The sequence below is a fragment of the Panulirus ornatus genome, chromosome 3 (genome assembly GCF_036320965.1).
Source record: "Panulirus ornatus isolate Po-2019 chromosome 3, ASM3632096v1, whole genome shotgun sequence".
Taxonomy (NCBI): domain Eukaryota; kingdom Metazoa; phylum Arthropoda; class Malacostraca; order Decapoda; family Palinuridae; genus Panulirus; species Panulirus ornatus.
In genome coordinates, this window is record NC_092226.1 from 52,402,494 (window position 1) to 52,474,582 (window position 72,089).

The following is a 72,089-nucleotide window of genomic DNA, read 5'->3' on the forward strand; positions in this document are numbered from 1 at the left end:
GTAGGTAGAGAGATGGAGTGAAAAAGATTTTGTGTGATCGGGGCCTGAACATTCGGGAGGGTGAAAGGAGGACGGACAAGGAATAGAGTGAATTGGATCGATATGGTACACCGGGGTTGACGTGCTGTCAGTGGATTGAATTAGGGCATGTGAAGCGTCTGGGGTAAACCATGGAAAGCTGTGTAGGTATGTATATTTGCGTGTGTGGACGTATGTATGTACATGTGTATTGGGGTGGGTTGGGCCATTTCTTTCGTCTGTTTCCTTGCGCTACCTCGCAAACGCGGGAGACAGCGACAAAGCAAAAAAAAAAAACAAAAAAAATCTGTATATATATATATATATATATATATATATATATATATATATATATATATATATATATATATATATATATATATATATGTATATATACATATATATATATATATATATATATATATATATATATATATATATATATATATATATATATATATACATTTATATTTATATTTATCATACTTTGTCGCTGTCTCCCGCGTTTGCGAGGTAGCGCAAGGAAACAGACGAAAGAAATGGCCCAACCCCCCCCCATACACATGTATATATATACGTCCACACACGCAAATATACATACCTACACACCTTTCCATGCCTTGATTCAATCCACTGACAGCACGTCAACCCCGGTATACCACATCGCTCCAATTCACTCTATTCCTTGCCCTCCTCTCACCCTCCTGCATGTTCAGGCCCCGATCACACAAAATCTTTTTCACTCCATCTTTCCACCTCCAATTTGGTCTCCCTCTTCTCCTTGTTCCCTCCACCTCCGACACATATATCCTCTTGGTCAATCTTTCCTCACTCATCCTCTCCATGTGCCCAAACCACTTCAAAACACCCTCTTCTGCTCTCTCAACCACGCTCTTTTTATTTCCACACATCTCTCTTACCCTTACGTTACTCATTCGATCAAACCACCTCACACCACACATTGTCCTCAAACATCTCATTTCCAGCACATCCATCCTCCTGCGCACAACTCTATCCATAGCCCACGCCTCGCAACCATACAACATTGTTGGAACCACTATTCCTTCAAACATACCCATTTTTGCTTTCCGAGATAATGTTCTCGACTTCCACACATTCTTCAAGGCCCCCAGAATTTTCGCCCCCTCCCCCACCTTATGATCCACTTCCGCTTCCATGGTTCCATCCGCTGCCAGATCCACTCCCAGATATCTAAAACACTTCACTTCCTCCAGTTATATATATATATATATATATATATATATATATATATATATATATATATATATATATATATATATATATATATATATATATAATATTTATTTATCTATTTTACTTTATCGCTGCCTCCCGCGTTAGCGATGTAGCGCAAGGAAACAGACGAAAGAATGGGCCCAACGCACCCACATACAAGTGTATATACATCCACGTCCATACACGCAAGTATACATACCTATACATCTCAATGTACACATATATATACACACACAGACATATACATATATACACATGTACACATTCTTCAAGGCCCCCAGAATTTTCGCCCCCTCCCCCACCCTATGATCCACTTCCGCTTCCATGGTTCCATCCGCTGCCAGATCCACTCCCAGATATCTAAAACACTTCACTTCCTCCAGTTATATATATGTATATATATATATATATATATATATATATATATATATATATATATATATATATATATATATAATATTTATCTATCTATTTTACTTTATCGCTGCCTCCCGCGTTAGCGATGTAGCGCAAGGAAACAGACGAAAGAATGGGCCCAACGCACCCAAATACAAGTGTATATACATCCACGTCCACACACGCAAGTATACATACCTATACATCTCAATGTACACATATATATACACACACAGACATATACATATATACACATGTACATAATTCATACAGTCTGCCTTTATTTATTCCCATCGCCACCTCGCCACACATGGAATAACAACCCCCTCCCCCCTCATGTGTGCGAGGTAGCGCTAGGGAAAGACAACAAAGGCCACATTCGTTCACACTCAGTCTCTAGCAGTCGTGTAATAATGCACCGAAACCACAGCTCCCTTTCCACATCCAGGACCCACAGAACTTTCCATGGTTTACCCCAGACGCTTCACATGCCCTGGCTCAATCCATTGACAGCACGTCGACCCCGGTATACCACATCGTTCCAATTCACTCTTTTCCTTGCACACCTTTCACCCTCCTGCATGTTCAGGCCCCGATCACTCAAAATCTTTTTTACTCCATCTTTCCACCTCCAATTTGGTCTCCCACTTCTCGTTCCCTCCACCTCTGACATATATCCTCTTGGTCAATCTTTCATCACTCATTCTCTCCATATGACCAAGCCATTTCAAAACACCCTTTTCTGCTCTCTCAGCCACACTCATTCTATTTCCAAACATCTCTCTTACCCTTACATTACTTACTCGGACAAACCACCTCACACCACATATTGTCCTCAAGCATCTCATTTCCAACACATCCACCCTCCTGCACACAACTCTATCCATAGCCCACGCCTCGCAACCATACAACATTGTTGGAACCACAATTCCTTCAAATATACCCATTTTTGCTTTCCGAGATAAAGTTCTCGACTTCCAAACATTCTTCAAGGCTCCCAGAATTTTCGCCCCCTCCCCACCCTATGATTCACTTCCGCTTCCATAGTTCCATACGCTGCCAGATCCACTTACAGATATTTAAAACACTTTACTTTCTCCAGTTTTTCTCCATTCAAACTTATATATATATATATATATATATATATATATATATATATATATATATATATATATATATATATATATATATATATATATATATATATATATATATATATATATATATATATATATATATATATATATATATATATATATATATATATATATATATCTTTCTTTCATACTATTCGCCATTTCCCGCATTAGCGAGGTAGCGTTAAGAACAGAAGACTGGGCCTTTGAGGGAATATCCTCACCTGGCCCCCTTCTCTGTTCCTTCTTTTGGAAAAAAAAAAGATGAGAGGGGAGGATATCCAGCCCCCCGCTCCCTTCCCTTTTAGTCGCCTTCTACGACACGCAGGGAAGACGTGGGAAGTATTCTTTCTCCCCTATCCGTAGGGATAAAATATATATATATATACACACTAAGTATACGTATGTAAGTAGGAGAGATGGCCAGAGAGCGTTATTGGATTACAAGTTAATTGATAGACGCACGAAAAAGAGAATTTTGGATGTTAATGTGCTGAGAGGTGCAACTGGAGGGATGTCTGATCATTATCTAGGGGAGGCGAAGGTGAAGATTTGTGGGGGTTTTCAGAAAATAAGAGAGAATGTTGGGGTGAAAAAAGTGGTGAGAGTAAGTGAGCTTGGGAAGGAGACCTGTGTGAGGAAGTACCAGGAGAGACTGAGTACAGAATGGAAAAAGGTGAGAGCAAAGGAGGTAAGGGGAGTGGGGGAGGAATGGGATGTATTTAGGGAAGCAGTGAAGGCTTGCGCAAAAGATGCTTGTGGCATGAGAAGCGTGGGATGTGGGTTGATTAGAAAAGGTAGTGAGTGGTGGGATGAAGAAGTAAGATTATTAGTGAAAGAGGAGAGAGAGGCATTTGGACGATTTTTGCAGGGAAAAAATGCAAATGAGTGGGAGAGGTATATAAGAAAGAGGCAGGAGGTTCAGAGAAAGGTGCAAGAGGTGAAAAAGAGGGCAAATGAAAGTTGGGGTGAGAGAGTATCATTAAATTTCAAGGAGAATAAAAAGATGTTTTGGAAGGAGGTAAATAAAGTGCGTAAGACAAGGGAGCAAATGGGAACTTCAGTAAAGGGCGCAAATAGGGACGTTATAACAAGTAGTGGTGATGTGAGAAGGAGATGGAGTGAGTATTTTGAAGGTTTGTTGAATGTGTTTGATGATAGAGTGGCAGATATAGGGTGTTTTGGTCGAGGTGGTGTGCAAAGTGAGAGGGTTAGGGAAAATGATTTGGTAAATAAAGAAGAGATAGTAAAAGCTTTACGGAAGATGAAAGCCGGCAAGGCAGCAGGTTTGGATGGTATTGCAGTGGAATTTATTAAAAAAAGGGGGTGACTGTATTGTTAACTGGTTGGTAAGGTTATTTAATGTATGTATGATTCATGGTGAGGTGCCTGACGATTGGCGGAATGCTTGCATAGTGCCATTGTACAAAGGCAAAGGTGATAAGAGTGAATGCTCAAATTACAGAGGTATAAGTTTGTAGAGTATTCCTGGTAAATTATATGGGAGGGAATTGATTGAGAGGGTGAACGCATGTACAGAGCATCAGATTGGGGAAGAGCAGTGTGGTTTCAGAAGTGGTAGAGGATGTGTGGATCAGGTGTTTGCTTTGAAGAATGTATGTGAGAAATACTTGGAAAAGCAAATGGATTTGTATGTAGCATTTATGGATCTGGAGAAGGCATATGATAGAGTTGATAGAGATGCTCTGTGGAAGGTATTAAGAATATATGGTGTGGGAGGTAAGTTCTTAGAAACAGTGAAAAGTTTTTATCGAGGATGTAAGGCATGTGTACGTGTAGGAAGAGAGGAATGTGATTGGTTCTCAGTGAATGTAGGTTTGCGGCAGGGGTGTGTGATGTCTCCATGGTCTTCCTACACATACACATGGTTGTTTAATTTGTTTATGGATAGGGTTATTAGAGAGGTGTATGCAAGAGTTTTGGAAAGAGGGGCAAGTGTGCAGTCTGTTGTGGATGAGAGAGCTTGGGAAGTGAGTCAGTTGTTGTCCGCTGGTGATACAGCGTTGGTGGCTGATTCATGTGAGAAACTGCATAAGCTGGTGACTGAGTTTGGTAAAGTGTGTGAAAGAAGAAAGTTAAGAGTAAATATGAATAAGAGCAACGTTATTAGGTACTGTAGGGTTGAGGGTCAAGTCAATAGGGAGGTGAGTTTGAATGGAGAAAAACTGGAGGAATTAAAGTGTTTTAGATATCTGGGAGTGGATCTGGCAGCTGATGGAACCATCTAAGCGGAAGTGAATCATAGGGTTGCGGGAGGGGGCGAAAATTCTGGGAGCCTTGAAGAATGTTTGGAAGTCGAGAACATTATCTCGGAAAGCAAAAATGGCTATGTTTGAAGGAATAGTGGTTCCAACAATATTGTATTGTTTCGAGGCGTGGGCTATGGATAGAGTTGTGCGCAGGAGGGTGGATGTGCTGGAAATGAGATGTTTGAGGACAATATGTGGTGTGAGGTGGTTTGATCGAGTAAGTAATGTAAGGGTAAGAGAGATATGTGGAAATAAAAAGAGTGTGGTTGAGAGAGCAGAAAGGGGTGTTTTGAAATTGTTTGGTCGCATGGAGAGAATGAGTGAGGAAAGGTTGAACAGGAGGATATATGTGTCAGTGGTGGAGGGAATGAGGAAAAGTGGGAGATCAAATTGGAGGTGGAAAGGCGGAGTGAAAAAGATTTTGAGTGATCGGGGCCTGAACATGCAGGAGGGTGAAAGGAGGGCAAGGAATAGAGTGAATTGGATCGATGTGGTATACCGGGGTCGACGCGCTGTCAATGGATTGAACCAGGGTATGTGAAGCGTCTGGGGTAAATCATGGAAAGTTCTGTGGGTCCTGGATGTGGAAAGGGAGCTGTGGTTTCGTTGCATTATTACATGACAGCTAGAGACTGAGTGTGAATGAATGGGGCCTTTGTTGTCTTTTCCTAGCGCTACCTCGCACACATGAGGGGGGAGGGAGTTGTTATTCCATGTGTGGCGAGGTGGCGATGGGAATAAATATAGGCAGAAAGTATGAATTTCACTCCATCTTTCCACATCCAATATAGTCTCTCACTTCTCCTCGTTCCCTCCACCTCTGACACATATATCCTCTTGGTCAACTTTCCTCACTCATTCTCTCCATGTGACCAAACCATTTCAAGACACCCATTTCTGCTCTCTCAACCACAATCTTTTTATTAACACACATCTCTCTTACCCTATTATCACTTACTTGATCAAACCACATCATACCACATATTGTCCTTAAACATCACATTTCCAGGACATCCACCCTCCTGCGCACAACTCTATCCATAGCCCACACCTCGGAACCATATATCATTGTTGGAACCACTATTCCTTCAAACATACCCATTTTTGCTTTCCGAGATAATGTTCTCGACTTCCTCCCATTCTTCAAAGCTCCCAGAACTTTCACCGCCTCCCCCACCCAATGATTCACTTCCGCTTCCATGCTTCGATCAGCTGCCGAATCCACTCCCAGATTGCTAAAAACACTACACTTCCTGCAGTTTTTCTCCATTCAAACTTACCACCCAATTGACTTGTCCTCAACCCTACTGAACCTAATAACCTTGCCCTTATTCACATTTACTCCCAGCTTTCCTCTTTCACACACTTTACCAAACTCAGTCACCAGCTTCTGCAGTTTCTCACATGAATCAGCCACCAGCGCAGTATCATCAGCGAACATCAACTGACTCACTTCCCAAGCTCTAACATCCACAACAGACTGCATACTTGCCCCGTGTTTCCAAAACTCTTGCATTCACCTCCCTAAAAACCACATCCATAAACAAATTAAACAACCAGAGAGACATCACACACCCCTGCCGCAAACCAACATTCACTGAGAACCAACCACTTTCTTCTCTTCCTACGCGTACACATGCCTTACATCCTCGATAAAAACTTTTCACTGCTTCTAACAACTTGCCTCCCACACCATATATCCATATATTCTTAATACCTTCCAAAGAGCATCTCTATCAACTCTATTGTATGCCTTATCAAGATCCATAAATGCTACATACAAATCCACTTTCTTTTCTAAGTATTTCTTACAAAAAATTCTTCAAAGCAAACACCTGATCCACACATCCTCTACCACTTCTGAAACCACACTGCTCTTCCTAAATCTGATGCTCTGTACATCCCTTCACCCTCTAATTCAATACCCTCCCATATAATTTCCCAGGAATGCTCAACAATCTTATACCTCTGTAATTTGAGCACTCACTTTTATCTCCCTTGCCTTTGTACAATGGCCCTGTTCAAGCATTCCGCCAATCCTCAGGCACCTCACCCAGAGTCATACATACATTAAATAACCTTACCAACCACTCACTAATACAGTCACCTCCTTTTTTAATAAATTCCACTGCAATATCATCCAAACCCACTGCCTTGCCGGCTTTCGTCTTTCGCAAAGCTTTTACTACCTCTTCTCTGTTTACCAAATCATTTTCCCAAACCCTCTCACTTTGCACACCACCTCGACCAAAGCACCCTATATCTGCCACTCTGGCATCAAACACGTTCATCAAACCTTCAAAATACTCACTCCATCTCCTTCTCACATTACCAGTACTTATTATCACCTCCCCAGTAGTCCCCTTCACTGAAGTTCCCATTTGTTACCTTGTCTTACGAACATTATTTACCTCCTTCCAAAACATCTTTTTCTTCTCCCTAAAGTTTAATGATCCTCACCCCAACTCTCAATTGCCCTCTTTTTCACCTCTTGCACCTTTCTCTTGACCTCCTGCCTCTTTCTTTTATACATCTCCCACTCATTTGCATTATTTAACTTGAAAAATCGTCCAAATGCCTGTCTCTTCTCTTTCACTAATAATCTTACTTCTTCATGCCACCACTCACAACCCTTTCTAATCTTCCCACCTCCCACGCTTCTCATGCCACATGCATCTTTTGCGCAAGCCATCACTACTTCTCTAAATACATCCCATTCTTCCCCCACTCCCCTTACGTTCTTTCTCCTCACCTTTTTCCATTCTGTACTCAGTCTCTCCTGGTACTTCCTCACACAAGTCTCCTTCCCAAGCTCACCCACTCTCACCACTCTCTTCACCCCAACATTCTCTCTTCTTTCCTGAAAACCTCTACAAATCTTCACCTTCGCCTCCAAAAGATAATAATCAGACATCCCTCCAGTTACATCTCTCAGCACATTAACATCCAAAAGTCTCTCTTCAGCGCTCCTATCAATGAACACGTAATCCAATAGCATTCTCTGGCCATCTCTCCTACATACATACGTATACTTATGTATATCTCTCTTTTTATACCAGGTATTCCCAATCACCAGTCCTTTTTCAGCACATAAATCTACAAGCTCTTCACCATTTCCATTTACAACAATGAACACCCGATGTACACCAATTATTCCCTCAACTGCCATATTACTCACCTTTGCATTCAAATCACCCATCACTATAACCCGGTCTCGTGCATCAAAACTACTAACACACTCACTCAGCTGCTCCCAAAACACTTGCCTCTCATGATCTTTCTTCTCAGGCCCAGGTGCATAGGCACCAATAATTACTCATCTCTCTCCATCAACTTTCAGTTTTACCCATGTCAATCTAGAGTTCACTTTCTTACACTCTATCACTTACTCCCACTTACTCCTTCCCTTGCTCTTTCCTATCACCAACCCAAGACTTCACTCCCAAACATTCCCAAACCACTCTTCCCCTTTATCATTGCGCTTTGTTTCACTCAGGGCTAAAGCATCCAAGTTCCTTTCCTCAAATCTACTACCTATATCTCCTTTTTTCTCATCTTGGTTACATCCACACAAATTTAGACACCCCAATCTGAGCCTTTGAGGAGGATGAGCACTCCCCATGTGACTTCTGTTTCCCCTTCTAGATGGTTTACATACAAGGAGGGGAGGGTTTCTAACCCCCCGTTCCCGTCCCCTTTAGTCACCTTCTGTGACACATGAGGAATGCGTGGGAAGTATTCTTTGGACGATTTTTGCAGGGAAATAATGCAAATGAATGGGAGTTGTATAAAAGAAAGAGGCAGGAGGTCAAGAGAAACGTGCAAGAGGTGAAAAAGAGGGCAAATGAGAGTTGGGGTGAGAGAGTATTTATAAATTTTGGGGAGAATAAAAAGATGTTTTGGGAAGAGGTAGATAAAGTGTGTAAGACAAGGGAACAAATGGGAACTTTAGTAAAGGGGGCTAATGGACATGTGATAACAAGTAGTGATGATGTGAGAAGGAGATGGAGTGAGTATTTTGAAGGTTTGTTGAATGTGTTTGATGATAGAGTGGCATATATAGGGTGTTTTGGTCTAGGTGGTGTGCAAAGTGAGATGGTTAGGGAAAATGATTTGGTAATCAGAGAAGAGGTAGTAAAAGCTTTGCGGAAGATGAAAGCCGGCAAGGCAGCGGGTTTGGATGGTATTGCAGTGGAATTTATTAAAAAAAAGGGGGTGGCTGTATTGTTGATTGATTGGTAAGGTTATTCAAGGTATGTATGACTAATGGTGACGTGCCTGAGGATTGGCGGAATGCTTGCATAGTGCCATTGTACAAAGGCAAAGGGGATAAAAGTGAGTGCTCAAATTACAGAGGTATAAGTTTGTTGAGTATTCCTGGAAAATTATATGGGAAGGTAGTATTTGAGAGGGTGAGGGCATGTACAAAGCATCAGATTGGGGAAGAGCAGTGTGGTTTCAGAAGTGGTAGAAGAAGTGTGTTTGCTTTGAAGAATGTATGTTAGAAATACTTAGAAAAGCATATGGATTTGTATGTAGCATTTATGGATCTGGAGACGGCATATGATAGAGTTGATAGAGATGCTCTGTGGAAGGTTTTAAGAATATATGATGTAAGGGGCAAGTTGTTAGAAGCAGTGAAAAGTTTTTATCGAGGATGTATGGCATGTGTACATGTAGGAAAAGAGAAAAGTGATTGGTTCTCAGTGAATGTAGGTTTGCGGCAGGGGTGTGTGTTGTCTCCATGGTTGTTTAATTTGTCTATGGATTGGGTTGTTAGGGAGGTGAATGCAAGAGTTTTGGAAAGAGGGGCAAGTATGCAGTCTGCTGTGGATGAGAGAGCTTGGGAAGTGAATTAGTTGTTGTTCGCTGATGATACAGCGCTGGTGGCTGATTCGTGTGAGAAACTGCAGAATCTAGAAAGAAGAAAGCTCAGAGTAAATGAGAATAAGAGCAAGGTTGCTAGGTATGGTAGGGTTGGGGGGCAAGTCAAATTGGAGGTAAGTTTGAATGGAAAAAAACTGGAAGAAGTGAAGTGTTTTAGATATCTGGGAGTGGATTTGGCAGCGGATGGAACCATGGAAGTGGAAGAGCAGTGTGGTTTCAGAAGTGGTAGAAGATGTGTGTTTGCTTTGAAGAGTGTATGTTTGAAATACTTAGAAAAGCAAATGGATTTGTATGTAGCATTTATGGATCTAGAGAAATCATATGACAGAGTTGATAGAGATGCTCTGTGGAAGGTTTTAAGAATATATGATGTAGGGGGCAAGTTGTTAGAAGCAGTGAAAAGTTTTTTGTCGAGGATGTATGACATGTGTACGTGTAGGAAAAGAGGAAAGTTATTGGTTCTCAGTGAATGTAGGTTTGCGGCAGGGGTGTGTGATGTCTCCATGGTTGTTTAATTTGTCTATGGATAGGGTTGTTAGGGAGGTGAATGCAAGAGTTTTGGAAAGAGGGGCAAGTATGCAGTCTGTTGTGGATGATAGAGTTTGGGAAGTGAATCAGTTGTTGTTCGCCGATGATACAGCGCTGGTGGCTGATTCATGTGAGAAACTGCAGAATCTAGTGAGTGAGTTTGGTAAAGTGCGTGAAAGAAGAGAGCTGAGAGTAAATGTGAATAAGAGCAAGGTTATTAGGTATAGTAGGGTTGAGGGGTAAGTCAAGTGGGAGGTAAGTTTGAATGGAGAAAAACTGGAGGAAGTGAAGTGTTTTAGATATCTGGGAGTCGATTTGGCAGCGAATGGAACCATGGAAATGGAAGTGAATCATAGGGTGGGGGAGGGGGCGAAAGTTCTGGGTGCGTTGAAGAATGTGAAGTTGAGAACATTATCTCGGATAGGGTAATAGGGTAAGGATAGGGTGATAGGGTAAGAGAGATGTGTGGTAATAAAAAGATTGTGGTTGAGAGAGCAGAAGAGGGTGTTTTGAAATGGCTTGGTCACATAGGGAGAATAAGTGAGGAAAGATTGACCAAGAGGATATATGTGTCAGAGGTGGAAGGAACGAGGAGAAGTGATAGACCAAATTGAAGGTGGAAAGATGGAGTGAAAAAGATTTTGAGTGATCGGGGCCTGAACATGCAGAAGGGTGAAAGGCGTGCAAGGATTAGAGTGCATTGGAACGATTTGGCATACCGGGGTCGACGTGTTGTCAGTGGATTGAACCAGGGCATTTGAAGCGTCTGGGGTAAACCATGGAAAGTTCTGTGTTGCCTGGATGTGGAAAGGGAGCTGTGGCTTCTGTGCATTATTACATGACAGCTAGAGACTGAGTGTGAACGAATGTGGCCTTTGTTGTCTTTTCCTAGCGCTACCTCGCGCACATGCAATGGGAGGGGGTTTTCATTTCTTGTGTGGCGGGATGGCGACGGGAATGAGTAAGGGCAGACAGCATGAATTATGTACATGTCTATACATGTATATGTCTGTGTGTATATATATGTATACGTTGTGATGTATAGGTATATATTTGTGCGTGTGTGGACGTGTATGTATATACATGTGTATGTGGGTGGGTTGGGCCATTCTTTCGTCTGTTTCCTTGCGCTACATCTCTAACGCGGGAGACAAAGTATAATAAATCTTGGAAATCTTGTATGCAGCAAAACCTATAGAGCTTATAATTTGCCTCAGGGTATTGTTTGATTTGTGGGTCTTGATTAAGCCTTACATGTATTGTGTTGATGGCTTCTGTGTTGAAAATTGTTTGATCAAATCTTCCTTGCCCTTCAATAAATTCTTTATCTCGTTATGGAATTTTCTAATTTGTTATTTCGTTGGATCCCTGTTTGGTTCACAGTATGTATTAGTATCACGTAGGAGATTGCACACTTTATCTTAATAATCACATTAGTTGATAATCACTACGGCATTACGATTGTCGGCTCTTACATGCAAAGTATCATCATCATTCAATTTTCCAGAGGCTTAACAAACCTAAGTGGGATAGAGTTCTTATTTTCTTTGGAAAGTACGGATGCATGAAATGAAGGTACTCTCCTTATAATTTCCTTTTACAGTGATGATTGTTGTATATATCTCTTCACGGTGAAGTGTATATATATATATATATATATATATATATATATATATATATATATATATATATATATATATATATATATATTTATCCGTGGGGATATAGGAGAAAGAATACTTCCCACGTATTCCCTGCGTGTCGTAGAAGGTGACTAAAAGGGGAGGGAGCTGTGGGCTGGAAATTCTCCCCTCTCGTTTTTTTTTTCTAAATTTCCAAAAGAAGAAACGGAGAAGGGGGCCAGGTGAGGATATTCCCTCAAAGGCCCAGTCCTTTATTCTTAACGCTACCTCGCTAACACGGAAAATGGAGAATAGTTTGAAAGAAAGAAAGAAATATATATATATATATATATATATATATATATATATATATATATATATATATATATATATATATATATATATATATATATATATATATATATATATATATATTATATATATATATATACATATATACATTTGTATATGTATATATATATTCCTATGAGTCCACGGGGAAAATGAAACACGATAACTTCCCAAGAGCACTTTCGTGTAATAATCACCTCATCAGGGGACACACAAGAGAGAAATATAAGTCAGTTGATATATTGCGAGGTAGCACAAGGAAACAGATGAAAGAAAGGCCCAACCCACCCACATACATATGTATATACATAAACGCCCACACTCGCTCATATACATACCTATATATTTCAACCTATACATACACATACATGCACAGACATATACATATATACACGTGTACATATTCATACTTGCTGCCTTCATCAATTTCCGTCGCCACCCCGCCACACATGAAGTGGCACCCCCCTCTCCCCGCGCGCGCGTGAGGCAGCGCTAGGAAAAGACAACAAAGGCCACATTAGTTCACACTCAGCGTCTAGCTGCCATGTGTAATGCACCGAAACCACAGCTCCCTCTCCACATCCAGGCCCCATAGAACTTCGTAGATGTGTGTACATGGACACGGGTTTGTGGATGATGTTTTTATGTGTATATATTTACCTGTTTGCGTATGTGTGTGATTACCTACTCATACAGACGCATTCGACCCCTTTTTTTCCTCCCTTTTCTAAGATAACATAAGGTATTTCACGGATTTCTAGGATGTTTGTTATCTCTTAACTAATACAGCATTTATGAGCCAAGACCGCCTTTACCTGCTTCCTGGTCATCTTCGATGGTATTTTGCTGCTCAAGCTTTGTGTAACTCTACTATCGCCTTCCTTAAAAAAAACAAGTACTTCGTGTACTCTTGTTTCACTAGTATAATCTTGGAACCCTCGCCAGATATAATCTTGATTCTTTAGTGCTTTGTCTCGGATGTCCTAAGATTTCCCTTCACATAGTTCATATATCGAGATATCAACTGACGGATATTCTCTCTGGGGAGTCTGGGATTTTCAGGATAGCTGCTTTCTATCCTGTCTTTTGATGTCGGTGCTTTTCAGGGTTTCCCATTCCGGTAATGTCAGCGGGTGCTTGTGAATTCTCTAAGGTAAATCCGCTTTGAAACTCAGCAGTTCCCTCTTCAGACATATCTTCATCTGTGTCTGCAGCTTCGCCTTTAGGTACATTATTCAGGCCACTCTGTCTTTTTCAATAAGTTGTGCACAATCCTGCCACCCGATATCGCTTGTTAGTTTTCTCCGATCTCTGTAACCTTCAGCCTGTTCAGAAACTCTCTTTCGCTTTTATCCACTCGTCACAAATGCTGTGCTTCTTTCCTGTGTCGAGACCACTCCACCTCTAAATTTCTTAATATGACCGTTTCTGGCCACAGACAATCATCAGAATCACTGAATCATTTACACTTGATAGTAAAGAGTGTACTGGTAGTATGTGAGGGCAACCCATCATGTCTTTCACTATATCCTTATTACGACTTGCCGGTCTAGCCGCCCTAACCACACCCACCCACCCACTCACACACACACACACACACACACACACACACACACACACACACGTCATATCACTTGATCAACACTCTCAGCCAGCCATGCTTTTCCGGCCACCTCTACACATCCTTCACACAACGTTCAGGCTACATACCACCTCCCTCCCACACTCCACACTCGATCTACTAGTTCTTTCAGCCACACAAGAAAAAAACACTTCCACACCCTACACAATGGTAACACCTAAACCAGGTCTTTCATCACACTCGCTGCACCACACACTCACCATATCCCTCTCACTAAATCTTCCGCCACACTCTTTACTCTCAGCCAGCTTGGTCTTTCTCCTCCCAAAGCCATCAGCTGTCAATTGCCTGATACTTGTCAACTATAACCAAGTACCCGTAATCTTTTCCTGCGCCCTAATCTCTTATCATTCTGACAAAAAAGCCTTGGAGGTGACCAGCCCCCGAGATGACCTGCTCTCCTCTATCCAGTCGACACGAGGACGACTGCAACTTTCTTTCCTGTATGTAATATACCTTTGTGTATAATATGAAGGATAAGCACCGGCTAAACACACGAAAAATTCATTGTTTTTCATTTCCAGTGGAACTACCACCTCTGATGTTGGTAAGTTGATACGGTTAATATAGATGTTACTTTTGTAGTGTGTCTCTCCTACTGTCCTTATGTAACTGTTTTCCAGCAGTCGACGCCAGTTATTGTGCTCAGCATTTTCCCCGGGGTTGAATTTTGTGGCCCAGAAATGCACCGTAGAGAAGATCATATATCACGAGGTGTAACACAGTGATGTATTATTCTGTGTCTTGTCTTGCTTAGAACACATGAGGAAGATAGATATGCGTGTGTTCTGACTTTCTCCTAAACTTTTTCAGATACTTTTACTTATCAGTAATATCAATATCATTATTAAATTATCATTATCATTATCATCATAATTATTATCATTATTGTTATTGTTATTATTATCATTATTACTATTATTATTATCATTATTATTATTACTATTATTATTATTATTATTATTATTATTATTATTATCATTATTATTATTATTATTATCATTATTATTATTATTATTATTATTATTATTATTATTATTATTATTATTATTATTATTATTATTTTTATCATTATCATTATTATTATTATTATTATTATTATTATTATTATTATTATTATTATTATTATTATTATTATTATTATTATTATTGTTATTATTATTATTATTATCATTATTATTATTATTATTATTATTATTGTTATTATTTTTTTTTTTTTTTTTTGCTTTGTCGCTGTCTCCCGCGTTTGCGAGGTAGCGCAAGGAAACAGACGAAAGAAATGGCCCAACCCACCCCCATACACATGTATATACATACGTCCACACACGCAAATATACATACCTACACAGCTTTCCATGGTTTACCCCAGACGCTTCACATGCCTTGATTCAATCCACTGACAACACGTCAACCCCGGTATACCACATCGCTCCAATTCACTCTATTCCTTGCCCTCCTTTCACCCTCCTGCATGTTCAGGCCCCGATCACACAAAATCTTTTTCACTCCATCTTTCCACCTCCAATTTGGTCTCCCTCTTCTCCTCGTTCCCTCCACCTCCGACACATATATCCTCTTGGTCAATCTTTCCTCACTCATTCTCTCCATGTGACCAAACCATTTCAAAACACCCTCTTCTGCTCTCTCAACCACGCTCTTTTTATTTCCACACATCTCTCTTACCCTTACGTTACTTACTCGATCAAACCACCTCACACCACATATTGTCCTCAAACATCTCATTTCCAGCACATCCATCCTCCTGCACACAACTCTATCCATAGCCCACGCCTCGCAACCATACAACATTGTTGGAACCACTATTCCTTCAAACATACCCATTTTTGCTTTCCGAGATAATGTTCTCGACTTCCACACATTCTTCAAGGCTCCCAGAATTTTCGCCCCCTCCCCCACCCTATGATCCACTTCCGCTTCCATGGTTCCATCCGCTGCCAGATCCACTCCCAGATATCTAAAACACTTCACTTCCTCCAGTTTTTCTCACTTCAAACTCACCCCCCAATTGACTTGACCGTCAACCCTACTGTACTAATAACCTTGCTCTTATTCACATTTACTCTTAACTTTCTTCTTTCACACACTTTACCAAACTCAGTCACCACCTTCTGCAGTTTCTCACATGAATCAGCCACCAGCGCTGTATCATCAGCGAACAACAACTGACTCACTTCCCAAGCTCTCTCATCCCCAACAGACTTCATATTTGCCCCTCTTTCCAAAACTCTTGCATTTACCTCCCTAACAACCCCATCCATAAACAAATTAAACAACCATGGAGACATCACACACCCCTGCCGCAAACCTACATTCACTGAGAACCAATCACTTTCCTCTCTTCCTACACGTACACATGCCTTACATCCTCGATAAAAACTTTTCACTGCTTCTAACAAGTTGCCTCCCACACCATATATTCTTAATACCTTCCACAGAGCATCTCTATCAACTCTATCATATGCCTTCTCCAGATCCATAAATGCTACATAAAAATCTATTTGCTTTTCTAAGTATTTCTCACATACATTCTTCAAAGCAAACACCTGACCCACACATCCTCTACCACTTCTGAAACCACACTGCTCTTCCCCAATCTGATGCTCTGTACATGCCCTCACCCTCTCAATCAATACCCTCCCATATAATTTACCAGGAATACTCAACAAACTTATACCTCTGTAATTTGAGCACTCACTCTTATCCCCTTTGCCTTTGTACAATGGCACTTTGCACGCATTCCGCCAATCCTCAGGCACTTCACCATGAGTCATACATACATTAAATAACCTTACCAACCAGTCAACAATACAGTCACCCCCTTTTTTAATAAATTCCACTGCAATACCATCCAAACCTGCTGCCTTACCGGCTTTCATCTTCCGCAAAGCTTTTACTACCTCTTCTCTGTTTACCAAATCATTTTCCCTAACCCTCTCACTTTGCACACCACCTCGACCAAAACACCCTATATCTGCCACTCTATCATCAAACACATTCAACAAACCTTCAAAATACTCACTCCATCTCCTTCTCACATCACCACTACTTGTTATCACCTCCCCATTTGCACCCTTCACTGAAGTTCCCATTTCCCCCCTTGTCTTACGCACTTTATTTACCTCCTTCCAGAACATCTTTTTATTCTCCCTAAAATTTAATGATACTCTCTCACCCAACTCTCATTTGCCCTTTTTTTCACCTCTTGCACCTTTCTCTTGACCTCCTGTCTCTTTCTTTTATACATCTCCCACTCAATTGCATTTTTTCCCTGCAAAAATCGTCCAAATGCCTCTCTCTTCTCTTTCACTAATACTCTTACTTCTTCATCCCACCACTCACTACCCTTTCTAATCAACCCACCTCCCACTCTTCTCATGCCACAAGCATCTTTTGCGCAATCCATCACTGATTCCCTAAATACATCCCATTCCTCCCCCACTCCCCTTACTTCCATTGTTCTCACCTTTTTCCATTCTGTACTCAGTCTCTCCTGATACTTCCTCACACAAGTCTCCTTCCAAAGCTCACTTACTCTCACCACCCTCTTCACCCCAACATTATTATTATTATCATTATTATTATTATTATTATTATTATTATTATTATTATCATTATTATCATTATTATTATTACTATTATTAATATTATCATTATTATGATTATTATTATTTTTAGTATCATTATCATCATTAATATTATTATTATTGTTGTTATTATTTGCATAACACTTATCAATATTACAATTACTGTCATAATCATTATCATTACTGTCATTATCATTACCATTACTGTCATTATCATTATCATTACTGTCATTATCATTACTATCATTATCAATATCATTACTGCCATCATCATTATTATTACTGTCATTATCGTTATCATTGCTGCCATTATCTTTATAATTAGTGCCATTATCATTATCATTACTGTCATTATCATTACTGTCATTATCATTACCATTACTGTCATTATCATTGTCATAACTGTCATTATCATTACCATTACTGTCATTATCATTATCATTACTGTCATTATTATTATCATTACTGTCATTATCATTACCATTACTGTCATTATCATTGTCATAACTGTCATTATCATTACCATTACTGTCATTATCATTATCATTACTGTCATTATCATTGCTGTCATTATCATTATCATATTGCCATTATCATTATCATTACTGTCATTATCATCATCATTACTGTCATTATCATTATCATTACTGCCATTATCATTATCATTACTGTCATTATTATTATCATTACTGTCATTATCATTATCATTACTGTCATTATTATTATCATTACTGTCATTATCATTACTGTCATTATCATTATCATAACTGTCATTATCATTACTGTCATTATCATTATCATAACTGTCATTATCATTATCATTACTGTCATTATCATTATCATTACTGTCATTATCATTACTGTCATTATCATTATCATAACTGTCATTATCATTACTGTCATTATCATTATCATAACTGCCATTATCATTATCATTACTGTCATTATCATTATCATTACTGTCATTATCATTACTGTCATTATCATTATCATAACTGTCATTATCATTACTGTCATTATCATTATCATAACTGTCATTATCATTACTGTCATTATCATTATCATAACTGTCATTATCATTACTGTCATTATCATTATCATAACTGTCATTATCATTACTGTCATTATCATTATCATAACTGTCATTATCATTACTGTCATTATCATTATCATAACAGTCATTATCATTATCATTACTGTCATTATCATTATCATTACTGTCATTATTATTATCATTACTGTCATTATCATTATCATAACTGTCATTATCATTATCATTACTGTCATTATCATTGCTGTCATTATCATTATCATAACTGTCATTATCATTACTGTCATTATCATTATCATAACTGTCATTATCATTACTGTCATTATCATTATCATTACTGTCATTATCATTATCATTACTGTCATTATCATTATCATTACTGTCATTATCATTATCATATTGCCATTATCATTATCATTACTGTCATTATCATTATCATAACTGTCATTATCATTATCATAACTGTCATTATCATTGCTGTCATTATCATTATCATAACTGTCATTATCATTATCATATTGCCATTATCATTATCATTACTGTCATTATCATTATCATAACTGTCATTATCATTACTGTCATTATCATTATCATTATGTCATTTCTTACATATTGCATTATCATTATCATTACTGTCATTATCATTATCATAACTGTCATTATCATTACTGTCATTATCATTATCATTACTGTCATTATCATTATCATTACTGTCATTATTATTATCATTACTGTCATTATCATTATCATTACTGTCATTATCATTACTGTCATTATCATTATCATAACTGTCATTATCATTACTGTCATTATCATTATCATAACTGTCATTATCATTATCATTACTGTCATTATCATTAGTCATTACATATCAAACTGTCATTATCATTACTTCATTATCATTATCATTACATTCATTATCATTACTGTCATTATCATTACTTCATTATCATTATCATATGCCATATCATTATCATTACTGTCATTATCATTATCACTGTCATTATCATTACTGTCATTATCATTATCATTACTGTCATTATCATTATCATAACTGTCATTATCATTACTGTCATTATCATTATCATAACTGTCATTATCATTACTGTCATTATCATTATCATTACTGTCATTATCATTTTCATTATTCATAACTGCCATTATCATTATCATTACTGTCATTATCATTATCATTACTGCCATTATCATTATCATTACTGTCATTATCATTATCATTACTGTCATTATCATTATCATTACTGCCATTATCATTATCATTACTGTCATTATCATTATCATTACTGTCATTATCATTATCATATTGCCATTATCATTATCATTACTGCCATTATCATTATCATTACTGACATTATCATTACTGTCATTATCATTATCATTACTGCCATTATCATTATCATTACTGTCATTATCATTATCATATTGCCATTATCATTATCATTACTGTCATCATCATTATCATTACTGACATTATCATTGCTGTCATTATCATTATCATATTGCCATTATCATTATCATTACTGTCATTATCATTATCATTACTGTCATTATCATTATCATTACTGCCATTATCATTATCATTACTGCCATTATCATTATCATTACTGTCATTATCATTATCATTACTGCCATTATCATTATCATTACTGTCATTATCATTATCATTACTGTCATTATCATTATCATTACTGCCATTATCATTATCATTACTGTCATTATCATTATCATATTGCCATTATCATTATCATTACTGCCATTATCATTATCATTACTGTCATTATCATTATCATATTGCCATTATCATTATCATTACTGTCATTATCATTATTATTACTGTCATTATCATTACTGTCATTATCATTATCATATTGCCATTATCATTATCATTACTGTCATTATCATTATCATTACTGTCATTATCATTACTGTCATTATCATTATCATAACTGTCATTATCATTATCATTACTGTCATTATCATTGTTGTCATAATCATTATCATAACTGTCATTATCATTATCATATTGCCATTATCATTATCATTACTGTCATTATCATTATTACTGTCATTATCATTATCATTACTGCCATTATCATTATCATTACTGTCATTATCATTATCATTACTGTCATTATCATTACTGTCATTATCATTATCATAACTGTCATTATCATTACTGTCATTATCATTATCATTACTGCCATTATCATTATCATTACTGTCATTATCATTACTGTCATTATCATTATCATATTGCCATTATCATTATCATTACTATCATTATCATTATCATTACTGCCATTATCATTATCGTTACTGCCATTATCATTATCATTACTGTCATTATCATTACTGTCATTATCATTATCATATTGCCATTATCATTATCATTACTATCATTATCATTATCATTACTATCATTATCATTATCATTACTGTCATTATCATTATCGTTACTGCCATTATCATTATCATTAGTCATTATCATTATCATTACTGTCATTATCATTATCATTACTGTCATTATCATTACTGTCATTATCATTATCATAACTGTCATTATCATTACTGTCATTATCATTATCATAACTGTCATTATCATTACTGTCATTATCATTATCATTACTGACATTATCATTATCATTACTGTCATTATCATTACTGTCATTATTATTATCATTACTGTCATTGTCTTTCCTATCATCATTGCAAATATCATCATCATAGCTTTCGTTTAGACAAGTTCCTCTATTATAGATGTATTGACAGGGAGTCAACATCCACGGTTCACTGGACCCAAAGTACGTATATCATTACGTGTTTTTAAAACGGTGAGCAAAGCCAACACAGACTGGGAAATTTGAAGACTACGTTAGTGAACAGATTCTGTGATGCAGAACACTTTGCATATGAGATTTTCCGTCTAGTTGTGAAGGCTGAAGAACATATATTTACAAGAACCCTTAAAACTGCTTACGTAATAGATTCAGGCATAACAACATCCTTGTGGTTTACCACAAAACTTTGAAATTATGCAAAGTTGCATTGCGAACCATCTGTATGAAAATTGGCCTCATCCTGGTCAGCTTATGTGAGGGATTTATTCTCATCATCATAATGACGGCATCGATAGGAGCTGTATGTACATAAGATGGACAGACCCTCTTGTTACGTAATATTCTTAGAAGCGTCACTTGACTACCTGTTATTATGAACTGTTGCCAGGTGACGTAGACTTGTGTAGTGTGTTGATGACTAAAGACTTTAGATGACCATCTTTCATTTCCGTTACATATTCCTGATCTAATTATTCATAAATTTGTGTTTTTAAGCATTTCTTCAGCCGTGACTGATGAGCGCCTTTCACCAGCAACATACAACTGTGTCATTGGTGGTTGCTTAATGACTTGAAACAGTTGAGGTGACTTGAGTCACTTGAGGTGACTTGAATTAGCTGGGGTTACTTAAGTCAGTTGAGGTAAAACTCTTGAATGTTAAAGACAATATCCCGTCATGTTGCTACTGTCCTAAGTTCGCAGGGCTTTCAGTGTCTGTCTGTCTGTTTGTTTGTTCCCATTTGCATGGCTCCCAGTGGAAGTGTCTGTCTGTCTATCTGTCCGCCTATCTGTCTGTCTATCCGTCTGTCTATCTGTCGGTCCGTCTGTCTCCAGTTTAGAGGGCCCCCAGTGTGTGTGTGTGTGTGTGTGTGTGTGTGTGTGTGTGTGTGTGTGTGTGTGTACTTGTCTGTCTGTTAGTCCACAGTTCGCAGAGCCCCCACTGTGCGTGTGTGTGTCTATCTATCTATCTGTATGCCTTCAGTTCTCAGGTCCCCTGGTGCGTGTTACTCCTTGTCAAGCAGGAATTCCTCACCGTCCAGCAGCAGCGTCCTCGCCTGTCTCACATTTCTTGTATTCTGTGCCGTTATCTGTAACTTTCGCCAGAGCCCATCTCACACTCTCATACTCTCACACTCTCACACTCTCACTCTTGCACTCTCACGCTCTCTCATCTCGTTTATTCTTATTCGAAGTGCTTGAATCGTCAGCTATACTGCCCACATGGACTCTCTCTCTCTCTCTCTCTCTCTCTCTCTCTCTCTCTCTCTCTCTCTCTCTCTCTCTCTCTCTCTCTCTCTCTCTCTCTCTCTCTCTCTCTCTCTCTCTCTCTCTCTCTCTCTCTCTCTCTCCACTGCATCATTATACCATTATTACATTCGCTCTACACTTCCCCAGTTGCAAAATGTATACCGGTACATGTATATATATATATATATATATATATATATATATATATATATATATATATATATATATATATATATATATATATATATATATATAAGTGAGTCAGTTGTTGTTCGCTGATGATACAGCGCTGGTGGCTGATTCATGTGAGAAACTGCAGAAGCTGGTGACTGAGTTTGGTAAAGTGTGTGGAAGAAGAAAGTTAAGAGTAAATGTGAAGAAGAGCAAGGTTATTTAGGTACAGTAGGGTTGAGGGTCAAGTCAATTGGGAGGTGAGTTTGAAAGGAGAAAAACTGGAGGAAGTGAAGTGTTTTAGATATCTGGGAGTGGATCTGGCAGCGGATGGAACCATGGAAGCGGAAGTGGATCATAGGGTGGGGGAGGGGGCGAAAATTCTGGGAGCCTTGAAGAATGTGTGGAAGTCGAGAACATTATCTCGGAAAGCAAAAATGGGTATGTTTGAAGGAATAGTGGTTCCAACAATGTTGTATGGTTGCGAGGCGTTGGCTATGGATAGAGTTGTGTGCAGGAGGATGGATGTGCTGGAAATGAGATGTTTGAGGACAATGTGTGGTGTGAGGTGGTTTGATCGAGTAAGTAACGTAAGGGTAAGAGAGATGTGTGGAAATAAAAAGAGCGTGGTTGAGAGAGCAGAAGAGGGTGTTTTGAAATGGTTTGGGCACATGGAGAGAATGAGTGAGAAAAGATTGACCAAGAGGATATATGTGTCGGAGGTGGAGGGAACGAGGAGAAGAGGGAGACCAAATTGGAGGTAGAAAGATGGAGTGAAAAAGATTTTGTGTGATCGGGGCCTGAACATGCAGGAGGGTGAAAAGAGGGCAAGGAATAGAGTGAATTGGAGCGATGTGGTATACCGGGGTTGACGTGCTGTCAGTGGATTGAATCAAGGCATGTAAAGCGTCTGGGGTAAACCATGGAAAGCTGTGTAGGTATGTATATTTGCGTGTGTGGACGTATGTATATACATGTGTATGGGGGTGAGTTGGGCCATTTCTTTCGTCTGTTTCCTTGCGCTACCTCGCAAACGCGGGAGACAGCGACAAAGCAAAAAAGGAAAAAAAAAAAAGAAAAAATATATATATATATATATATATATATATATATATATATATATATATATATATATATATATATATATATATCTTGTGGAAGCTAAGGTGAAGAGTTATATGGGTTTTCAGAAAAGAAAAGTGAATGTTGGGGTGAAGAGGGTGGTGAGAGTAAGTGAGCTTGGGAAGGAGACTTGTGTGAGGAAGTACCAGGAGAGACTGAGTACAGAATGGAAAAAGGTGAGAACAATGGAAGTAAGGGGAATGGGGGAGGAATGGGATGTATTTAGGGAATCAGTGAGGGATTGCGCAAAAGATGCTTGTGGCATGAGAAGAGTGGGAAGTGGGTTGATTAGAAAGCGTAGTGAGTGGTGGGATGAAGAAGTAACATTAGTAGTGAAAGAGAAAACAGAGGCATTTGGACGATTTTTGCAGGGAAAAAATGCAATTCAGTGGGAGATGTATAAAAGAAAGAGACAGGAGGTCAAGAGAAAGGTGCAAGAGGTGAAAAAGAGGGCAAATGAGAGTTGGGGTGAGAGAGTATCATCAAATTTTAGGGAGAATAAAAAGATGTTCTGGAAGGAGGTAAATAAAGTGCATAAGACAAGGGAGCAAATGGGAACTTCAGTGAAGGGCGCAAATGGGGAGGTGATGTGAGAAAGAGATGGAGTGAGTATTTTGAAGGTTTGTTGAATGTGTTTGATGATAGAGTGGCATATATAGGGTGTTTTGGTCGAGGTGGTGTGCAAAGTGAGAGGGTTAGGGAAAATGATTTGGTAAACAGAGAAGAGGTAGTAAAAGCTTTGCGGAAGATGAAAGCCGGCAAGGCAGCAGGTTTGGATGGTATTGCAGTGGAATTTGTTAAAAAAGGGGGTGACTGTATTATTGACTGGTTGGTAAGGTTATTTAATGTATGTATGACTCATGGTGAGGTGCCTGAGGATTGGCGGAATGCGTGCATAGTGCCATTGTACAAAGGCAAATGGGATAAGAGTGAGTGCGATGTGGTATACCGGGGTTGACGTGAAGCGTCTGGGGTAAACCATGGAAAGCTGTGTAGGTATGTATATTTGCGTGTGTGGACGTATGTATATACATGTGTATGTGGGGGGGCCATTTCTTTCGTCTGTTTCCTTGCGCTACCTCGCAAACGCGGGAGACAGCGACAAAGTATAATGAAATAAAATAATATACATATATATATATATATATATATATATATATATATATATAGGGATAGGGGAGAAAGAATACTTCCCACGTATTCCCTGCGTGTCGTAGAAGGCGACTAAAAGGGAAGGGAGCGGGGGGCTGGAAATCCTCCCCTCTCGTTTTTTTTTTTTTTTTAATTTTCCAAAAGAAGGAACAGAGAAGAGGGCCAGGTGAGGATATTCCCTCAAAGGCCCAGTCCTCTGTTCTTAACGCTACCTCGCTATCGCGGGAAATAGCGAATAGTATGAAAAAAGAAAAAAAAAAATATATATATACATATATATATATATATATATATATATATATATATATATATATATATATATATATATATATATATATATATATATATATATATATAAATATATATATATATATATATATATATATATATATATATATATATATATATATATATATATATATATATATATTCATTTATTATGCTTTGTCGCTGTCTCCCGCATTAACGAGGTAGCGCAAGAAAACAGACAAAACAATGGCCAAACTCACACACATACACATATATATACATACACGTCCACACCCAGAACATATACATATCTATACATCTCAACGTATACATATATATATATATATATATATATATATATATATATATATATATATATATATATATATATATATATATATATATATATATATATATATATATATATATATATATATATATATATATATATGTACATAATTCATACTGTCTGCCCTTATTCATTCTCGTCGCCACCCCGCCACAAATGAAGATGAGAACCCCCCCCCCCCCCATGTGCGCGAGGTAGCGCTAGGAAAAGACAACAAAGGCCACATTCGTTCACACTCAGTCTCTAGCTATCATGTATAATGCACCCAAACCACAGCTCCCTTTCCACATCCAGGCCCCACAAAACTTTCATTGGTTTACCCCAGACGCTTCACATGCCTGGTTCAATCCATTGACAGCACGTCGACCCCAATATGCCACATCATTCCAATTCACTCTATTCCTTGCACGCCTTTCACCTTCATGCATGTTTAGGCCCCGATCACTCAAAATCTTTTTCACTCCATCTTTCCACCTTCAATTTAGTCTCCCACTTCTCCTCGTTCCCTCCACCTCTGACACATATAGCCTCTTTATCAATCCTTCCTTACTCATTCTCTCTGTGACCAAACCATTTCAAAACACCCTCTTCTGCTCTCTCAACCACACTCTTTTTATTACCATACATCTCTCTTACCCTTTCATTACTTACTCGATCAAACCACCTCACACCACATATTGTCCTCAAACATCTCATTTCCAGCACATTCACCCTCCTCTGCACAACTCTCTCTATAGCCCACGCCTCGCAACCATACAACATTGTTAGAACCACTGTTCCCTCAAACATACCCATTTTTACTTTCCACGATAACGTTCTCGGCTTCCACACATTTTTGATGGCTCCCTGAACTTTCACCTCCTTCCCTACCCTATGATTCACTTCCGCTTCCATGGTCCAATTCGCTGCCAAATCCACCCCCAGATATCTAAAACACTTCACTTCCTCCAGTTTTCCTCCATTCAAACTTACCTTCCAGATGACTTGTCCCTCAACCCTACTGGACCTAATAACCTTGCTCTTATATATATATATATATACATTTATCTTATATTTATTTTGCTTTGTCGCTGTCTCCCGCGTTAGCGAGGTAGCTCAAGGAAACGGACGAAAGAATGGCCCAACCCACCCACATACACATGTATATACATACACGTCCACACACGCAAATATACATACCTATACATCTAATGTATACATATATATACACACACAGACATATATATATATATATATATATATATATATATATATATATATATACACATGTGCATAATTCATACTGCCTGCCTTTATTCATTCCCATCGCCACCTCGCCACACATGGAATAACAACCCCCTCCCCCCTCATGTGTGCGAGGTAGCGCTAGGAAAAGACAACAAAGTCCACATTCGTTCACACTCAGTATCTAGCTGTCATGTAATAATGCAACGAAACCACAGCTCCCTTTCCACATCCAGGCCCCACAGAACTTTCTATGGTTTACCCCAGACGCTTCATATATATATATATATATATATATATATATATATATATATATATATATATATATATATATATATGCAAGAGTTTTGGAAAGAGGGGCAAGTATGAAGTCTGTTGGGGATGAGAGAGCTTGGGAAGTGAGTCAGTTGTTGTTCGCTGATGATACAGCGCTGGTGGCTGATTCATGTGAGAAACTGCAGAAGCTGGTGACTGAGTTTGGTAAAGTGTGTGGAAGAAGAAAGTTAAGAGTAAATGTGAATAAGAGCAAGGTTATTAGGTACAGTAGGGTTGAGGGTCAAGTCAATTGGGAGGTGAGTTTGAATGAAGAAAAACTGGAGGAAGTGAAGTGTTTTAGATATCTGGGAGTGGATCTGGCAGCGGATGGAACCATGGAAGCGGAAGTGGATCATAGGATGGGGGAGGGGGCGAAAATTCTGGGAGCCTTGAAGAATGTGTGGAAGTCGAGAACATTATCTCGGAAAGCAAAAATGGGAATGTTTGAAGTAATAGTGGTTCCAACAATGTTGTATGGTTGCGAGGCGTGGGCTATGGATAGAGTTGTGCGCAGGAGGATGGATGTGCTGGAAATGAGATGTTTGAGGACAATGTGTGGTGTGAGGTGGTTTGATCGAGTGAGTAACGTAAGGGTAAGAGAGATGTGTGGAAATAAAAAGAGCGTGGTTGAGAGAGCAGAAGAGGGTGTTTTGAAGTGGTTTGGGCACATGGAGAGAATGAGTGAGGAAAGATTGACCAAGAGGATATATGTGTCGGAGGTGGAGGGAACGAGGAGAAGAGGGAGACCAAATTGGAGGTGGAAAGATGAAGTGAAAAAGATTTTGTGTGATCGGGGCCTGAATATGCAGGAGGGTGAAAGGAGGGCAAGGAATAGAGTGAATTGGAGCGATGTGGTATACCGGGGTTGACGTGCTGTCAGTGGATTGAATCAAGGCATGTGAAGCGTCTGGGGTAAACCATGGAAAGCTGTGTAGGTATGTATATTTGCGTGTGTGGATGTATGTATATACATGTGTATGGGGGGGGGGGGGTGGGGCCATTTCTTTTGTCTGTTTCCTTGCGCTACCTCGCAAACGCGGGAGACAGCGACAATGTATAATAAAAAATAAAATAATATATATATATATATATATATATATATATATATATATATATATATATATATATATATATATATATATATATATATACATATATATATATATATATAATCCCTGGGGGTAGGGGAGAAAGAATACTTCCCACGTGTTCCCTGCGTGTCGTAGAAGGCGACTAAAAGGGGATGGAGCGGGGGGCTGGAAATCCTCCCCTCCCATCATATTTTTTTTAATTTTCCAAAAGAAGGAGCAGAGAAGGGGGCCAGGTGCGGATATTCCCTCAAAGGCCCAGTCCTCTGTTCTTAACGCTACCTCGCTAACGCGGGAAATGGCGAATAGTTTGAAAGAAAGATATATATATATATATATATATATATATATATATATATATATATATATATATATATATATATATATATATATGTGTGTGTTTGTGTGTATATATATATATATATATATATATATATATATATATATATATATATATATATATATATGATATGTATATATATATATATATATACATATATATATATATATATATATATATATATATATATATATATATATATATATATATAGTTAAGAGTAAATGTGAATAAGAGCAAGGTTATTAGGTACAGTAGGGTTGAGAGTCAAGTCAATTGGGAGGTGAGTTTGAATGGAGAAAAACTGGAGGAAGTAAAGTGTTTTAGATATCTGGGAGTGGATCTGGCAGCGGATGGAACCATGGAAGCGGAAGTGGACCATAGGGTGGGGGAGGGGGCGAAAATTCTGGGAGCCTTGAAGAATGTGTGGAAGTCGAGAACATTATCTCGGAAAGCAAAAATGGGTATGTTTGAAGGAATAGTGGTTCCAACAATGTTGTATGGTTGCGAGGCGTGGGCTATGGATAGAGTGGTGCGCAGGAGGATGGATGTGCTGGAAATGAGATGTTTGAGGACAATGTGTGGTGTGAGGTGGTTTGATCGAGTAAGTAACGTAAGGGTAAGAGAGATGTGTGGAAATAAAAAGAGCGTGGTTGAGAGAGCAGAAGAGGGTATTTTGAAATGGTTTGGGCACATGGAGAGAATGAGTGAGGAAAGATTGACCAAAAGGATATATGTGTCGGAGGTGGAGGGGACGAGGAGAAGAGGGAGACCAAATTGGAGGTGGAAAGATGGAGTGAAAAAGATTTTGTGTAATCGGGGCCTGAACATGCAGGAGGGTGAAAGGAGGGCAAGGAATAGAGTGAATTGGAGCGATGTGGTATACCGGGGTTGACGTGCTGTCAGTGGATTGAATCAAGGCATGTGAAGCGTCTGGGGTAAACCATGGAAAGCTGTGTAGGTATGTATATTTGCGTGTGTGGACGTATGTATATACATGTGTATGGGGGTGGGTTGGGCCATTTCTTTCGTCTGTTTCCTTGCGCTACCTCGCAAACGCGGGAGACAGCGACAAAGCACAAAAAAAAAAGAATTATTTATATATACATATATATCCCTGGGGATAGGGGAGAAAGAATACTTCCTACGTATTCCCTGCGTGTTGCAGGAGGCGACTAAAAGGGAAGGGAGCGGGGAGGCTGGAAATCCTTCCCTCTCTTTTTTTTTCTTTTTTTTTCCAAAAGAAGGAACAGAGAAGGGGGCCAGGTGAGGGTATTTCCTCAAAGATCCAGTCCTCTGTTTTTAACGCTACCTCGCTAACGCGGGAAATGGCGAATAGTTCGAAAGAAAAAGATATATATATATATATATATATATATATATATATATATATATATATATATATATATATATATATCCCCCTTGATATTGCGCTTCTTGATATAGGTGTTGCCTTCGGGCCAAACATTACTCTATCTATTTTCAGTAGTATGTATTGGATTGTCACACGTCCCACGCAGGACTGGAGAGTTCCTTGAAGACTGGAACGCTTCGAACTTAAATTATGATAAACTTTCTCTTTGCTGCTGTTGAGGTTGCAAATGGGGTTTTTCTATGGTGGGGTTAGTCCAGGCACGTGTATTGTGTGACAGCAGAATTTTCTCCATGCTGAGGTTGTTCCATACGCTGGTCATGGGTGACAGTATCCATGCTGAAGTTGGTTCATTCCAGGGCGTTAGCCAGATGTTATCCAAGCTGAAGTTGGTTCATTCCTGGGCGTTGGCCAGATGTTATCCATGCTAAGGTTACTTCATTTCTGGGTGTTGGCCAGATGAGAAGTCGTGAGCTCGTGTTCGTCAGTATCCACAAGATCCTCCTCTATGATATTCGCTGTAGTGTGGACGACTTTGACCTGGAATGACTATGATGGCTGTGCCGCTGGTGGACTTCGTGTTAAAAATCTATGGATCAACCTGTCTGTTGCTGTCTGTTGTTGAGTCCGTAAGTATGAGACCATATAAACTTCAAATCACGATCAAAGTTACCAGCTTCAAATCTGACACGTTCCTTAACTATGCTGTACTTTAAGACAGAAAGGCCACAAGTTCAAGTTATGGGATCTGATTGCTTGAGAGTGGACGAAGAGTCAGTACCCATGATCGAGTGCAACCGAAGTTGAAGTTACTTGAGCTGCAGATGTCTCCAGTTACTCACGGAGTGTTTCAAGACGACTCTTTATACTACCCAGCAGAGGAGGGTGGCGACACTTCCAACTGTTGTTATTGTTAGTGTACATGCACCTGTTGACACAGGTGACATGTACAAAGTAACAACCAGGGGATCGTTAGAGGCTTGATTACTGAGTTCCGTGCGAGGGGGAGGGAAAGGCGGGCGCCCTGCCGGCCGTGCGTGTTCACTCTCCATTATCCATGTTGTACCAGCTCACACGCCCCACATCGCCAGCACACAGCGCACTGCCCACAGGGTAATTTTATCACTACTTTGTCCCGAATGTTAAGACAGATGTTCTAATGCGTCAGTTATATGCGTCGTAACACCAAGATGTTCTAATGCGTCAGTTATATGCGTCGTAACACCAACATCCGGGCTACCTTCTCGGGATATACTTTAGTCGTTGATACGGATTTTACATCAGAATGAAAATAAGTGTATTTGGTCATATTGCTGGCCTTAACAACAAGTTCATGATGTGGTTATAAGAATTCAGCTTAACATGGGTAACTACTACACAAAATCGAGCTCCTTGCCGTGACAGTTGCTGGTCAGAATCAGGACTCACAGGCGACTCCTCAGACGCCGTTACTGAAATGTTCAACGAAACGACTTTAGATGGAAAGTTCCTCCTCCTAAAGAGATACAAGCGTTGCCTTGACGTCATTTGGCCTCCAGTGTCAACCAGCCAAACGTATCCATCCTTACTTAATCTAAACGAGCTGCTACGTGTCTTTAAGGAAGGTGTAATGACCTAGTTTGATAAGTGATCGTAAGCATGTGTCTATGCAAGCTGTGTACATAATCAAGATTAAAGAAAAAAGATCGAGGAAGTAGACAGGACCAGTTGTTGGGTGACTAGTGTCTCGGACGTAGCAGAAGAAGGCCTTGTTGGAGCCAGCAGAGCGTATATCTCTTTTGTGTTGGTCTTTGTGAGCGTCGGGAGGGTGGCCTGTTTCATCTACGTCCTCCAAGACAAAAATACCACAAGGGATAGATGAGGAAATCCAAGAGAAAGAGCAGAGGTTGATAAAATGTGTGGGTGAGGCTATGATGGAGAGAGGTGGGTTGAAGGAGGTAAAGTTTTTCGTCGAAGTAATATAACCGTGTTGAGAAATGCAGAGCGACACAGCGCAGGCTCCTTTCATATGCCTTAGCTAGAGTAATGCCCTAATGTGAGTGAAAGTGATATAGGTAAAGTTACTATTGAGATCCCAGTTGACAATTTGTGTTGAAGGATGTAAGGGAGTGACAGATCAAGACTTCGATGTAGCAAAAAAGCAAGACGGTAGGTTAGCAATAATGGTTTCTGACGATAAATATGAAAGGAGAGAGGCTCAAGTGTCCGTTATTCCGTGCGAGGTATCGCAAGACGGCCTGAAGGAGGAGGAGGAAGAGGAAGCTCCTGAAGATGTTATCACACATCTGAGCAAGACGACAGGAATGGCGAGTGTCGTCTCAGTTCCTACCCTTCCTCCTCCTTCTCCTCCCTCCTTCTGGTGAGGCAAGGCTGCTGAGGAGGGGTAGGAGGGCTGAGGACGTCACGCCAGGAGGAGCAGCGGGGGAACCAAGACGTTATCACATGGTGGAGGTGATGGCGGATGGAGGAGTCCGACTTTTTAGGGAACCGGTGGAGAGAAGAGTGTAGCCCTCAGGGCGTCGGTGGAGATGAGCGTCTTTCCCATTACGTGACGGTGGGGAAAGCGTCCGGCGTGTGTATATGTGTGGATATATGATGGGAGTGAACTCAAAACGAGGGAAAATGGAGAACATTAAAGAGAATAACATGAATAGGTGAGTTGACAAATACTGATACAAAGATAGATTGCCTCGACAGAAACCAGTGACCGAGCTGTTTGATGTCTCCAAACTTCGTGGAATTTCAAGACAAATTGTTTACATCAAGCTTCTGAATCCGTTTCCCATCACCTTAAAAGCTGAAGTTGTTTGTCATGATAGAAACCTTCATTACTACAAAATGCGGCAGAGAAAAGTCACAGTTGTGATCAGAGGTGGCCTTAGGGTAGTTTGGACCCAGGATGTGAAAGGAATTGGGGCCCTTTAAAAGCTTTCTTTAATTCTAGGCGAGACAGCAGAGGTAGCTGAGGCCCTTATCAAGGCCATTCCAATAACGCAATAAATAAGTAAAGAAATATTATTTTCTTTATGATACACAGTCTCTGTCTCCCGCGACAGCGAGGTAGCGCAAGGAAACAGACGAAAGAATGGCTCAATTCACCCACACATGCACGTATACATACCAATACATTTCAACGTATACATACATAGACATACTCAGACATATAAATAAATACAAATGTAAATAATTCATACTTGCTGTCTTCATCCTTTCCCGTCGCCACCCCGCCAAACATAAAATGGCACCCCCTCCCCCGCCACGCGCGCGAGGTAGTGCTAGGAAAAGAAAACAAAGGCCACATTCGTTCACACTCAGGCTCTAGCTGTCATGCCTAATGCACCAAAACCACTGCTCCCTTTCCACATCCAGGCCCCACAAAACTTTCCATGCTTCAACGCTCCCAGCACTTTCACCCCCCTCCCTCACACTGCGACTCACTTCCGCTTCCATGGCTCCATCCGCTGCCAAATCCACTCCCAGGTATTTAAAACACTTCACTTTCTCCAGTTTTCGTCAATCAAACTTACCACCCAACTGACTCTTCCCTCAACTCTACTGTACCTAATAACCTTGCTCTTATTCACATTCACCATCAGCTATCGTCTTTCACACACTTTACCAAACTCAGTCACCAGCTTCGGCAGTTTCTCACTCGAATCAGCCACCAGTACTGTATCATCAGCGAACAACAAGTAACTCACTTCCTCAGCCCTCTCATCCACAACATACTGCATACTTTCCTCTCTTTCCAAAACTCTTGCGTTAACCTACCTAACAGCTCCATCCATAAACAAATTAAACAACCATCGAGATATCACGCACCCCTGCCGCAAACCTACATTCACTGAGAACCAATCACTTTCCTCTCTCTTCTTACTAGTACATATGCATCACATCCTCGATAAAAACTTTTCACTGCTTCTAGTAACTTGCCTCCCACACCATATACTTTTAATAGCTTCCACAGAGCATCTATATCAACTCAATCATGTCTTCTCCAGATCCATAGATGCTAGATACAAATCCATTTATTGTTCTAAGTATTTCTCACATACATTCTTCAAAGCAAACACCTGTTCCGCACATCCTCTAGCACTTCGGAAACCACACTGCTCTTCCCCAATCTGATGCTCTGTACATGCCTTCACCCTCTCAATCAATTTTTTTTTTTTTCTTTTTTTTTTATACTTTGTCGCTGTCTCCCGCGTTTGCGAGGTAGCGCAAGGAAACAGACGAAAGAAATGGCCCAACCCCCCCCCCCCCATACACATGTATATACATACGTCCACACACGCAAATATACATACCTACACAGCTTTCCATGGTTTACCCCAGACGCTTCACATGCCTTGATTCAATCCACTGACAGCACGTCAACCCCGGTATACCACATCGCTCCAATTCACTCTATTCCTTGCCCTCCTTTCACCCTCCTGCATGTTCAGGCCCCGATCACACAAAATCTTTTTCACTCCATCTTTCCACCTCCAATTTGGTCTCCCTCTTCTCCTCGTTCCCTCCACCTCCGACACATATATCCTCTTGGTCAATCTTTCCTCACTCATTCTCTCCATGTGCCCAAACCACTTCAAAACACCCTCTTCTGCTCTCTCAACCACGCTCTTTTTATTTCCACACATCTCTCTTACCCTTACGTTACTCACTCGATCAAACCACCTTCACACCACACATTGTCCTCAAACATCTCATTTCCAGCACATCCATCCTCCTGCGCACAACTCTATCCATAGCCCACGCCTCGCAACCATACAACATTGTTGGAACCACTATTCCTTCAAACATACCCATTTTTGCTTTCCGAGATAATGTTCTCGACTTCCACACATTCTTCAAGGCCCCCAGAATTTTCGCCCCCTCCCCCACCCTATGATCCACTTCCGCTTCCATGGTTCCATCCGCTGCCAGATCCACTCCCAGATATCTAAAACACTTCACTTCCTCCAGTTTTTCTCCATTCAAACTCACCTCCCAATTGACTTGACCCTCAACCCTACTGTACCTAATAACCTTGCTCTTATTCACATTTACTCTTAACTTTCTTCTTCCACACACTTTACCAAACTCAGTCACCAGCTTCTGCAGTTTCTCACATGAATCAGCCACCAGCGCTGCATCATCAGCGAACAACAACTGACTCACTTCCCAAGCTCTCTCATCCCCAACAGACTTCATACTTGCCCCTCTTTCCAAAACTCTTGCATTTACCTCCCTAACAACCCCATCCATAAACAAATTAAACAACCATGGAGACATCACACACCCCTGCCGCAAACCTACATTCACTGAGAACCAATCACTTTCCTCTCTTCCTACACGTACACATGCCTTACATCCTCAATCAATACCCTCCCATAAAATTTCCCAGGAATACTTAACAAACTTATACCTCTGTAATTTGAATACTCACCTTTATCCTCTTTGCCTTTGTACAATGGCACTATGCAAGCATTCCGCCAAACGTCAAGCACTTCACCATAAGCCTTACATGCATATATATATATATATATATATATATATATATATATATATATATATATATATATATATATATATATATATATATATACATATATATATATATATATATATATATATATATATATATATATATATATATATATATATATATATATATATATATATATATATATATATATATATATATATATATGCATGTTCTTGTGTTCGTCTGGGGCCCTTACACTTTACAATGAACGTGTTCACTGCTGTTGTAGCGCTCTTCAGTTTTATTGGCACAGCATATGCTCTTCAGTGCTTCGTGTGCAACTCAGAGGTGGACTCCGCATGTGCAGATGAATTTAAGTTTGGCTCTCCAGCCTTACAGAGTGCCTTCATTCAAAATTGCACCACAGAAAATGCAACAGAGGCAGGAGAGCCATTCTGCAGGAAGAGCAAGATATACATTGAAAAACCAAAAACAGACACTTCTGTTCGAGTGTACCGGGACTGTGGTTTCATGATCCGTGAGGGCTATGACTGCTACCGGAAACGTTCAGAAGACTACGTTCTAGATGTCTGCCAGTGTGAAGATGAACTCGGCAATGGCTCTGATACTCTTACTTTCTCTTTGGCACCTCTCCTTGCTCTTACTATTACATTCTTTACTAGATTCCTCTAAATCCTTAGGTAAAAAAAAAAAGGAAAACTGGTTTTCTAAAAGTTCAAAGGTTGACTGTAATTCCTTTGTTCTTAAGGACAGCCCACTACAACTGTCTAACCCCATTCCAACTTTTTTTTAACATTTTATCCGACTTTCATCTTTTGTATATATATAAAATGCAGGGTGTCTCAGAAAAACCTTCGTAGTTTTAGCCATTAAGTACATTTAACTGTGTTAATATAATGTTTTTTTTTCAAAATTCTATGTGAATCTTTCCAAGTTTTAGTGTCGTGCTTTAACTAGATAACGTTATCACTGACTTTGTGTGTGCATGATGCTCAGAACGCCATTCAATCATGGTGTTGCTTCAGGAAAAACCACAGTGCTAGCAATAAGACTTATAGTCAATTACATTAGATGCCCCTAAAAACATGGAGAAATTCCCTTTTGAAATTTGAAATGGAAATATTGTATGTTAACTAAGTTAATAAATATTAAGAAAAAACTCTGGTCTTTTTCAGACATGTTGTACACACACACACAATATATATATATATATATATATATATATATATATATATATATATATATATATATATATATATATATATATATATATATATATATATATGTATATATATATATATATATATATATATATATATATATTTTAGGGAGGATAAAAAGATGTTCTTGAAGGAGGTAAATAAAGTGCGTAAGACAAGGGAGCAAATGGGAACTTCAGTGAAGGGCGCAAATAGGGAGGTGATAACAAGTAGTGGTGATGTGAGAAGGAGATGGAGTGAGTATTTTGAAGGTTTGTTGAATGTGTTTGATGATAGAGTGGCAGATATAGGGTGTTTTGGTCGAGGTGGTGTGCAAAGTGCGAGGGTTAGGGAAAATGATTTGGTAAAGAGAGAAGAGGTAGTAAAAGCTTTGCGGAAGATGAAAGCCGGCAAGGCAGCAGGTTTGGATGGTATTGCAGTTGAATTTATTTAAAAAGGGGGTGACTGTATTGTTGAGTGGTTGGTAAGGTTATTTAATGTATGTATGACTCATGGTGAGGTGCCTGAGGATTGGCGGAATGCGTGCATAGTGCCATTGTACAAAGGCAAAGGGGATAAGAGTGAGTGCTCAAATTACAGAGGTATAAGTTTGTTGAGTATTCCTGGCAAATTATATGGGAGGGTATTGATTGAGAGGGTGAAAGCATGTACAGAGCATCAGATTGGGGAAGAGCAGTGTGGTTTCAGAAGTGGTAGAGGATGTGTGGATCAGGTGTTTGCTTTGAAGAATGTATGTGAGAAATACTTAGAAAAGCAAATGGATTTGTATGTAGCATTTATGGATCTGGAGAAGGCATATGATAGAGTTGATAGAGATGCTCTGTGGAAGGTATTAAGAATATATGGTGTGGGAGGCAAGTTGTTAGAAGCAGTGAAAAGTTTTTATCGAGGATGTAAGGCATGTGTACGTGTAGGAAGAGAGGAAAGTGATTGGTTCTCAGTGAATGTAGGTTTCCGGCAGGGGTGTGTGATGTCTCCATGGTTGTTTAATTTGTTTATGGATGGGGTTGTTAGGGAGGTGAATGCAAGAGTTTTGGAAAGAGTGGCAAGTATGAAGTCTGTTGGGGATGAGAGAGCTTGGGAAGTGAGTCAGTTGTTGTTCGCTGATGATACAGCGCTGGTAGCTGATTCATGTGAGAAACTACAGAAGCTGGTGACTGAGTTTGGTAAAGTGTGTGAAAGAAGAAAGTTAAGAGTAAATGTGAATAAGAGCAAGGTTATTAGGTACAGTAGGGTTGAGGGTCAAGTCAATTGGGAGGTGAGTTTGAATGGAGAAAAACTGGAGGAAGTGAAGTGTTTTAGATATCTGGGAGTGGATCTGGCAGCGGATGGAACCATGGAAGCGGAAGTGGATCAGAGGGTGGGGGAGGGGGCGAAAATTCTGGGAGCCTTGAAGAATGTGTGGAAGTCGAGAACATTATCTCGGAGAGCAAAAATGGGTATGTTTGAAGGAATAGTGGTTCCAACAATGTTGTATGGTTGCGAGGCGTGGACTATAGATAGAGTTGTGCGCAGGAGGATGGATGTGCTGGAAATGAGATGTTTGAGGACAATGTGTGGTGTGAGGTGGTTTGATCGAGTAAGTAACGGAAGAGTAAGAGAGATGTGTGGAAATAAAAAGAGCGTGGTTGAGAGAGCAGAAGAGGGTGTTTTGAAATGGTTTGGGCACATGGAGAGAATGAGTGAGGAAAGATTGACCAAGAGGATGTATGTGTCGGAGGTGGAGGGAACGAGGAGAAGAGGGAGACCAAATTGGAGGTGGAAAGATGGAGTGAAAAAGATTTTGTGTGATCGGGGCCTGAACATGCAGGAGGGTGAAAGGAGGGCAAGGAATAGAGTGAATTGGAGCGATGTGGTATACCGGGGTTGACGTGCTGTCAGTGGATTGAATCAAGGCATGTGAAGCGTCTGGGGTAAACCATGGAAAGCTGTGTAGGTATGTACATTTGCGTGTGTGGACGTATGTATATACATGTGTATGGGGGTGGGTTGGGCCATTTCTTTCGTCTGTTTCCTTGCGCTACCTCGCAAACGCGGGAGACAGCGGCAAAAAAAAAAAAAAAAAAAAATATATATATATATATATATATATATATATATATATATATATATATATATATATATATATATATATATATCCCAGGGGATAGGGGAGAAATAATTCTTCCCACGTATTCCCTGCGTGTCGTATATATATCCCCAGGGATATATATATATATATATCCCTGGGGATAGGGCAGAAAGAATACTTCCCACGCATTCCCCAAGTGTCGTAAAAGGCGACTAAAGGGGACGGAAGCATGAGGCTAGAAACCCTCCCCTTCTTGTATTCTAACTTTCTAAAATGGGATACAGAAGAAGGAGTCACACGGGGAGTGCTCATCCTCTTCGAAGGCTCAGATTGGGATGTCTAAATGTGTGTGGATGTAACCAAGATGAGAAAAAAAGAGAGATAGGTACTATGTTTGAGGATTGGAACCAGGATGTTTTGGCTCTGAGTGAAACGAAGCTCAAGGGTAAAGGGGAAGAGTGGTTTGGGAATGTCTTGGGAGTAAAGTCAGGGGTTAGTGAGAGGACAAGAGAGAGGGAAGGAGTAGCGCTACTCCTGAAACAGGAGTAGTGGGAGTATGTGATAGAGTGTAAGAAAGTAAACTCTAGAATGATATGGGTATAACTGAAAGTTGATGGAGAGAGATGGGTGATTATTGGTGCATATGCACCTGGGCATGAGAAGAAAGATCATGAGAGGCAAGTGTTTTGGGAGCAGCTGAATGAGTGTGTTAGTGGTTTTGATGTCCAAGACCTGGTTATAACGAAGGGTGATTTGAATGCAAAGGTGAGTAATGTGGCAGTTGAGAAAATAAATGGTATACATGGGGCGTTCAGTGTTGTAAATGGAAATGGTGAAGAGCTTGTAGATTTATGTGCTGAAAAAGGACTGGTGATTGGGAATACCTGGTTTAAAAAGTATAAATATGTAAGTAGGAGAGATGGCCAGAGAGCGTGATTGGATTGTGTTAATTGATAGGCGCGCGAAAGAGAGACTTTTGGATGTTAATGTGCTGAGAGGTGCAACTGGAGGGATGTACATCTGATCATTATCTTGTGGAGGCGAAGGTGAAGATTTGTAGAGGTTTTCAGAAAAGAAAAGAGAATGTTGGGGTGAAAAGAATGGTGAGAGTAAGTGAGCTTGGGAAGAAGACTTGTGTGAGGAGGTACCAGGAGAGACAGAGTACGGAATGGAAAAAGGTGAGAATAAAGAAGGTAAGGGGAGTGGGGAAGGAATAGGATGTATTTAGGGAAGCAGTGATGGCTTGCGCAAAAGATGCTTCTGGCAATAGATTCGTGGGAGGTAGGCAAATGAGAAAGGGTAGTGAGTGGTGGGATGAAGAGGTAAGTTTATTTGTGAAAAAGAAGAGAGAGGCATTTCGATGATTTTTGCAGGGGAATAATGCAAATGAGTGGGAGATGTATAAAAGAAAGAGGCAGAAGGTCAAGAGAAAGGTGCAAGAGGTGAAAATGAGGGCAAATGAGACATGGGGGGAGAAAGTATCATTAGATTTTAGGGAGAATAAAAAGATGTTTAGGAAGGAGGTGAATAAAGTGCGTAAGACAAGAAAACAAACGGGAACTTCAGTGAAGGGGGCTAATGGGGAGGTGATAACAAGTAGTGGTGATGTGAGAAGATGGAGTGAGTATTTTGAAGGTTTATTAAATGTGTTTGATGATAGAGTGGCAGATATAGGGTGTTTTGGTCGAGGTGATTTGCAAAGTGGGAGGGTTAGGAAAAATGATTTGGTAAACAGAGAAGAGGTAGTAAAAGCATTGCAGAAGATGAAAGCCGGCAAGGCAGCGGGTTTGGATGGTATTGCAGTTGAATTTATCAAAAAAGGGGATGACTTTTGTTGACTGGTTGGTAAGGTTATCTAATGTATGTATGATTCATGATGAGGTGCCTGACGATTGACGGAATGCGTGCATAGTGCCATTGTACAAAGGCAAAGGGGATAAGAGTGAGTGCTCAAATTACAGAGGTATAAGTTTGTTGAGTATTCCTGGTAAATTATATGGGAGGTTATTGATTGAGAGGGTGAAGGCATGTACAGAGCATCAGACTGGGGAAGAGCAGTGTGGTTTCAGAAGTGGTAGAGGATGTGTGGATCAGGTGTTTGCTTTGAAGAATGTATGTGAGAAATACTTAGAAAAGCAAATGGTTTTGTATGTAGCATTTATGGATCTGCAGAACGCATATGATAGAGTTGATAGAGATGCTCTGTGGAAGGTATTAAGAATATGTGGTGTGGGAGGCAAGTTGTTAGAAGCAGTGAACAGTTTTTATCGAGGATTTAAGGCATGTATACGTGTAGGAAGAGAGGAAAGTGATTGGTTCTCAGTGAATGTAGGTTTGCAGCAGGGGTGTGTGATGTCTCCATGGTTGTTTAATTTATTTATGGATGGCGTTGTTAGGGAGGTGAATTCAAGAGTTTTGGAAAGAGGGGCAAGTATGCAGTCTGTTGTGGATGAGAGAGCTTGGGAAGTAAGTCAGTTGTTGTTCGCTGATGATACATCGCTGGTGGCTGATTCATGTGAGAGACTGCAGAAGCTGGTGACTGAGTTTGGTAAAGAATGTGAAAGAAGAAAGTTGAGACTAAATGTGATTAAGAGCAGGGTTATCAGGTACAGTAGGGTTGAGGGTCAAGTCAATTGGGAGGTAAGTTTGAATGGAGAAAAACTGGAGGAAGTTAAGTGTTTTATAGATCTGAGAGTAGATTTGGCAGCGGATGGAACCATGGAAGCGGAAGTGAATCATAGGGTGGGGTAGAGGGCGAAAATTCTGGGAGCCTTGAAGAATGTTTGGAAGTCGAGAACACTACCTCGGAAAGCAAAAATGGATATGTTGGAAGGAATAGTGGTTCCAACAATGTTGTATGGTTGCGAGGCGTGGGCTCTGGATAGACTTTTGCGCAGGAGGGTGGATGTGCTGGAAATGAGATGTTTGAGGACAATATGTGGTGTAAGGTGGTTTCATCGAATAAGTAATAATAGGCTAACAGAGATGTGTGGTAATAAAAAAGAGTGTGGTTGAGAGAGCAGATGAGGGTGTTTTGAATGGTTTGGTCACATGGAGAGAATGAGTGAGGAAACATTGACCGTGAGGATATATGTGTCAGAGGTGGAAGGAACGAGGAGAAGTGGGAGACCAAATTGGAGGTGAAAAGAGGGAGTGAAAAAGATTTTGAGTGATCGGGGCCTAACATGCAGGAGGGTGAAAGGCGTGCAAGGAATAGAGTGAATTGGAACGATGTGGTATACCGGGGTCGACGTGCTGTCAATGGATTGAACCAGGGCATGTGAAGCGTCTGGGGTAAACCATGGAATTTTGTGTGGGGCCTGGATGTGGAAAGGGAGCTGTGGTTTCGGTGCATTATTACATGACAGCTAGAGGCTGAGTGTGAACGAATGGGGCCTTTGTTGTCTTTCCAAGCGCTACCTCGCACACATGAGGGGGGGAAGGGGTTGTTATTTCATGTGTGGTGAGGTGGCGATGGGAATGAATATGGGCAGACAGTCTGAATTATGTACATGTGTACATAAGTATATGTCTGTGTGTGCATATATATGTATACATTGAGATGTGTAGGTATGTATATTTGCGTGTGTAGACGTGTATGTATATACATGTGTATGTGGGTGGGCTGGGCCATTCTTTCGTCTGTTTCCTTGCGCTACCTCGCTAACGCGGGAGACACCGACAAAGCAAAATAAATAAATAAATAAATATATATATATATATATATATATATATATATATATATATATATATATATATATATATATATATATATATATTATATATATATATATATATATATATATATATATATATATATATATATATATATATATATATATATATATATATATATATATATATATATATTTATATATATAGATATAGATATATCCCTGGGGATAGGTCATCCCTGGGGATAGGGGACAAAGAATACTTCCCACGCATTCCTCACGTGTCGTAGAAGGCGACTAAAGAGGACGGGACCGGGGGGCGAGAAACCCTCCCCTCCTTGTATTTTAACTTTCTAAAAGGGGAAACAGAAGGAGTCACGCGAGGAGTGCTCATCCTCCTCGAAGGCTCAGATTGGGGTGTCTAAATGTGTGTGGATGTAACCAAGATGAGAAAAAAGGAGAGATAGGTAGTATGTTTCAGGAAAGGAACCTGGATGTTTTGGCTCTGAGTGAAACGAAGCTCAAGGGTAAAGGGGAAGAGTGGTTTGGGAATGTCTTGGGAGTAAAGTCAGGGGTTAGTGAGAGGACAAGAGCAAGGGAAGGAGTAGCACTACTCCTGAACCAGGAGTTGTGGGAGTATGTGATAGAATGTAAGAAAGCAAATTCTAGATTGATATGGGTAAAACTGAAAGTTGATGTAGAGAGATGGGTGATTATTGGTGCATATGCACCTGGGCATGAGAAGAAAGATCATGAGAGGCAAGTGTTTTGGGAGCAGCTGAATGAGTGTGTTAGTGGTTTTGATGCACAAGACCGGGTTATAGTGATGAGTGATTTGAATGCTGAGGTGAGTAATGTGGAAGTTGAGGGGATAATTGGTATACATGGAGTGTTCAGTGTTGTAAATGGAAATGGTGAAGAGCTTGTAGATTTATGTGCTGAAAAAGGACTGGTGATTGGGAATACTTGGTTTAAAAAGCGAGATATACATAAGTATACGTATGTAAGTAGGAGAGATGGCCAGAGATCGTCATTGGATTACGTGTTAATTGATAGACGCACGAAAGAGAGACTTTTGGATGTTAATGTGCTGAGAGGTGCAACTGGAGGGATGTCTGATCATTATCTTCTGGAGGCGAATGTGAAGATTTGTGGGGGTTTTCAGAAAAGAAGAGTGAATGTTGGGGTGAAGAGGGTGGTGAGAGTAAGTGAGTTTGGGAAGGAGACTTGTGTGAGGAAGTACCAGGAGAGACTGAGTACAGAATGGAAAAAGGTAAGAACAAAGGAGGTAAGGGGAGTGGGGTAGGAATGGGATGTATTTAGGGAATCAGTGATGGCTTGCGCAAAAGATGCTTGTGGCATGAGAAGCGTGGGAGGTGGGTTGATTAGAAAAGGTAGTGAGTGGTGGGATGAAATAAGATTATTAGTGAAAGAGGAAGAGAGAGGCATTTGGACGATTTTTGCAGGGAAAAAATGCAAATGAGTGGGAGAGGTATAAACGAAAGAGACAGGTCAAGAGAAAGGTGCAAGAGGTGAAAAAGAGGGCAAATGAGAGTTGGGGTGAGAGAGTATCATTAAATTTCAGGGAGAATAAAAAGATGTTGTGGAAGGAGGTAAATAAAGTGCGTAAGACAAAGGAGCAAATGGGAACTTCAGTGAATGGGGCTAATGGTGAGGTGAAAAGAAGTGGTGGTGATGTGGGAAGGAGATGGAGTGAGTATTTTGAAGGTTTGTTGAATGTGTTTGATGATAGAGTGGCAGATATAGGGTGTTTTGGTCGAGGTGGTGTGCAAAGTGAGAGGGTTAGGGAAAATGATTTGGTAAATAGAGAAGAGGTAGTAAAAGCTTTACGGAAGATGAAAGCCGGCAAGGCAGCAGGTTTGGATGGTATTGCAGTGGAATTTATCAAAAAAGGGGGTGACTGTATTGTTGACTGGTTGGTAAGGTTATTTAATGTATGTATGATTCATGGTGGGGTGCCTGAGGATTGGCGGAATGCTTGCATAGTGCAATTGTACAAAGGCAAAGTCGATAAGAGTGAGTGATCAAATTTCAGAGGTATAAGTTTGTTGAGTATTCCTGGTAAATTAAATGGGAGGGTATTGATTGAGAGGGTGAAGGCATGTACAGAGCATCAGATTGGGGAAGAGCAGTGTGGTTTCAGAAGTGGTAGAGGATGTTTGGATCAGGTGTTTGCTTTGAAGAATGTATGTGAGAAATACTTAGAAAAACAAATAGATTTGTATGTAGCATTTATGGATCTGGAGAAGGCATATGATAGAGTTGATAGTGATGCTCTGTGGAAGGTTTTAAGAATATATGGTGTGGGAGGCAAGTTGTTAGAAGCAGTGAAAAGTTTTTATCGAGGATGTAAGGCATGTGTACGTGTAGGAAGAGTGGAAAGTGATTGGTTCTCAGTGAATGTAGGTTTGCGGCAGGGGTGTGTGATGTCTCCATAGTTGTTTAATTTGTTTATGGATGGGGTTGTTAGGGAGGTGAATGCAAGCTGATTCATGTAAGAAACTGCAGAAGCTGGTGACTGAGTTTGGTAAAGTGTGTGAAAGAAGAAAGTTAAGAGTAAATGTGAATAAGAGCAAGGTTATTAGGTACAGTAGGGTTGAGGGTCAAGTCAATTGGGAGGTAAGTTTGAATGGAGAAAAACTGGAGGAAGTAAAGTGTTTTAGGCATCTGGGAGTGGATCTGGCACCGGATGGAACCATGGAAGCGGAAGTGAATCATAGGGTGGGGAGGGGGCGAAAATTCTGGGAGCATTGAAGAATGTTTGGAAGTTGAGAACATGATCTCGGAAAGCAAAAATGGATATGTTTGAAGGAATAGTCGTTCCAACAATGTTGTATGGTTGCGAGGCGTGGCCTATGGATAGAGTTGTTCGCAGGAGGGTGGATGTGCTGGAAATGAGATGTTTGAGGGCAATATGTGGTGTGAGGTGGTTTGATCGAGAAAGTAATGTAAGGGTAAGAGAGATGTGTGGAAATAAAAAGAGCGTGGTTGAGAGAGCAGAAGAGGGTGTTTTGAAATCGTTTGGTCACATGGATAGAATGAGAGAGGAAAGATTGACCAAGAGGATATATGTGTCAGAGGTAGAGGGAACGAGGAGAAGTGGGAGACCAAATTGGAGGTGGAAAGATGGAGTGAAAAAGATTTTTAGTGATCGGGGCCTGAACATGCAGGAGGGTGAAAGGCGTTCAAGGGGGAATAGAGTGAATTGGAACGATGTGGTATACCGGGGTCGACGTGCTGTCAATGGATTGAACCAGGGCATGTGAAGCGTCTGGGGTAAACCATGGAAAGCTGTGTGGGGCCTGGATGTGGGAAGAGAGCTGTGGTTTCGGTGCATTATTACATGACAGCTAAAGACTGAGTGTGAACGAATGGGGCCTTTTGTGTCTTTTCCTAGCGCTACCTCGCACACATGATGGGGGAGGGGGTTGTTATTCCATGTGTGGCGAGGTGGCGATGGGAGCAAATAAAGGCAGACAGTATGAATTATGTACATATGTATATATGTATATGTCTGTGTGTGTATATATATGTGTACATTGAGATGTATAGGTATGTATATTTGCGTGTGTGGACATGTATGTATATACATGTGTATGTGGGCGGGTTGGGCCATTCTTTCGTCTGTTTCCTTGTGCTACCTCGGTAACGCGGGAGACAGCAACAAAGCAAAAGAAAAAAAAAAAAAAAAAAAAAAAATATATATATATATATATATATATATATATATATATATATATATATATATATATATATATATATATATATATATATATATATATATATATATATATATATATATATATATATATATATATATATATATGTATATATATATATATATATATATATATTATCCCTGGGGATAGGGGAGAAAGAATACTTCCCACGTATTCCCTGCGTGTCGTTGAAGGCGACTAAAAGGGGAGGGAGCGGGTGGCTGGAAATCCTCCCCTCTCGTTTTTTTTTTCAATTTTCCAAAAGAAGGAACAGAGAAGGGGGGCCAGGTGAGGATATTCCCTCAAAGGCCCAGTCCTCTGTTCTTAACGCTACCTCGTTAATGCGGGAAATGGTGAATAGTATGAAAGAAAGATATATATATATTATATATATATATATATATATATATATATATATATATATATATATATATATATATATATATATATATATATATATATATATATATATATGGCTGATTCGGGTGAGAAACTGCGGAAGCTGATAACTGAGTTTGGTAAAATATGCGAAAGAAGAAAGCTGACAGTAAATGTGAATGAGAGTAAGGTTATTAGGTACAATAGGGTTGAGGGGCAGGTCAATTGGGAGGTAATTTTGAATGGAGAAAACTGGAGGAAGTGAAGTGTTTTAGATTTCTGGAAGTGGATTTGGCAGCGGATGGAACCATGGGAGCGGACGTGAATCATAGGATGATGGAAGGGGCGAAAGTTCTGGGAGCGTTGAAAAATGTGTGGAAGTCGAGAGCGTTATCTTGGAAAGCAAAAATGAGTATATTTGAAGGAATAGTGGTTCCAACAATGTTATATAGTTGTGAGGCGTGGGCTATGGATAGAGTTGTGCGGAGGAGGGTGAATGTGCTGGAAATGAGATGTTTGAGGACAGTATGTGGTGTGAGGTGGTTTGATCGAGTAAGTAATAATAGGGTAAGAGAGATGTGTGGTAATAAAAAAAAGTGTGGTTGAGAGAGCAGACGAGGGTGTTTTAGAATGGTTTGGTAACATGGAGAGAATGAGTGAGGAAAGATTGACCAAGAGGATATATGTGTCAGAGGTGGGGGGAACGAGAAGTGGGAGACCAAATTGGAGGTGGAGAGATGGAGTGAAAAAGAGTTTGAGTGATCGGGGCCTGAACATGCAGGAGGGTGAAAGGCGTGCAAGGAATAGAGTGCATTGGAACGATGTGGTATACCGGGGTCGACGTGCTGTCAATGGATTGAACCAGGGCATATGAAGCGTCTGGGTTAAACCATGGAAAGTTCTGTGTTGCCTGGATGTGGAAAGGGAGCTGTGGATTCGGTGCATTATTTCATGACAGCTAGAGACTGAGTGTGAACGAATGTGGCCTTTTTTGTCTTTTCCTAGCGCTGCCTCGCGCACATGAGGGGGGAGGGGGTTGTTATTTCATGTGTGGCGGGGTGGCGATGGGAATGAATAAAGGCAGACAGTATGAATTATGTACATGTGTATATGCATATGTCTGTTTGTGTGTGTATATATATATATATATATATATATATATATATATATATATATATATATATATATATATATATATATATATATATATATATATATATATATATATATATATATATATATATATATATATATATATATATATATATATATATATATATATATATATATATATATATATATATATATATATATATATATATATATATATATATATATATATATATATATGTATACGTTAAGATTTATAGGTATGTATATTTGCATGTGTGGACGTGTATGTGTATGCATGTGTATGTGGGTGGGTTGGGCCATTCTTTCGTCTGTTTCCTCGCGCTACCTCGCAAACGCGGGGGACAGCGACAAAGCAAAATAAATATACAAAAGTATGTTTGTCCTTTTATCCCCATCTATGGAAATTACTTCGGTTTCTGCTCCCGAGAGCTGACTGCTTGTGTGCCCTCACCCATAGCTAGACCAAGTAATACCCAGCAAGACACCGCATTACATGACTGTTGTGCGGCCACGGACAAATCTTGATTGGGGCCTCCATCTCACACCCACCTCCAACAGAGAATCTAAGAAGCTCAATTCCTTGCCATATTTCTCTTCACAACTAAAACTTGCCACTCTTTATAAGCAGGTTGTCCACTTCCTCTAAATCTGTAGGATAATTTTGTATTATGTTTCTCCCTACATTTATCTTGTCATACCTTTCCTGTGTTTCATTCAAGGGCACCTCTACAAGAACCTTTACCTATGAGTGCAGCCTTAAAGAAATATCAATTGCTTTCCCTTTGATATACATTACCATAACATTTAGACTTACACCTCCAGTGAGAGATCCTTCAAACACAACCTTACACAACCCCGATCCCTGATATGGAAAAACAAGATAAATTTTATGAAAAGGAATCAAAATTTGATGGCGATATTTAGAAGAAAGGTTTAGCCAAACCCATTTGCAAAATTAACAGTATTTGCAGTGAGATCGTCATCAGGCAATGGAGCTTGGATTTGTAAAATCATTTGGTGATTTTCTATAATGCTTCGTCAATGGCTGGGGGTTATGTGTGTCACAATAAATAAATAACCAGAGTGCCGTGTACACACACACACACACACACACACACACATACACACACACACACACACACACACACACACACACACACACACACACACACACACACACACACACACACACACACACACACACACACACACTTTTTCTGACGCGCCCTGTGACTGCCTCCCACACGGAAGTGTCCACAAAGATCAGCTGAGATCTAAAGGGATTTTTTCTCATTCTCTCGGAAGAAGGATCAGGTTGATATATTGAAGGTGGAGCAGGTTGATACATGGAAGGTGGAGCAAGTTGCAACATGGAAGGTGGAGCAGGTTGATACATGGATGGTGGAGTAGGTTGATACATGGAAGGTGGAGCAGGTTGATACATGGAAGGTGGAGCAGGTTGATACATGGAAGGTAGAGCAAGTTGATACATGAGAGGTAGAGCAGGTTGATACACGGAAAGTGGAGAAGGTTGATAAGTGGAAGGTAAAACAGGTTGATACATGGAAGGTGGAGCAGGTTGATACATGGAAGGTAGAGCAGGTTGATATATGGAAGGTGGAGCAGGTTGATACATGAAAGGTGGAGTAGGCTGATACATGGATGGTGGAGCAGGTTGATAGATGGAAGGTGGAGCAGGTTGATACATGGATGGGGGAGCAGGTTGATACATGGAAGGTAGAGCAGGCTGATACAGGGAAGGTGGAGCAGGTTGATACATGGATGGTGGAGCAGGTTGATATATGGAAGGTGGAGCAGGTTGATACATGGAGGTGGAGCAGGTTGATAAATGGATGGTGGAGCAGGTTGATACATGGAAGGTGGAGCAGGTTGATACATGGATGGTGGAGCAGGTTAATACATGGAAGGTGGAGAAAGTTGATACATGGAAGGTGGAGAAAGTTGATACATGGAAGGTGGAGAAAGTTGATGCATGGAAGGTGAAGCAGATTGATACATGGATGGTAGAGCAGATGGATACATGGAAGGTGGAGTAGGTTGATACATGGAAGGTTGAGCGGGTTGATACATGGAAGGTGGAGCAGGTTGATATATGGATGATGGAGCAGGTTGATACATAGATGGTGTAGCAGGTTGATGCAAGGAAGGTGGAAAAAGTTGATACATGGATGATGGAACAGGTTGATACATGGAAGGAAGAGCAGGTTGATACATGGAAGGTGGAACAGGTTGATAAATGGAAGGTGGAACAGATTGATACATGGATGGTGTAGCAGGTTGATACATGGAAGGTGGAGCAGGTTGATACATGGAAGGTGGAACAGGTTGATACATGGATGGTGTAGCAGGTTGATACATGGAAGGTGGAGCAGGTTGATACATGGAAGGCGGAGCAGGTTGATACATGGAAAGTGGAGCAGATTGATACATTGAAGGTGGAGCAGGTTGATACATGGATGGTGGGTTGATACATGGAAGGTGGAGCAGGTTGATACATGGAAGGTGGAGCTGGATGATACGTGGAAGGAGGAGCAGGTTGATACATGGAAGGTGGAACAGGTTGATGCATGGAAGGTGGAGCAGGTAGATACGTGGAAATTGGAGCAGGTTGATATATGGAAGTTGGAGAAGGTTGATACATGGAAGGTGGAGCAGATTGATACCAGGAAGGTGGAGCAGGTTGATACATGGAAGGTAGAGCAGGTTGATACATGGAAGGTGGAGCAAGTTGATAAATGGAAGGTGAAGCAGGTTGATACATGGAAGGTGGAGCAGGTTGATACATGGAAGGTGGAACAGGTTGATACATGGATGGTGTAGCAGGTTGATACATGGAAGGTGGAGCAGGTTGATACATTGAAAGTGGAGCAGGTTGATACATTGAAAGTGGAGCAGGTTGATACATTGAAGGTGGAGCAGGTTGATACATGGAAGGTGGAGCAGGTTGATACATCAAAGGTTGAGCAGGTTGATACATGGAAGGTGGAGCAGGTTGATACATGGATGATGGAGCAGGTTGATACATTGAGGGTGGAGTAGGTTGATGCATTGAATGTGGGCCTGGTTGATACATGGAAGGTGGGGCAGGTTGATACATAGAAGGTGGAGCATGTTGATAAATGGAAGTTGGAGCAGGTTGATACATGGAAGGTTGAGCATACATGGAAGGTGGAGCAGGTTGATACATGGAAGGTGGAGCAGGTTGATACATGGAAGGTGGACCAGGTTGATACGTGGAAAGTTGAGCAGGTTGATACATGGAAGTTGGAGTGGACTGATACATGGATGGTGGGTTGATACATGGAAGGTGGGGCAGGTTGATACATGGAAGGTGGAGCAGGTTGATACCAGGACGGTGGAGCAGGTTAATACATGGAAGTTGGAGCAGGTTGATACATGGAAAGTGGAGCAGATTGATACATGGAAGGTGGAGTAGATTGATACATGGATGGTGGGTTGATACATGGAAGGTGGAGCAGGTTGATACATGGATGGTGGAGCAGGTTGATACATGGAAGGTGAAGCAGGTTGATACATGGAAGTTTGAGCAGGCTGATACATGGAAGGTGGAGCAGGTTGATACATTGAAGGTGCAGCAGGTTGCTGCATGGAAGGTGGAGCAGGTTGATACATGGATGGTGGAGCAGGTTGATACATGGAAGGTGGAGCGGGTTGATACATGGAAGGTGGAGCAGGTTGATACCAGGACGGTGGAGCAGGTTGATACATGGAAGGTGGAGTAGGTTGAAACATGGATGATGGAGCAGGTTGATACATGAATGGTGGAGCAGGTTGATGCATGGAAGGTGAAGCAGGTTGATACATGGAAGGTGGAACAGGTTGATACATGGACGGTGTAGCAGGTTGATACATGGAAGGTGGAGCAGGTTGATACATGGAAGGTGGAGAAAGATGATATATGAAAGGTGGAGCAGGTTGATACATGGATGATGGAGTAGGTTGATGCATTGAAAGTGTAGCTGGTTGATGCACTGAAGGTGAAGCAGGTTGATACATGGAAGGCGGAGCAGGTTGATACAACGAAGGTGGAGCAGGTTGATACAACGAAGGTGGAGCAGGTTGATACATGGAAAGTGGAGCAGATTGATAAATGGAAGGTGGCGCAGGTTGATACATGGAAGGTGGAACTAGTTGATACATGGAAGGTGGAATAGGTTGATACATGGAAGGTGGAGCAGGTTGATACGTGGAAAGTGGAGCAGGATGATACATGGAAGGTGGAGCAGGTTGATACATGGAAGGTGGGTAGGTTGATACATGGATGGTGGAGCAGGTTGATACATGAACATATGTATAGACAAACAGGCATCCCCACACAATACAGACATATGATACACACACACACACACACACACACACACACACACACACACACACACACACACACACACCCATACACACACCCATACACACACACACACACACACACACACACACACACACACACACACACACACACACACTGTAAGTTAAGTTCAAAAGTGTTTTAACGGTGGAAGGCACTGTATCCGCAAACTAGTGATATGGAATTGGGGGAAGCTCTTGGGAACGTATGAAATACGTAAAGATAATCAGAATACCAAAAGTTCTTATCCCTAATAAACCTCATACACCTGATGAGAGTTCACCATTTGTGCTGAATCTGTGTAAAGATACAGTTGATAAACCACCTCGAATACTTCTGAAAATGTCACAAGAAAAAAAGATAAAGTGCCAAGGGAAAGGTGCAAACATCATATCTATGTGTAAGAAAGGAGATCGGTAGGAGGAGGTGTTCATCTATCAACCAGTCTCCTTGAGACGTGTTGTCTGTAAGGCGCTGGATAAGATAATCAGAAAGCAAGTGGATGACTTCATAACAGAAACTTTCGAAGTGAGAAGGGTAAGGAAATCATGTATATCGACTCTCTTAGATTTCTACGAGAGAGTAACCTCTGTTGTAGACAAGAGAGAAGACTGGGTGGATTGCCTATATCTGGACTGCCAGAAAGCATCTTGTTGTACCACACAGAAGGCTGATAAAAGTGTTTGATAACCGAAGACTACTTCGATGTATTGTTGATTTAGATTATCTTGGTGAAAAAGGGGCAAAGGATGCATATTAGGGAAGCCTTCAGAAAGTGGGTTGGAGTCACCAGTGTCGTGATGCGGGGTTCGTTCCCGGGACTATATTACTCCTCTTGATCTATGTGAATGACTTGCTAGAGGGACTGGAATCTTACTTGAAGATTTATGCAGATGATGCCGAGATAATGAAGGAAGTAAAATGAGACGAAGATTGCATCTACTTTCAAGAAGACCGACCCAGAGTTTGTCAAACATATCGTCGATGAAATTCAGCCCGAGTAAATATTACGTAACGAGGATGGGAGACTGAAAGAAGGCACCAGTATAGATACTATTAAGTAAAAAATAGGCTTCAGGAACATGGGAGTTAGAATCGTCCCCAATCCAGTGTTCAACATTAGGAGAATTGTATAGACCAACCGTCTGCTGGTAAATATTAGAATAGCTTTCAGATTAGAAATAAGGAAATATTCAGCCAACTGTTCATATCCTTCTTTAGATCAAAACTAGAATATTCTTCTCAAATTTGGTCATTGCACTCAAATAAGCACAAAAACTAATAAAGAAGATGCAGAGAAGAGCAGCAAAGATGGTACCAGAATTAAGAAATGGAGTTATAGAAAAACGGCTAGATACCTTAAATCTGCTCATTATGGAGGAACGAAGGGTCACCTGATCACATCCTTTGCGTTTCTGAAACAGATTAATAATGTAGATAGTGAACAGGTCTTCCAAAGATGTAAGGATAGAGCAACTAGAGGACTTCACACGAAAGGAGCAAGAAATTTGTCAAAACAGTTAAAATGTAGTAGCTTAGTACTACAAGACTAGTGGATGACAAGAATATACTTAATGATGATACAGTAGCATACAAAAGGTTTAAAACTTGTATAGCAGTAGAGCACGTACATGCAATTAAATTGAAAAACGCCCTCGTACATACATAAACACATACACACACGCACGCATAAAACATGAGAATACATCAGTATATTTATAAATACGTTTATCTAACGTCGACAGTTTTCCCAGACTTTTTTTTTTTTTTTTTATTTTTTTTTTTTTTTTATTTGTTATTTATTTTTTTTATTTTTTTTTGTTTTAATTTTTTATTTTTATATGTTTATTTGTTTTTTTGTAGTTTTTGAATTTTTGTTTTATATTTGTATTTAATAGTATTTGTTTTTTTGTTTTTTAATGTTTTTTTGTGGTTTTTGTGTTATTAATTTTTATTTTTTTTTTTTTTTTTTTTTTTTTTTTTTTTTTTTTTTTTTGTTTTTTTTTTTTTTTTTTGTTGTTTTTTTTGTTTGTTTTTTTTTTTTCTTTTGTTTTTTGTTTTTTTTTTTTTTTTTTTTTGTTTTTTTTTTTTTTTTTTTTTTTTTTTTTTTTTTTTTTTTTTTTTTTTTTTTTTTTTTTTTTTTTTTTTTTTTTTTTTTTTTTTTTTTTTTTTTTTTTTTTTTTTTTTTTTTTTTTTTTTTTTTTTTTTTTTTTTTTTTTTTTTTTTTTTTTTTTTTTTTTTTTTTTTTTTTTTTTTTTTTTTTTTTTTTTTTTTTTTTTTTTTTTTTTTTTTTTTTTTTTTTTTTTTTTTTTTTTTTTTTTTTTTTTTTTTTTTTTTTTTTTTTTTTTTTTTTTTTTTTTTTTTTTTTTTTTTTTTTTTTTTTTTTTTTTTTTTTTTTTTTTTTTTTTTTTTTTTTTTTTTTTTTTTTTTTTTTTTTTTTTTTTTTTTTTTTTTTTTTTTTTTTTTTTTTTTTTTTTTTTTTTTTTTTTTTTTTTTTTTTTTTTTTTTTTTTTTTTTTTTTTTTTTTTTTTTTTTTTTTTTTTTTTTTTTTTTTTTTTTTTTTTTTTTTTTTTTTTTTTTTTTTTTTTTTTTTTTTTTTTTTTTTTTTTTTTTTTTTTTTTTTTTTTTTTTTTTTTTTTTTTTTTTTTTTTTTTTTTTTTTTTTTTTTTTTTTTTTTTTTTTTTTTTTTTTTTTTTTTTTTTTTTTTTTTTTTTTTTTTTTTTTTTTTTTTTTTTTTTTTTTTTTTTTTTTTTTTTTTTTTTTTTTTTTTTTTTTTTTTTTTTTTTTTTTTTTTTTTTTTTTTTTTTTTTTTTTTTTTTTTTTTTTTTTTTTTTTTTTTTTTTTTTTTTTTTTTTTTTTTTTTTTTTTTTTTTTTTTTTTTTTTTTTTTTTTTTTTTTTTTTTTTTTTTTTTTTTTTTTTTTTTTTTTTTTTTTTTTTTTTTTTTTTTTTTTTTTTTTTTTTTTTTTTTTTTTTTTTTTTTTTTTTTTTTTTTTTTTTTTTTTTTTTTTTTTTTTTTTTTTTTTTTTTTTTTTTTTTTTTTTTTTTTTTTTTTTTTTTTTTTTTTTTTTTTTTTTTTTTTTTTTTTTTTTTTTTTTTTTTTTTTTTTTTTTTTTTTTTTTTTTTTTTTTTTTTTTTTTTTTTTTTTTTTTTTTTTTTTTTTTTTTTTTTTTTTTTTTTTTTTTTTTTTTTTTTTTTTTTTTTTTTTTTTTTTTTTTTTTTTTTTTTTTTTTTTTTTTTTTTTTTTTTTTTTTTTTTTTTTTTTTTTTTTTTTTTTTTTTTTTTTTTTTTTTTTTTTTTTTTTTTTTTTTTTTTTTTTTTTTTTTTTTTTTTTTTTTTTTTTTTTTTTTTTTTTTTTTTTTTTTTTTTTTTTTTTTTTTTTTTTTTTTTTTTTTTTTTTTTTTTTTTTTTTTTTTTTTTTTTTTTTTTTTTTTTTTTTTTTTTTTTTTTTTTTTTTTTTTTTTTTTTTTTTTTTTTTTTTTTTTTTTTTTTTTTTTTTTTTTTTTTTTTTTTTTTTTTTTTTTTTTTTTTTTTTTTTTTTTTTTTTTTTTTTTTTTTTTTTTTTTTTTTTTTTTTTTTTTTTTTTTTTTTTTTTTTTTTTTTTTTTTTTTTTTTTTTTTTTTTTTTTTTTTTTTTTTTTTTTTTTTTTTTTTTTTTTTTTTTTTTTTTTTTTTTTTTTTTTTTTTTTTTTTTTTTTTTTTTTTTTTTTTTTTTTTTTTTTTTTTTTTTTTTTTTTTTTTTTTTTTTTTTTTTTTTTTTTTTTTTTTTTTTTTTTTTTTTTTTTTTTTTTTTTTTTTATTTTTTTTTTTTTTTTTTTTTTTTTTTTTTTTTTTTTTTTTTTTTTTTTTTTTTTTTTTTTTTTTTTTTTTTTTTTTTTTTTTTTTTTTTTTTTTTTTTTTTTTTTTTTTTTTTTTTTTTTTTTTTTTTTTTTTTTTTTTTTTTTTTTTTTTTTTTTTTTTTTTTTTTTTTTTTTTTTTTTTTTTTTTTTTTTTTTTTTTTTTTTTTTTTTTTTTTTTTTTTTTTTTTTTTTTTTTTTTTTTTTTTTTTTTTTTTTTTTTTTTTTTTTTTTTTTTTTTTTTTTTTTTTTTTTTTTTTTTTTTTTTTTTTTTTTTTTTTTTTTTTTTTTTTTTTTTTTTTTTTTTTTTTTTTTTTTTTTTTTTTTTTTTTTTTTTTTTTTTTTTTTTTTTTTTTTTTTTTTTTTTTTTTTTTTTTTTTTTTTTTTTTTTTTTTTTTTTTTTTTTTTTTTTTTTTTTTTTTTTTTTTTTTTTTTTTTTTTTTTTTTTTTTTTTTTTTTTTTTTTTTTTTTTTTTTTTTTTTTTTTTTTTTTTTTTTTTTTTTTTTTTTTTTTTTTTTTTTTTTTTTTTTTTTTTTTTTTTTTTTTTTTTTTTTTTTTTTTTTTTTTTTTTTTTTTTTTTTTTTTTTTTTTTTTTTTTTTTTTTTTTTTTTTTTTTTTTTTTTTTTTTTTTTTTTTTTTTTTTTTTTTTTTTTTTTTTTTTTTTTTTTTTTTTTTTTTTTTTTTTTTTTTTTTTTTTTTTTTTTTTTTTTTTTTTTTTTTTTTTTTTTTTTTTTTTTTTTTTTTTTTTTTTTTTTTTTTTTTTTTTTTTTTTTTTTTTTTTTTTTTTTTTTTTTTTTTTTTTTTTTTTTTTTTTTTTTTTTTTTTTTTTTTTTTTTTTTTTTTTTTTTTTTTTTTTTTTTTTTTTTTTTTTTTTTTTTTTTTTTTTTTTTTTTTTTTTTTTTTTTTTTTTTTTTTTTTTTTTTTTTTTTTTTTTTTTTTTTTTTTTTTTTTTTTTTTTTTTTTTTTTTTTTTTTTTTTTTTTTTTTTTTTTTTTTTTTTTTTTTTTTTTTTTTTTTTTTTTTTTTTTTTTTTTTTTTTTTTTTTTTTTTTTTTTTTTTTTTTTTTTTTTTTTTTTTTTTTTTTTTTTTTTTTTTTTTTTTTTTTTTTTTTTTTTTTTTTTTTTTTTTTTTTTTTTTTTTTTTTTTTTTTTTTTTTTTTTTTTTTTTTTTTTTTTTTTTTTTTTTTTTTTTTTTTTTTTTTTTTTTTTTTTTTTTTTTTTTTTTTTTTTTTTTTTTTTTTTTTTTTTTTTTTTTTTTTTTTTTTTTTTTTTTTTTTTTTTTTTTTTTTTTTTTTTTTTTTTTTTTTTTTTTTTTTTTTTTTTTTTTTTTTTTTTTTTTTTTTTTTTTTTTTTTTTTTTTTTTTTTTTTTTTTTTTTTTTTTTTTTTTTTTTTTTTTTTTTTTTTTTTTTTTTTTTTTTTTTTTTTTTTTTTTTTTTTTTTTTTTTTTTTTTTTTTTTTTTTTTTTTTTTTTTTTTTTTTTTTTTTTTTTTTTTTTTTTTTTTTTTTTTTTTTTTTTTTTTTTTTTTTTTTTTTTTTTTTTTTTTTTTTTTTTTTTTTTTTTTTTTTTTTTTTTTTTTTTTTTTTTTTTTTTTTTTTTTTTTTTTTTTTTTTTTTTTTTTTTTTTTTTTTTTTTTTTTTTTTTTTTTTTTTTTTTTTTTTTTTTTTTTTTTTTTTTTTTTTTTTTTTTTTTTTTTTTTTTTTTTTTTTTTTTTTTTTTTTTTTTTTTTTTTTTTTTTTTTTTTTTTTTTTTTTTTTTTTTTTTTTTTTTTTTTTTTTTTTTTTTTTTTTTTTTTTTTTTTTTTTTTTTTTTTTTTTTTTTTTTTTTTTTTTTTTTTTTTTTTTTTTTTTTTTTTTTTTTTTTTTTTTTTTTTTTTTTTTTTTTTTTTTTTTTTTTTTTTTTTTTTTTTTTTTTTTTTTTTTTTTTTTTTTTTTTTTTTTTTTTTTTTTTTTTTTTTTTTTTTTTTTTTTTTTTTTTTTTTTTTTTTTTTTTTTTTTTTTTTTTTTTTTTTTTTTTTTTTTTTTTTTTTTTTTTTTTTTTTTTTTTTTTTTTTTTTTTTTTTTTTTTTTTTTTTTTTTTTTTTTTTTTTTTTTTTTTTTTTTTTTTTTTTTTTTTTTTTTTTTTTTTTTTTTTTTTTTTTTTTTTTTTTTTTTTTTTTTTTTTTTTTTTTTTTTTTTTTTTTTTTTTTATTTTTTTTTTTTTTTTTTTTTTTTTTTTTTTTTTTTTTTTTTTTTTTTTTTTTTTTTTTTTTTTTTTTTTTTTTTTTTTTTTTTTTTTTTTTTTTTTTTTTTTTTTTTTTTTTTTTTTTTTTTTTTTTTTTTTTTTTTTTTTTTTTTTTTTTTTTTTTTTTTTTTTTTTTTTTTTTATTTTTTTTTTTTTTTTTTTTTTTTTTTTTTTTTTTTTTTTTTTTTTTTTTTTTTTTTTTTTTTTTTTTTTTTTTTTTTTTTTTTTTTTTTTTTTTTTTTTTTTTTTTTTTTTTTTTTTTTTTTTTTTTTTTTTTTTTTTTTTTTTTTTTTTTTTTTTTTTTTTTTTTTTTTTTTTTTTTTTTTTTTTTTTTTTTTTTTTTTTTTTTTTTTTTTTTTTTTTTTTTTTTTTTTTTTTTTTTTTTTTTTTTTTTTTTTTTTTTTTTTTTTTTTTTTTTTTTTTTTTTTTTTTTTTTTTTTTTTTTTTTTTTTTTTTTTTTTTTTTTTTTTTTTTTTTTTTTTTTTTTTTTTTTTTTTTTTTTTTTTTTTTTTTTTTTTTTTTTTTTTTTTTTTTTTTTTTTTTTTTTTTTTTTTTTTTTTTTTTTTTTTTTTTTTTTTTTTTTTTTTTTTTTTTTTTTTTTTTTTTTTTTTTTTTTTTTTTTTTTTTTTTTTTTTTTTTTTTTTTTTTTTTTTTTTTTTTTTTTTTTTTTTTTTACACCACTGGTGGTAGAGGTGTACCACACCACTGGTGGTAGAGGTGTACCACACCACTGGTGATAGAGGTGTACCACACCACTGGTGGTAGAGGTGTACCACACCACTGGTGGTAGAGGTGTACCACACCACTGGTGGTAGAGGTGTACCACACCACTGGTGGTAGAGGTGTACCACACCACTGGTGGTAGAGGTGTACCACACCACTGGTGGTAGAGGTGTACAGTACCGGCTGGGGAGGTATTATCGTGCTGTAGCTGACACATAACACCATCAGAGTGGGTGGACAAGTATTATGGCTTATCGTGTTGGTGAAGAGGAGACTAGCATTATACATTATGGCGCTGCGAACACTTTACCCGGAACTGTATATATAATCAGGAGGAAAAGGAAATAATGATAGACTCACAGTGAGGATAGTATAAAAGTTTGTGAATGTATTTGGAATATACATTATGAAAATATGTTAGAAGCTTTCTGTCATTTCTCTCTTCTTTGTTTCTCTGTAGATTCAGATGCAAGTTTCTGGTAGGACTCCTTTATTGTTAAAGCTGACTAATGTATACATTTATATGTTTTTATATATATATATATATATATATATATATATATATATATATATATATATATATATATATATATATATATATATATATATATATATATATTATCCCTGGAGATAGGGGAAAAAGAATACTTCCCACGTATTCCCTGCGTGTCGTAGAAGGCGACTAAAAGGGAAGGGAGCGGCGGCTGGAAATCCTCCCTCTTGTTTTTTTTTTTTTCCCCAAAGAAGGAACAGAGAAGGGGGCAAGATGAGGATATTCCCTCAAAGGCCCAGTCGTCTGTTCTTGACGCTACCTCGCTAACGCGGGAAATGGCGAATAGTATGAAAGAAAGAAAGATATATATATATATATATATATATATATATATATATATATATATAGATATATATATATATATATATATATATATATATATATATATATATATATATATATATATACATATATATATATATATATATATATATATATATATATATATATATATATATATGTATATATATATATATATATATATATATATATATATATATATATATATATATATATATATATATATATATATATATATATATATATGTATATATATAGGTTTGCGGCAGGGGTGTGTAATGTCTCCAATGTTGTTTAATTTGTTTATGGATGGGGTTGTTAGGGAGGTGAATGCAAGACTTTTTGAAAGAGGGGCAAGTATGCAGTCTGTTATGGATGAAAGAGCATGGGAAGTGAGTCAGTTGTTGTTCGATGGTGATACAGCGCTGGTGGCTGATTCATGTGAGAAACTGCAGAAGCTGGTGACTGAGTTTCGTAAAGTGTGTGAAAGAAGAAACCTTAGAGTAAATGTGAACAAAAGCAAGGTTATTAGGTAGAGTAGGGTTCAGAGACAAGTCAAATGGGAGGTAAGTTTGAATGGAGAAAAGCTGGAGGAAGTGAAGTGTTTTAGATATCTGGGAGTGGATTTGGCAAAGGATGGAACCATGGGAGCGGAAGTGAATTATAGGGTGGGGGAGGGGGCGAAAGTTCCGTGAGTGTTGAAGAATGTGTGGAAGTCGAGAATATTATCTTGGAAAACAAAAATGGGTATGTTTGAAGGAATAGGGGTTCCAACAATGTTATATGGTTGCGAGGCGTGAGCTATTGATAAAGTTGTGCGGAGGAGGGTGGATGTGCTGGAAATGAGATGTTTGAGGACAATATGTAGTGTGAGATGATTTGATCGAGTAAGTAATAATAGGGTAAGAGAGATGTGTGGTAATAAAAAGAGTGCGGTTGAGAGTGCAGAAGAGGTTGTTTTGAAATGGTTTGGTCACATGGAGAGAATGAGTGAGGAAAGATTGACCAAGAGGATATATGTGTCAGAGGTGGAGAGAATGAGGAGAAGTGGAAGACCAAATAGGAGGTGGAAAGATGGAGTGAAAAAGATTTTGAGTGATCGGGGCCTATGCATACAGGAGGGTTAAAGGCGAGCAAGGAATAGAGTGAATTGGAACGATGTGGTATACCGGGATTGACGAGCTGTTAAGGAATTGAACCAGGGCATGTGAAGCGTCTGGGGAAAACCATGGAAAGTTCTGTAGGGCCTGGAAGTGGAAACGGAGCTGTGGTTTCGGTGCATTATTGCATGACAGCTAGGGACTGAGTGTGAACGAATGTGGCCTTTGTTGTCCTTTCCTAGCGCTACCGCGCGCACATTTCGGGCGGAGGGGGTTGTTGCTTCATGAGTGGCGGAGTGGCGATGGAAATGAATAGGGGCAGACAGTATGAATTATGTACATATGTATATGTATATATGTATATGTCTGTGTGTATATATATATAAATACGTTGAGATGTAGAGGTATGTATATTTGCGTGTGTCAACGTGAATGTATATATAGGTGTATGTGGGTGGGTTGGGCCATTTCTTTCGTCTGTTTCCTTGTGCTACTTCGCTGAAGCAGCGAAAGCGACAAAGCAAAATAATAATAATAATGATGATAATAATAAATATGTACATATATATATACATATATATATATATATATATATATATATATATATATATATATATATATATATATATATATATATATATATATATATATATATATATATATATATATATATATATATATATATATATATATATATATATATATATATATATATATATATATATATATATATATATATATATATATATATACCTCGCTAACGCGGGAAATGGCAGATTGTATGAAAAAAAAAAATATATATATATATATATGTATATATATGTATGTGACTGAGTTTGGTAAAGTGTGTGGAAGAAGAAAGTTAAGAGTAAATGTGAATAAGAGCAAGGTTATTAGGTACAGTAGGGTTGAGGGTAAAGTCAATTGGGAGGTGAGTTTGAATGGAGAAAAACTGGAGGAAGTGAAGTGTTTTAGATATCTGGGAGTGGATCTGGCAGCGGATGGAACCATGGAAGCGGAAGTGGATCATAGGGTGGGGGAGGGGGCGAAAATTCTGGGGGCCTTGAAGAATGTGTGGAAGTCGAGAACATTATCTCGGAAAGCAAAAATGGGTATGTTTGAAGGAATAGTGGTTCCAACAATGTTGTATGGTTGCGAGGCGTGGGCTATGGATAGAGTTGTGCGCAGGAGGATGGATGTGCTGGAAATGAGATGTTTGAGGACAATGTGTGGTGTGAGGTGGTTTGATCGAGTGAGTAGCGTAAGGGTAAGAGAGATGTGTGGAAATAAAAAGAGCGTGGTTGAGAGAGCAGAAGAGGGTGTTTTGAAGTGGTTTGGGCACATGGAGAGGATGAGTGAGGAAAGATTGACCAAGAGGATATATGTGTCGGAGGTTGAGGGAACAAGGAGAAGAGGGAGACTAAATTGGAGGTGGAAAGATGGAGTGAAAAAGATTTTGTGTGATCGGGGCCTGAACATGCAGGAGGGTGAAAGGAGGGCAAGGAACAGAGTGAATTGGAGCGATGTGGTATACCGGGGCTGACGTGCTGTCAGTGGATTGAATCAAGGCATGTGAAGCGTCTGGGGTAAACCATGGAAAGCTGTGTAGGTATGTATATTTGCGTGTGTGGACGTATGTATATACATGTGTATGGGGGGGGGGTTGGGCCATTTCTTTCGTCTGTTTCCTTTCGCTGCCTCGCAAACGCGGGAGACAGCGACAAAGTATAAAAAAAAAAAAAAATATATATATATATATATATATATATATATATATATATATATATATATATATATATATATACATTGGAGGAAGTAAAGTGTTTTAGATATCTGGGAGTGGATCTGGCAGCGGATGGAACCATGGAAGCGGAATTGGATCATAGGGTGGGGGAGGGGGCGAAAATCCTGGAAGCCTTGAAGAATGTGTGGAAGTCGAGAACATTATCTCGGAAAGCAAAAATGGGTATGTTTGAAGGAATAGTGGTTCCAACAATGTTGTATGGTTGCGAGGCGTGGGCTATGGATAGAGTAGTGCGCAGGAGGATGGATGTGCTGGAAATGAGATGTTTGAGGACAATGTGTGGTGTGAGGTGGTTTGATCGAGTAAGTAACGTAAGGGTAAGAGAGATGTGTGGAAATAAAAAGAGCGTGGTTGAGAGAGCAGAAGAGGGTATTTTGAAATGGTTTGGGCACATGGAGAGAATGAGTGAGGAAAGATTGACGAAGAGGATATATGTGCCGGAGGTGGAGGGAACGAGGAAAATTGGAGGTGGAAAGATGGAGTGAAAAAGATTTTGTGGGATCGGTGCCTGAACATGCAGGAGGGTGAAAGGAGGGCAAGGAATAGAGTGAATAGGATCGATGTGGTATACCGGGGTTGACGTGCTGTCAGTGGATTGAATCAGAGCATGTGAAGCGTCTGGGGTAAACCATGGAAAGCTGTGTAGGTATGTATATTTGCATATGTGGACGTATGTATATACATGTGTATGGGGGTGGGTTGGGCCATTTCTTTCGTCTGTTTCCTTGCGCTACCTCGCAAACGCGGGAGACAGCGACAAAGCAAAAAAAAAAAAAAAAAAAATATATATATATATATATATATATATATATATATATATATATATATATATATATATATATATATATATATATATATATATATATATATATATACATATTAATTATATATATATATTTTGCTTTGTCGCTGGCTCCCGCGTTTGCGAGGTAGCGCAAGGAAACAGACGAAAGAAATGGCCCAAACGACCCCCATACACATGTATATACATACACGTCCACACACGCAAATATACATACCTATATATCTCAATGTACACATATATATACACACACAGACACATACATATATACCCATGCACACAATTCACACTGTCTGCCCTTATTCATTCCCATCGCCACCTCGCCACACATGGAATACCATCCCCCTCCCCCCTTATGTGTGCGAGGTAGCACTAGGAAAAGACAACAAAGGCCCCATTCGTTCACACTCAGTCTCTAGCTGTCATGCAATATTGCCCGAAACCACAGCTCCCTTTCCACATCCAGGCCCCACACAACTTTCCATGGTTTACCCCAGACGCTTCACATGCCCTGATTCAATCCACTGACAGCACGTCAACCCCGGTATACCACATCGATCCAATTCACTCTATTCCTTGCCCTCCTTTCACCCTCCTGCATGTTCAGGCCCCGATCACTCAAAATCTTTTTCACTCCATCTTTCCACCTCCAATTTGGTCTCCCACTTCTCCTCGTTCCCTCCACCTCTGACACATATATCCACTTGGTCAATCTTTCCTCACTCATTCTCTCCATGTGCCCAAACCATTTCAAAACACCCTCTTCTGCTCTCTCAACCACGCTCTTTTTATTTCCACACATCACTCTTACCCTTACATTACTTACTCGATCAAACCACCTCACACCACACATTGTCCTCAAACATCTCATTTCCAGCACATCCACCCTCCTGCGCACAACTCTATCCATAGCCCACGCCTCGCAACCATACAACATTGTTGGAACCACTATTCCTTCAAACATAACCATTTTTGCTTTCCGAGATGTTCTCGACTTCCACACATTCTTCAAGGATCCCAAGATTTTCGCCACCTCCCCAACACTATGATTCACTTCCGCTTCCACGGTTCCATCCACTGCCAGAGCCACTGCCAGATATCTAAAACACTTTATTTCCTCCAGTTTTTCTCCATTCAAACTTACCTCGCAATTGACTTGACCCTCAATCCTACTGTACCTAATAACCTTGCTCTTATTCACATTTACTCTTAAATTTCTTCTTTCACACACTTTACCAAACTCAGTCACCAGCTTCTGCAGTTTCTCACATGAATCAGCCACCAGCGCTGTATCATCAGCGAACAACAACTGACTCACTTTCCAAGCTCTCTCATCCACAACAGACTTCATACTTGCCCCTCTTTCCAAAACTCTTGCATTCAACTCACTAACAACCCCATCCATAAACAAATTAAACAACCATGAAGATATCACACACCCCTGCCGCGAACCTACATTCCCTGAGAACCAATCACTTTCCTCTCTTCCTACACGTACACATGCCTTACATCCTCGATAAAAACTTTTCACTGCTTCTAACAACTTGCCTCCCACACCATATATTCTTAATACCTTCCACAGAGCATATATATATATATATATATTTTTTTTTTTTTTTTTTTTTTTTTATACTTTGTCGCTGTCTCCCGCCTTTGCGAGGTAGCGCAAGGAAACAGACGAAAGAAATGGCCCAACCCCCCCCCATACACATGTACATACACACGTCCACACACGCAAATATACATACCTACACAGCTTTCCATGGTTTACCCCAGACGCTTCACATGCCTTGATTCAATCCACTGACAGCACGTCAAACCCTGTATACCACATCGCTCCAATTCACTCTATTCCTTATATATATATATCTTCTTTCTTTCTTTCAAACTATTCGCCATTTCCCGCATTAGCGAGGTAGCGTTAAGAACAGAGGACTGGGCCTTTGAGGGAATACCCTCACCTGGCCCAATTCTCTGTTCTTTCTTTTGGAAAATTAAAAAAAAAAAAACGAGAGGGGAGGATTTCCAGCCCCCCGCTCCCTCCCCTTTTAGTCGCCTTCTACGACACGCAGGGAATACGTGGGAAGTATTCTTTCTCCCCTTTCCCCAGGGATAATATATATATATATATATATATATATATATATATATATATATATATATATATATATATATATATATATATATATAGGGAGTGGGGGAGGAATGGGATGTATTTAGGGAATCAGTGATGGATTGCGCAAAAGATGCTTGTGGCATGAGAAGCGTGGGAGGTGGGTTGATTAGAAAGGGTAGTGAGTGGTGGGATGAAGAAGTAAGAGTATTAGTGAAAGAGAAGAGAGAGGCATTTGGACGATTTTTGCAGGGAAAAAATGCAATTGAGTGGGAGATGTATAAAAGAAAGAGACAGAAGGTCAAGAGAAAGGTGCAAGAGGTGAAAAAAAAGGGCAAATGAGAGTTGGGGTGAGAGAGTATCATTAAATCTTAGGGAGAATAAAAAGATGCTCTGGAAGGAGGTAAATAAAGTGCGTAAGACAAGGGAGCAAATGGGAACTTCAGTGAAGGGAGCAAATGGGGAGGTGATAACAAGTAGTGGTGATGTGAGAAGGAGATGGAGTGAGTATTTTGAAGGTTTGTTGAATGTGTTTGATGATAGAGTGGCAGATATAGGGTGTTTTGGTCGAGGTGGTGTGCAAAGTGAGAGGGTTAGGGAAAATGATTTGGTAAACAGAGAAGAGGTAGTAAAAGCTTTCCGGAAGATGAAAGCCGGCAAGGCAGCAGGTTTGGATGGTATTGCAGTGGAATTTATTAAAAAGGGGGTGATTGTATTGTTGACTGGTTGGTAAGGTTATTTAATGTATGTATGACTCATGGTGAGGTGCCTGAGGATTGGCGGAATGCTTGCATAGTGCCATTGTACAAAGGCAAAGGGGATAAGAGTGAGTGCTCAAATTACAGAGGTATAAGTTTGTTGAGTATTCCTGGTAAATTATATGGGAGGGTATTGATTGAGAGGGTGAAGGCATGTACAGAGCATCAGATTGGGGAAGAGCAGTGTGGTTTCAGAAGTGGAAGAGGATGTGTGGATCAGGTGTTTGCTTTGAAGAATGTATGTGAGAAATACTTAGAAAAGTAAATGGATTTGTATGTAGCATTTATGGATCTTGAGAAGGCATATGATAGAGTTGATAGAGATGCTCTGTGGAAGGTATTGATAATATATGCTGTGGGAGGCAAGTTGTTAGAAGCAGTGAAAAGTTTTTATCGAGGATGTAAGGCATGTGTACGTGTAGGAAGAGAGGAAAGTGACTGGTTCTCAGTGAGTGTAGGTTTGCGGCAGGGGTGTGTGATGTCTCCATGGTTGTTTAATTTGTTTATGGATGGGGTTGTTAGGGAGGTGAATGCAAGAGTTTTGGAAAGAGGGGCAAGTATGAAGTCTGTTGGGGATGAGAGAGCTTGGGAAGTGAGTCAGTTGTTGTTCGCTGATGATACAGCGCTGTTGGCTGCATCATGTGAGAAACTGCAGAAGCTGGTGACTGAGTTTGGTAAAGTGTGTGGAAGAAGAAAGCTAAGAGTAAATGTGAATAAGAGCAAGGTTATTAGGTACAGTAGGGTTGAGGGTCAAGTCAATTGGGAGGTGAGTTTGAATGGAGAAAAACTGGAGGAAGTGAAGTGTTTTAGATATCTGGGAGTGGATCTGGCAGCGGATGGAACCATGGAAGCGGAAGTGGATCATAGGGTGGGGGAGGGGGGCGAAAATTCTGGAGCCTTGAAGAATGTGTGGAAGTCGAGAACATCTCGGAAAGCAAAAATGGTTATGTTTGAAGGAATAGTGGTTCCAACAATGTTGTATGGTTGCGAGGCGTGGGCTATGGATAGAGTGGTGCGCAGGAGGATGGATGTGCTGGAAATGAGATGTTTGAGGACAATATGTGGTGTGAGGTGGTTTGATCGTGTAAGTAACGTAAGGGTAAGAGAGATGTGTGGAAATAAAAAGAGCGTGGTTGAGAGAGCAGAAGAGAGTGTTTTGAAATGGTTTGGGCACATGGAGAGAATGAGTGAGGAAAGATTGACCAAGAGGATATATGTGTCGGAGGTGGAGGAAACGAGGAGAAGAGGGAGACCAAATTGGAGGTGGAAAGATGGAGTGAAAAAGATTTTGAGTGATCGGGGCCTGAACATGCAGGAGGGTGAAAGGAGGGCAAGGAATAGAGTGAATTGGATCGATGTGGTATACCGGGGTTGACGTGCTGTCAGTGGATTGAATCAGGGCATTTGAAGCGTCTGGGATAAACCATGGAAAGTTCTGTGGGGCCTGAATGTGGAAAGGGAGCTGTGGTTTCGGGCATTATTGCGTGACAGCTGGAGACTGAGTGTGAACGAATGGGGCCATTGTTGTCTTTTCCTGGTGCTACCTCGCACACATAAGGGGGGAGGGTTATGGTATTCCATGTGTGGCGAGGTGGCGATGGGAATGAATAGGGGAAGACAGTGTGAATTGTGTGCATGGGTATATATGTATGTGTCTGTGTGTGTATATATATGTGTACATTGAGATGTGTAGGTATGTATATTTGCGTGTGTGGGCGTGTGTGTGTGTACATTGTGTGTGGGGGTGGGTTGGGCCATTTCTTTCATCTGTTTCCTTGCGCTACCTCGCAAACGCGGGAGACAGCGACAAAGCAAAATAAAAAAAATAAAAAATATATATATATGCATATATATATTATATATATATATATATATATATATATATATATATATATATATATATATATATATATATATATATATATATATATATATATATATATATATTGGAAAGGATCACAATTTTGCGCGTGATCAAGACATTCCTATGTATATATATATCTTTTTTCTTCTTTCATACTATTCGCCATTTCCCGCATTAGCGAGGTAGCGTTGAGAACAGAGGACTGGGCCCTTGAGGGAATATCCTCACCTGGGCCCCTTCTCTGTTCCCTCTTTTGGAAAATTAAAAAAAAAAAGTGAGAGGGGAGGATTTCCAGCCCCCCGCTCCCTCCCCTTTTAGTCGCCTTCTACGACACGCAGGGAATACGTGGGAAGTATTCTTTCTCCCCTATCCCCAGGGATAAATATATATTTTTTTTTTTTTTATACTTTGTCGCTGTCTCCCGCGTTTGCGAGGTAGCGCAAGGAAACAGACGAAAGAAATGGCCCAACCCCCCCCCATACACATGTATATACATACGTCCACACACGCACATATACATACCTACACAGCTTTCCATGGTTTACCCCAGACGCTTCACATGTCTTGATTCAATCCACTGACAGCACGTCAACCCCGGTATACCACATCGCTCCAATTCACTCTATTCCTTGCCCTCCTTTCACCCTCCTGCAAGTTCAGGCCCCGATCACACAAAATCTTTTTCACTCCATCTTTCCACCTCCAATTTGGTCTCCCTCTTCTCCTCGTTCCCTCCACCTCCGACACATATATCCTCTTGGTCAATCTTTCCTCACTCATTCTCTCCATGTGCCCAAACCATTTGAAAACACCCTCTTCTGCTCTCTCAACCACGCTCTTTTTATTTCCACACATCTCTCTCACCCTTACGTTACTTACTCGATCAAACCACCTCACACCACACATTGTCCTCAGACATCTCATTTCCAGCACATCCATCCTCCTGCGCACAACTCTATCCATAGCCCACGCCTCGCAACCATACAACATTGTTGGAACCACTATTCCTTCAAACATACCCATTTTTGCTTTCCGAGATAATGTTCTCGACTTCCACACATTCTTCAAGGCTCCCAGAATTTTCGCCCCCTCCCCCACCCTATGGTCCAATTCTGCTTCCATGGTTCCATCCGCTGCCAGATCCACTCTCAGATATCTAAAACACTTCACTTCCTCCAGTTTTTCTCCATTCAAACTCACCTCCCAATTTACTTGACCTTCAACCCTACTGTACCTAATGACCTTGCTCTTATTCACATTTACTCTTAACTTTCTTCTTCCACACACTTTACCAAACTCCGTCACCAGCTTCTGCAGTTTCTCACATGAATCAGCCACCAGCGCTGTATCATCAGCGAACAACAACTGACTCACTTCCCAAGCTCTCTCATCCCCAACAGACTTCATACTTGCCCCTCTTTCCAAAACTCTTGCCTTTACCTCCCTAACAACCCCATCCATAAACAAATTAAACAACCATGGAGACATCACACACCCCTGCCGCAAACCTACATTCACTGAGAACCAATCACTTTCCTCTCTTCCTACACGTACACATGCCTTACATCCTCGATAAAAACTTTTCACTGCTTCTAACAACTTGCCTCCCACACCATATATTCTTAATACCTTCCACAGAGCATCTCTATCAACTCTATCATATGCCTTCTCCAGATCCATAAATGCTACATACAAATCCATTTGCTTTTCTAAGTATTTCTCACATACATTCTTCAAAGCAAACACCTGATCCACACATCCTCTACCACTTCTGAAACCACACTGCTCTTCCCTTAATCTGATGCTCTGTACATGCCTTCAGCCTCTCAATCAATACCCTCCCATACAATTTACCATGAATACCCAACAAACTTATACCTCTGTAATTTGAGCACTCACTCTTATCCCCTTTTCCTTTGTACAATGGCACTATGCACGCATTCCTCCAATCCTCAGGCACCTCACCATGAGTCATACATACATTAAATAACCTTACCAACCAGTCAACAATACAGTCACCCCCTTTTTTAATAAATTCCACTGCAATACCATCCAAGCCTGCTGCCTTGCAACATTTTTAAAGGATTTAAGCAACATGGGAAGCAACGTGAAATTATCATTAAAAGGGAGAACTAAAATATTCTTGGTTTCAATGGGAGGTTTGGGCTCAACTCTATAAAACGATTTCTTTGCTAACTTAAGGGATTTATCAATGAAAGATCTAGGGTACTTTAACTTAGATCCAATAGAATAAATCTTCTCAAACACATCATCAATAAACTCTGGACTGCAAATACGTAATGTCCTAAGGAACATAGTTTGAAAAGATGATAATTTAACTCTGTCATGTTGAGATGAGTAATAATGGATATATGAGCATACATTGGTGGATTTTCTGTATATGCTAAACTTAAACTTGCTTCCTTGTCTATAGATCATGGTCTGGTCGACCATTTGACCAATTTCAAAATATCATTTTAAAGAAAAACATTGAATTAAAGAAACTTGAAATGGAGGAGGCCTTTCGCATTTCAAGAGAGAAGAAACGTGCCTTTCAAATGGCAATACCGACACACTGGAAGAAGTTCATCTTTCATTGATGAATCCCTTAAGTTAGCAAAGAAATCATTTTATAGAATTAAGCCCAAACCTTCCATTGACACCAAGAATGTTTTAGTTCTCCCTTTTAATAATAATTTCACTTTGCTTCCCATGTTGCTTAAATCCTTTAAAAATGTTGCCTTTAGCAACAATAATACTATAAAGAATATCTTAATCAGGAATTCACCAGAAACTTCTCTTGGATGCATCTATAAAGTGCCTTGTGGAAACTGATAAATTTTATGTTGGTCAGACTGGTAAGGATCTTTCTGTTAGACTTAAGCAACATAAATATAGTATAAGAACGGGACAAGAATCAAATGCCTTGTTTAATCACGTTAAGAACTATGATCATTGTATTGACTGAAGTAACGCCATCTCAGTTATTAACTCTAAGTCTATTACCAAGAGAAATAAACTGAATCTTCTATTATCAAATACACAAAGAATTATGATCTTAATATTAGTGATGGTCTATATTAGGGGGCTAACGCGGAGGTGTTAAAAAATAGTGCTGATGTGAGGAGATGGAGTGAGTATTTTGAAGGTATGTTGAATGTGTTTGATGATAGAGTGGCATATATAGGGTGTTTTCGTCATGTTGGTGTGCAAAGTGAGAGGGTTAGAGAGAATGATTTGGTAAGTGGGGAAGAGGTGGTAAAAGCTTTGCAGAAGATGAATGCCGGCAAGGCAGCGAGTTTGGATGGTATTGCATCGGAATTTATGAAAAAAAGGGGTGACTGTATTGTTGACTGGTTGGTAAGGTTATTTAATGTATGTATGACTCATGGTGATGTGCCTGAGGATTGGAAGAATGCTTGCATAGTGTCATTGTACAAAGGCAATGGCGATAAAAGTGAGTGCTCAAATTACATAGGTAAAAGTTTGTTGAGTATTCCTGGGAAATTATAAGGGAGGGTATTGATTGAGAGGGTGAAGGCATATACAGAGCATCAGATTGGGGAAGAGCAGTGTGGTTTCAGAAGTGGTAGCGGATGTGTGGATCAGTTGTTTGCTTTGAAGAATGTATATGAGAAATACTTAGAAAAGGAAATGAATTTGTATGTAGCATTCATGGAT